At 45.1% G+C, this 52,577-nt stretch overlaps 1 protein-coding gene across 1 annotated transcript; it reads left to right on the forward strand.

Moving 5' to 3' along the window:
* The first annotated feature begins 3,470 nt into the window (after positions 1–3,470).
* On the forward strand, positions 3,471–46,208 carry LOC130294599 (guanylate-binding protein 1-like). The gene is made up of 11 exons (XM_056544687.1): positions 3,471–3,544; positions 6,013–6,223; positions 8,279–8,406; positions 11,629–11,738; positions 19,520–19,707; positions 21,440–21,676; positions 25,296–25,579; positions 26,909–27,121; positions 33,980–34,082; positions 36,127–36,320; positions 40,475–46,208. The coding sequence occupies exons 1-11, from the start codon at positions 3,527–3,529 to the stop codon at positions 40,598–40,600; spliced, it is 1,812 nt and encodes a 603-aa protein (XP_056400662.1). The 5' UTR covers positions 3,471–3,526; the 3' UTR covers positions 40,601–46,208.
* The last annotated feature ends 6,369 nt before the right edge of the window (positions 46,209–52,577 follow it).

Here is a 52,577-nt window from a genome sequence, read left to right on the forward strand (position 1 = left end):
ATCGTGACGTCACAGCTCCACCCCCGTGTGACATCACGCTCCGCCCCCTCAAAGCAAGTCTATGGCAGGGGCGAGACAGCTGTCTCGCCCCCTTCCATAGGCTTACATTGAGGGGGCGGAGCCGTGACGTCCCGATACTCCGGCCCAGTGATCGGCAATCATCAGAACTCGAGTGATGTTCGCTCTGCAGCCTGATGAGAGAGGGTTGCTAAGTGCGAGATAGCGGGGGTCCCCAGCGGCGGGACCCCGCGCGACCAGGCAACTTATCCCCTATCCTTTAGATAGGGGATAAGTTGTCAGCACGGTAGTACCCCTTTAAGTTTTGAAGTGAATGAGGGTCTTTATGTTTTTACTCCCACTTTAACATTCGTTAAAGTGGGAGTAAAAATGTAAAAAATTATTTTTTTTCAATAAAATGCTGGTGTTACCCCAAATTTTTCACAAGGGGTAATAGGAAAAAAAGCCCCAACATTTTTTTAATACCATTTCTTCTAAGTATGGAAATACCTCATATGTGGATATAAAGTGCTCTGTGGGCAAACTACAATGCTCAGAAAGAAGAAGGGCCATTGGGCTTTTGGAGAGAGAATTTGGTTGGAATGGAAGTAGGGGGCCATGTCCATTTACAAAGCCCCCATGGTGCCAGAACAGTGGACCCCCCCCCACATGCTACCCCATTTTGGAAACTACACCCCTCACAGAATTTAATAAGGGGTGCAGTGAGTATTTACACCCCACTGGCATTTGACAGATCTTTGGAACAGTAGGCTGTGCAAATGAAAAATTAAATTTTTCATTTTTACGGATGACTGTTAAAAAAATCTGTCAGACACCTGCGTGATTCGCGAAAATAAAAAGCGAATATTACGAATATGCGAATTTAGCGAATATATGACGAATATTCGTTCATATATTTGTGAAATATCGCGAATTTGAATATGGCCTATGCCGCTCAACACTAATCCCCATAGCAAACCTCTTCTAAACTGGGCGTTTCCCGAGACAGGTGACATCAGAGAGCACTTAGACAGAAAAGAACAACCTTAACTTCAGAAGCTCATAAGTACTGAAAGGATTAAGATTTTTTTTAATAGAAGTAATTCACAAATCTGTTTAACTTTCGGGAGCCAGTTGATATATATAAAAAAGTTTTTTCCTGGAATACCCCTTTAATTTACTCTCTTAGCTACCAGCTCTCTTAGCTTTTCGGGGGGGTATGGCTGGACGTCCGAGAGGCAGATGACAAGTGCTGTGGAGGCTGTGTCCAGCGCTGGCGTGCGAGATATCTCTACTGAGGAAAGGGTCGTTCATAAAGTACCCTGAAACGCGTCTAGAAAAAGAGACTATTACCGCACGACTACCGCAATCCACTAACCGCATCTTCTTACTAGTGTTGAGCGGCATAGGCCATATTCGAATTCGCGAATATTCGCGAATATATGGACGAATATTCGTCATATATTCGCGAATATTCGCATATTCGTTATATTCTCGTTTTATTTTCGCGTATGCGAACATTCGTGTATGCGAAAATTAACATATGTGAATATTAGCATATACAAAATTAACATACGCGAAAATTCGCATATGCGAACATTTGCATATGCTAAGTTTCGCATATGCGAATTTCCGCACGCCAGTCTCACACAGTAGTATTAGAGCCTTCTTTACACCACACAAGCTGGAAGCAGAGAGGGGTGATCACTGTGATGTGTATTGTGAAGAAAAAAAAATAAAAAAATAAACGAATATTCGTAATTACGAATATATAGCGCTATATTCGCGAAATTCGCGAATTTGCGAATATGCGATATTCGCGAATAATATTCGAATTGCGAATATTCGCGAGCAACACTACTTCTTACCTCCGATACCACTCCTGTTAAGCTCCGTATTACCCTGCTTCTACACCTGGCTGCATTTTACCTGCTTTTCCATCATCAATGCCGAGAGACGCCGAGAGACTCTCCACGAGGCTTTGCTTTGTCCCCGGAGCAGATCCATCTGTCTCTGAGTTTGTTTCCATCTCCGGAGTAATCCATCTACCTCCGTGACCGGCGACTTCTCCTAGGCCTGTGGCAACCGGGCCCGTCGCCGTAAGCGCACGCCAGCGCTGGACACAGCCTCCACAGCACTTGTCATCTGCCTCTCGGACGTCCAGCCATATAATTAGACCATCTATGGGAGTTGGTAACTATACGACTATATGAGCTGTCTGTAAAAATCTTGAAATTCTACAATACATATGATCACGGAGCGCACTTTACAAAAAGTGAACTATGCCGGTTTACACAATGTTGGATTAGCGGAAGACTGCACTTTATAAGCGGATTTTTAGTAATTTTATTACTGTATATTATTACACATTACCTTCCCACAAGGGCCCTGTGTAAGGAGGTATCAATTTATGTTTTGGATTTGATTTATATTATTTTATACTAATGTCTCATTTATAATTACAGTATTTTATATTAAATATCTTTTCATCATATAAAGTGAAGCACAGTCCGATTTTATTCTTCTGTAATTCAATCATCATGTACCATTTATGGTATTAGTCTAGACGCTTTTTGGTACCTTTTTCTCTCTACAAATTATTTTGCATTTGTACTTTTTTGGTGTAAGTACATTCCATATAGCCTCGACTAATTTACTTTGTGAGCTGCACATACCCCAATTTCTTTAATTTACAAATCTGTTTAACTTTCTGGCACCAGTTGATTTAAAAAAAAAAAAAAAAAAAAAAAAACATTTTCCACCAGAGTACCCCTTTAAGGTCTCTGAACTCACTGGTCACCTCCGTGGGCCCTGGCTGAACTGTATATACTTTACCATCTGTCTTCCCTCAGTAAAGCTAACTTGGCTTCAGAGTCATTATTGCCCCTGTGCCCAGCCCAGGATCCAGCGGTATACCTTCGGGTGGTATTGAGGATATAAACCACACCCTGGCGTCACGAACACAAGGGGTTAATGTCATCTTCCCCTAGGGTAATTCCATCTGCCCTGCATCACACCCTCTGCCACAGGTACTTTAACCTCTTAAGATCTAGTTTAGTACTTAACCCCTTGAGGATCAGCTAATTTCTGGCCTTAAGAATCCTGCAATGTGTCGCTTTTTTGTTTTGCCAAGTTTCAAGAGCCATCACTTCTGCATGATAATGTAAAGAAAAATTAGCATAAACATAGGTATCACTATGTGCAAAAATGTCAAAACGAATAAAATATAATGTTAATGATTTTGTGGTAACATGAGTGACAGTCATTACAAAGTACATTTGGTCCTGTGGGAAATTGATAAAGTTATGGCTATTGAAAGGTAAGGAGAGAAAAAATGAAAACCATTAAGGGGTTAATAATCTGGCAATGATTTCGCTTTCTTGATCCTTGAGCGGTCGCTGTTTCCTAAATAGTTAATAAATGACGTTTATGTGGAGGATTTTCCATTCTTGCAAATTCTACTTTCTCTTTCACTCCTGACAGAAGATTAAATAGAAAATACAGAGAGAGAAACAACCTGACGGGAGAGATGAATCGTTCCCGGAGGGTAAATTACTGTGTTTGTATTTCATTTATGTGCTAAAAATTAACAATCGGGACTTAAGTGGGCAGAGAGTGCAGGGAGGGGAACAGGCTGCAGTGCTGGGGGGGGGGGGGGGGGGGTCAGGCTGCAGTGCTGGGGGACAGGCTTCAGTTGTGGGGGGGGGGGTCGGGCTGCAGTGCTGGGGGACAGGCTTCAGTTGTGGGGGGGGGGGTCGGGCTGCAGTGCTGGGGGGACAGGCTTCAGTTGTGGGGGGGGGGGTCGGGCTGCAGTGCTGGGGGGACAGGCTTCAGTTGTGGGGGGGGGGGGGGTCGGGCTGCAGTGCTGGGGGGACAGGCTTCAGTTGTGGGAGGTGGGTCAGGCTGCAGTTTGTGTGTGTGTGGTGGTGGGGGGGTCAGGCTGCAGTGCTGGGGGGATAGGCTTCAGTTGTGGGGGGGGGGGGGGTCAGGCTGCAGTGCTGGGGGGATAGGCTTCAGTTGTGGGGGGGGGGGTCAGGCTGCAGTGCTGGGGGGATAGGCTTCAGTTGTGGAGGGGGGTCAGGCTGCAGTGCTGGGGGGACAGGCTTCAGTTGTGGGGGGGGTCAGGCTGCAGTGCTGGGGGACAGGCTTCAGCTGTGGGGGGGGGGGTCAGGCTGCAGTGCTGGGGGGACACTCTTCAGTTGTGGGGGGGGTCAGGCTGCAGTGCTGGGGGGACAGGCTTCAGTTGTGGGGGGGTCAGGCTGCAGTGTTGGGGGGATAGGCTTCAGTTGTGGGGGGGTCAGGCTTCAGTTTTGGGGGGGCAGGCTTCAGTTGTGGAGGGGGGTCAGGCTGCAGTGCTGGGGGGGACAGGCTTCAGTTTTGGGGGGGTCAGGCTGCAGTGCTGGGGAACAGGCTTCAGCTGTGGGGGGGGGGGTCAGGCTGCAGTGCTGGGGGGGACAGGCTTCAGTTGTGGGGGGGGTCAGGCTGCAGTGCTGGGGGACAGGCTTCAGCTGTGGGGGGGGTCAGGCTGCAGTGCTGGGGGGACAGGCTTCAGTTGTGGGGGGGGGGTCAGGCTGCAGTGCTGGGGGGGACACTCTTCAGTTGTGGGGGGGGGGGTCAGGCTGCAGTGCTGGGGGGACAGGCTTCAATTGTGGGGGGGGGTCAGGCTGCAGTGCTAAGGGGGGACACTCTTCAGTTGTGGGGGGGTCAGGCTGCAGTGCTGGGGGGACAGGCTTCAGTTGTGGGGGGGGGGGTCAGGCTGCAGTGCTAAGGGGGGACACTCTTCAGTTGTGGGGGGGTCAGGCTGCAGTGCTGGGGGGACAGGCTTCAGTTGTGGGGGGGGGGTCAGGCTGCAGTGCTGGGGGAGATGAGACAAAGCTAAAGGGGTATTCTGGCCTCAGCAGATGAAAGTTATTCATATATGATGAACATTCTCTCCTGCTTGTGCTTAGTGAATTGGATAGATTATTCATTGTAGGGGATGGTCATGTGATGGTCATGTGATGGACACAGCTGAAGGGCATTTTACAGTTACAGTGCAGGTACCGCGCCTATCCCCGCTCGTTCTTCTGGTAGCGTTGAGACCCCAACTGATCAAAACCTTTCGCATGCCAAAAGTTTTTTCTTTGTGTGTACATTGAGCTGCCTGGGTCCAGAAGTGAAAAGTACTATGCCATTGCATATCAGGAGGACATGCGTGCTGGTTATCAGCGGCGTCCCCAAGTGACTGATGACAGCTGGGGGTCACCAGGTATGGAGCGTGCTCAAGTCCTGCAATGTGCCGCCCCTGTGAAGGTGCCGCCTGGGTCCAATGGACCCAGCGGGACCCATTGTAGGGCCCTGGAGACAGGTAGGTACACTTTAACCTCTTTAGGTTGAGGTCTAGTTTGATACTTAACCTCTTTAGGACCAGCCTATCTCTGGTCTTAAGAATTCTGCAACGTTTCGCATTTATTACTTTGTCGCATTCCAAGAACCATCACCATTTTTCTATTGCTGTACCTGTATGTCATATGATCACTATTACATAATAAAGTGACAACCTGTATGATGGAGCTAACGGTAGGTTCACATCTATACCATAAAAGGATGGACCAAAACAAAACCACTTTGGTTCAATGTTGCATATGTTATTGTGGTATATGTTTTAAAGGATTACTTTTTGTTGGGTATATGTTAAACTATGTAAAAACTGAAAAAACAAGCACACAAAAAAACATTAACCACACAATACGTCACTCACATACCTCTATGATGAAAAAGAAATGTGAACCACAGCATGCAATTTATTTGTGCTATAGAAAAGTGCACAAAGAAAAATACACAAACGTAAAAAGAACAAGCTGACATACATTTGGCAACTTTTACATAATGAATGTCTATGGGTATACACAGTATACGTTAAGGTAGCGGTTGAATGTATCACGTGTGGTATAGATGAGAACCAGCTCTGGCGGACAGTTATTTTATAGGGTTCTCTAGATATGTCACACACCTTTTATTTTTTTCCGTCTTCAGATCCGAAACAACACCATCAAAATGCCTACAGTACTGTCAATGCCGCAACCAATGTGTCTAATAGAAAATGATGGGAGTAATCTGGTGGTCAATAAAGAAGCTGAGAAACTTCTCTCAGAAATCTTTGAACCGTTGATAGTCGTGGCCATTGTGGGAAAATATAGGACTGGAAAATCTTTTTTGATGAATCGGCTGGCTGGGTGCAACAAAGGTAAGTAACTCGCTTGGCATTGGACTAAGCTGCAATACACCAAGCAACCTAAAAATGAGAGTGGTGTGGTTTCTAACTTGGTTTTCTAGCCTTACACATTCTTTTTAAAGGGTGATCCTGTGCGCCTGGATTGGGTTAGGGCGATCCTGTAGGCCTGGATTGGATTAGGGTGATCCTGTAGGCCTGGATTGGATTAGGGTGATCCTGTAGGCCTTGATTGGGTTAGGGTGATCCTGTAGGCCTGAATTGTATTAGGGTGATCCTGTAGGCCTGGATTGGATTAGGGTGATCCTGTAGGCCTGAATTGTATTAGGGTGATCCTTGTAGGACTGGATTGCATTAGGGTGATCCTGTAGGCCTGAATTGTATTAGGGTGATCCTGTAGGCCTGGATTGTATTAGGGTGATCCTGTAGGACTGGATTGCATTAGAGCAGTCCTGGAAGCCTGAATTGGATTAGGGCAATCCTGTTGGCCTGGATTTAATTAGAACAATCATGTAGGCCTGGATAGGATTATAGCGATCTTGTAGGTGTGGTGTCCTGGTACAGGACCTTTCCTGTACCATCCTTAAGTCCCCTCAGGAATAGTCCCTTAGGTCCATTGGGCTCTCCTGCAGGGCTCCTCCCTTGTTGCCTGATATAAATGCAGTGTATATTCATTATGCGTATCTATTGTTCATATGTATAAAGTTGTACAGTTTGTACAAAATGTATAGGACCTTCCTTGGTCATGTGACCTACTGTCATGTGATATACCCAGAGTTCCATGGGCACAGGAACCCCAGGCATTAGCAACCAATGGGCTTTAGTCCATCCCCCTAGTATATACGGGGCAGTAGTCTCTCAGTAAGCTCTTCTCTCATCTCCTGGACCTAAAGAAAGCATAAACTGCATAAACTGTATACTGCAAATTCATCTCATCTAGGCCAAAGCCTAAAGAAATGCAGCCCCTTATAAAACGTGAGTTACAATTCTCTCTACAGATCCAGTGACTACTACTCAGCTAAGGAATATATTAGTAGCACAGTGGCCTGCATAAATATCCTCATACTGTATCTACAAGTCCAAGCAAGCCTGCGAGGTATCCTGTGTCCCGGTTGCCTCTGAAGGAACTGCATAATTGTAAAGACTGTTCCCCAAGCATTTCAAGTAAAAGTTCCAGTTTATTCAGAATCCTTGCTGAGGACATTCCTTTATTACAAATCGTTTTTGGGTTGGTTGACGGCGGTTACCATACCGGAATAACCACATCCTGGGGTCACGAACACTAAGGGGTTAACAACATCTTGCACCAAAGGGTTTATACCACCAGACCCTGCTACATACTGCAACACCCCAGTCACCACATAGGCCTGGATTTGATTAGAGTGATCCTGTAGGCCTGGATAGGATTAGAGTGATCCTGTAGGCCTGGATAGGATTAGAGTGATCCTGTAGGCCTGGATAGGATTAGAGTGATCCTGTAGGCCTGGATAGGATTAGAGCGATCCTGTAGGCCTGGATAGGATTAGAGCGATCCTGTAGGCCTGGATAGGATTAGAGCGATCCTGTAGGTCTGGATAGGATTAGAGCGATCCTGTAGGCCTGGATAGGATTAGAGTGATCCTGTAGGCCTGGATAGGATTAGAGTGATCCTGTAGGCCTGGATAGGATTAGAGTGATCCTGTAGGCCTGGATTGGATTAGAGCGATCCTGTAGGCCTGGATAGGATTAGAGCGATCCTGTGGGCCTGGATAGGATTAAAGCGATCCTGTAGGCCTGGATAGGATTAGAGCGATCCTGTAGGCCTGGATAGGATTAGAGCGATCCTGTAGGCCTGGATAGGATTAGAGCGATCCTGTAGGCCTGGATAGGATTAGAGCGATCCTGTAGGCCTGGATTGGACTACCTTTGGAGAGTCATAGGTTGGGGAACACTACTGTAGATCATTTTGGACTCTTAAAAAGTATGCAAAATTTCACATACAGTAATTATTTGGCTAATGTGTGACAACCATATTCCCATACAAATAGGGCAGATTTGGACAATGTCTTCTAACCAAATTAATCTTTCTAGGCTTTCCCCTGGGGTCCAGTATCCAATCAAAGACTAAAGGTATCTGGATGTGGTGTGTCCCTCACCCTCAGAAACCTGGACATGTTCTGGTTCTGCTGGACACAGAGGGGCTAGGAGACGTGGAGAAGGTGAGATCCAGAATGTAGTTGACCATATTGAAACTCGGTGATCAGATCAGGTATACAAGACAAAAAATGAACATAGAGAAGGTGCTCTAAGTGCCGTTATCCCGGAGATCAGAGGTGTAATGTAAGGCGACTAGTATGCACACTGTGGACACAACACCAACCGTACACTACACTGGTGCATAAGTATACGGAATGTCTGCGTCTGACTGCAGCTTAAAGGACTTGTGGCGGTAATAGCCAACAAAGGAACAGACCCTCTGGGAGCCTCAGGAAACCATAAGATCTTCCGGAGTCTTAAAAGGTGGATGGACATCTGGAAATAGCGCTTTATCTATATCCCTGAAAAAAAAGTAAAAAAAAATAAAATAAAAAAAAGGACAAGATATGTATAGCATAAAAAAGTTTTATTAAAGGGGGACTCCTCCCCTAGACATTTTATCCCCTATCCATAGGGGATAAGATGTCTGATCTCTGTGCAGCACCTTCGTTCGTTTAGAAAGTTGGGTGCGGGCGGAGGGGGTCGTGATGTCATAGCCACGCACCTCATGACGTCATGCCACACCCCCTCACTGCAAGTCTATAGATCTGTATTGAGGTGGTGTGGCGTCATGTCATGAGGGGGCGTGCCCGTGATGTCATGACCCCTGCCACCTGCTCCAAGCATTCGGAAGAAAATGTTCTGAACGCTGGGGCAGCGGAGCACCCCTTTAAGTTGGACACCACATTTCGAGGGTCCAGCCCTCTTTGTCACGTGACAGTACAAACTCACTTTTAAATATAAGAAGGAGAGTGATTACTAAACGCACTGTTTATTGGTTTAATCCTTGAGCTGTATTTGAGAACATGATGCGGCAATTAGGTGTGGTTGGTATTGAAATTGGGGAAGCATGCAGCCTAACCACAACTATAATAGTGGCTTGCTTCATCCAATTAAGAACCTATTAAAGGGGTACTCTGGTGGAAAACTCTTTTTCATATCGACTGGCTCCAGAAAGTTGAATAGATAAAAAAATTATTATTCCAGTACTTATCAGATGCTGTATGCTCCAGAGGAACTGTCCAGCGCAGGATAGGTTTGCTATGGGGATTTTCTCCTGCTCTGGACTATTCCTGACATGGACAGAGGTGGCAGCAGAGAGCAATGTGGTCAGACAGAAAAGAACAACTCAACTTCCTCTGTAGTATATACAGCAGCTGATAAGTACTGGAAGGATTAAAATTAGTTTTACAGAAGTAATTTACAAATCTGTTTGACTTTCTGGAGCCAGTTGATATGAAAAAAAGTTTTCCACCGGAGTAGCCCTTTAAAGGGGTATTCCGGGAATTATTTTTTCTATTTGACTAGGCTACAGGGGCTATAAAGTTAGTGTGGTCCATAATATAGTGTCTATACCTGTGTGTGACGGTTTTCTCGCAATTCATCTGTGATTTTCCCCCCAATATTTATTTTTAACAGCATGCAAAATTACTGTTGTCTCGGATTTTTTCCCAGCTTGCAATGCGGCTGAGACCTGACTCACTAGTCAGCTGATGACAGGGAGCCTGTCTGCTTCAATGGGTGGAGCGATCGCTTGGTGGGAGAGAGATCAATCTGCAACTAATGCAACAGCTGTAGGCCCCCTGATTGAAAACCACAGGTCTTTTGAATGGATGCAGCTCATTTATGTTTCAATGGGTGGGGTGGCTGATGTGTGGGGGGGAGGAAAATGGAATTATGGGATTTGTAGTCAAAAAAAGAAAAGTCAAACAGGAAATATAAGTTCACAAAAAGCTAGCCACAGTGTTATGGTAATCTCATGACATAGCCATTTATCCCCAAGACAAGCGCAGATCCTTCCTAAGCATATCCATTACTGTCTGCCAGGTACATACTAAAATCACCTTATGGTGGAGAACCCCTTTAAGGTCCTTTTGAATCTCTAAACCACAGTCCACAGGCTAGTTGACGGCATGCTTCCCCAATTTCAATACCAACCACACCTAATAGTTGCATAACATTCTCAATTACAGCTCTCCGGAGTACCCTTTTATGGGGACACTTAAGTTACGTTTCCACTTGTTTTTTTTTCTTGTGTTTTTTTTTGTGTGAAAAAAGCCAGAAAAAAACACAAGTGCAATTTCTTGCGTCTGACGTTTTTCTCTTGCGTTTTTGCATTTGAGTGGAAATTGTTTTTTTGGCCCCTTTTGGCATTTTTTTTCAAAATTAGTTGGGTACCAAAAAAAAAAAAAGATAATAGAAGAGCGGCCCATGCCACATCTATAAATTATACAGGAGGATCACAGCGGGTGTCAGGAGTGACACAGGCGATCTGTTAATTAGTACAGGTACTTCTACTCCCATCATGGAACAGTGTGTTCCATGCTGGGAGTAGTAGTACTAGGGGAAAAAAAAGTGAAAAACGCACACACTACATTTTTTATCATTGTCGGATACATTTTTAGTGTCCTGCCCGCACACATAAATTGATCCCTGTTTAAAAATGTATAAAAATGTTGTTAATAAAGACACATTTTGTTAAATACATTTTTTTTCCCATCACTAATGTATCTTTTTTAATATATTTTTTTTTAAGGGTACCCTACGAAATTTTATTTAAAAAAAAAAGGTATCTCCATCACTGTTTTGGATTGATAAAGTCCAAAAAAGAATACAAACCGCCTGCAAAAACGCCAAAGTTAAAACCCACATGTTTTTCTCGGCATTTTTTTTACTCCCATAGACTTCTATGGGAGAAAAACACCACGATTTCAGGGGGAAAAAACGCCATAGGCTCAACATGCTGCGACTTTGCAAAACCGCCAAGGAGCTGACAAACTCCAAAAAAGAGTGAAAAGACGCCAAAAGAATAAAAAAAAAGCCAAACTGAAAAACGCAAAGTGGAAAAAGAATTTTGCGATTTCTCATTGATATACAGCTAATATCTGCCTGCAGCATTTTTTGGCCGAAAAAACAACGCCATGTGGCAGAATTGGCATTTTTCTTGGCTTTCCCCCAAGTCTTAGGGTCTACATCACCACTTTAGTCACCTGTGACATCCATGACTTCTGCTTTAACACAAGTGAGGACTACAAGTGCCAGCAGGCCCTTCTCTATATCTTTGAGCTATAGTGAATAGTGACCAACAAGTAACTGTTCTGGACTAGTTTTTCTTCTTATTGGCCACCATGTTATTTTGTTGCAGCACCTGGTATGTAATACACTCGATCCTTTCTCTACTACAGGGGAACAGTAAAAATGACACCTGGATCTTCTCCTTGACTGTTCTGCTGAGCAGCGCTCTGGTCTATAACAGTATTGGGACCATCGATCAACAAGCCATCGAGCAACTGCAGTATCCTTTACACCTAGGAGGAGTTTTAGTGGAAGAGACTTCTGGGGACCCCTGTGACCCCAATATCTCATAAGGAGGGATTATGTATATACATGGACAACTCACCAGCCAACCTGTCACTGGTTTCCTTATCATGGGGACTGACAGTCAATGTTCACACAGAGATAAAAGTAATGGACAATCCATAGAGTGTATAGAGAGTGCCATGCAGTGTATAGAGAGTGCCATGCGGTGTATAGAGAGTGCCACGCGGTGTATAGAGAGTGCCATATAGTGTATAGAGAGTGCCATGTGGTGTATAGAGAGTGCCATGTGGTGTATAGAGAGTGCCATGTGGTGTATAGAGAGTGCCATATGGTGTATAGAGAGTGCCATGTGGTGTATAGAGAGTCCAATAGAGTATATAAAGAGTGCCATATAGTGAATGTCGTAAGTTGTATAGAGAGAGTCCAATAGAGTATATAAAGAGTGCCATATAGTGTATAGAGAGTCCCATATGGTGTATAGAGAGTGCCATATGGTGTATAGAGAGTGCAATATGGTGTATAGAGAGTGCCATATGGTGTATAGAGAGTGCCATGTGGTGTATAGAGAGTCCAATAGAGTATATAAAGAGTGCCATATAGTGAATGTCGTAAGTTGTATAGAGAGAGTCCAATAGAGTATATAAAGAGTGCCATATAGTGTATAGAGAGTCCCATATGGTGTATAGAGAGTGCCATATGGTGTATAGAGAGTCCCATATGGTGTATAGAGAGTGCCATATGGTGTATAGAGAGTGCCATATGGTGTATAGAGAGTGCCATATGGTATATATAGAGTGCCATATGGTGTATAGAGAGTGCCATACGGTGTATAGAGTGTGCCATATGGTATATAAAGAGTGCCATACGGTGTATAGAGAGTCCAATAGAGTATATAAAGAGTGCCATATGGTGTATAGAGAGTGCCATACGGTGTATAGAGAGTCCAATAGAGTATATAAAGAGTGCCATTTAGTGAATGCCGTACATTGTATAGAGTCCAATAGAGTATATAAAGAGTACCATATAGTGTATAGAGTGCCTTATAGAGAGTGCCGTACGTTGACTAGAGAGTGCCATAAGGTGTATAGAGAGTGTCATACTGACTGTCATATGGTGTATAGAGAGTACTATATAGAGAGTGCCATATGGTGTATAAAGAGTCTAAGGGGGAGATTTATCAAAACTTGTGTAGAGGAAGAGTGGTGCAGTTGCCCATGGCAACCAATCAGATTGCTTCTTTCATTTGTTTAGAGCCCTGTGAAAAATGAAAGAAGCGATCTGATTGGTTGCCATCTCCCCTTAGAGTGCATATTCTGTTCCTAAATGTGCACTGCTTATTGTATTGTATAAACCAGAGTTTCCCAACCAGTGTGTCTCCAGCTGTTGCAAAACTACAACTCCTAGCATGACCGGACAGCCTTTGGCATGCTGGGAGTTGTAGATCTGCAACACTGGTCTAGTCTAATTTGTGTAAACCTACAACCAGCAGCTAATCTCTTGTTAATACACCTTAGTGTACAAACACGAGGGCCCTGGGGTATAGTCGACTACTGTATCTTTTAACTCTTAAGCTATTTAGGTCGTTATTAACTGAAATAAATCATTATATATTTGGTAACTTACATGAATTGGTAGTCGGCCGTAATGTCTGGGGCTACTTGGAGGAATGCTCCTGTCTTTTTTTATCTATTCCTAGTTTCTCTGCACAGCATAAGGGAATTGACAATCTAAATGGTCCTATGTACGTCAGTTAAACAATACTGCCCCCTGCTGGCAGCATCTGGTAGAGTTTCCGCATGCAGAATTCCGCTTCAATTGAAAGCCCAATAGACTTCTATGGGATTCCGCACTCCCATTCACACGTCTGAATTTCCGCTTGCGGAATTCCGCAAGCGGAAATTCAGACGTGTGAATGGGAGTGCGGAATCCCATAGAGGACTACTGGCTTTCATTTGAGGCTGAATTGTGCAAGCGGAAACTCTGTCGTGTGAATGGACCATATGTGGCTAGCTGGCACATGCCTTGCATGCCCAATTCCTAGTAATACCCCTTGTTTTAGAAAATTCATTGTTGTTGGAAGGATCATGTGACAATAAGCTGATCATAGTGGGGGACATATTCAAAAGCTGCTGTCATTTCTATGGCACAAATTTAGGAAGCCCCTATGGTGCCAGGACAGCAAAAAAAAAACACATGGCATACCATTTTGGAAACTAGACCCCTCAGGGAACGTAACAAGGGGTAAAGTGAACCTTAATACCCTACAGGTGATTCACGACTTTTGCATATGTAAAAAAAATATATATTTTTTTTACCTAAAATGCTTGGTTTCCCAAAAATTTAACATTTTTAAAAAGGGTAATAGCAGAAAATACCCCCCAAAATTTGAAGCCCAATTTCTCCCGATTCAGAAAACACCCCATATGGGGGTGAAAAGTGCTCTGCTGGCGCACTACAGGTCTCAGAAGAGAAGGAGTAACATTTGGCTTTTTGAAAGCAAATTTTGCTCTGGGGGCATGCCGCATTTAGGAAGCCCCTATGGTGCCAGAACAGCAAAAAAAAAAACACATGGCATACCATTTTGGAAACTAGACCCCTCGGGGAACGTAACAAGGCGTAATGTGAACCTTAATACCCTACAGGTGTTTCACGACTTTTGCATATGTAAAAAAATATATATTTTTTTTTACCTAAAATGCTTGGTTTCCCAAAATTTTTACAATTTTAAAAAGGGTAATAGCAGAAAATACCCCCCCAAAATTTGAAGCCCAATTTCTCCCGATTCAGAAAACACCCCATATGGGTGTGAAAAGTGCTCTGCTGGCGCACTACAGGTCTCAGAAGAGAAGGAGTCACATTTGGCTTTTTGAAAGCGAATTTTACTCTGGGGGCATGCCGCATTTAGGAAGCCCCTATGGTGCCAGGACAGCAAAAAAAAAAACACATGGCATACCATTTTGGAAACTAGACCCCTCGGGGAACGTAACAAGGGGTAATTTGAACCTTAATACCCTACAGGTGTTTCACGACTTTTGCATATGTAAAAAAATATATATTTTTTTTACCTAAAATGCTTGTTTTCCCAAAAATTTTACATTTTTTAAAAGGGTAATAGCAGAAAATACCCCCCAAAATTTGAAGCCCAATTTCTCCCGAGTACGGCGATACCCCATATGTGGCCCTAAACTGTTGCCTTGAAATACGACAGGGCTCCAAAGTGAGAGCGCCATGCGCATTTGAGGCCTAAATTAGGGACTTGCATAGGGGTGGACATAGGGGTATTCTACGCCAGTGATTCCCAAACAGGGTGCCTCCAGCTGTTGTAAAACTCCCAGCATGCCTGGACAGTCAACGGCTATCTGGCAATACTGGGAGTAGTTGTTTTGCAACAGCTGGAGGCTCCGTTTTGGAAACAGTGGCGTACCAGACGTTTTTCATTTTTATTGGGGAGGGGGGTTGTATAGGGGTATGTGTATATGTAGTGTTTTTTACTTTTTATTTTATTTTGTGTTAGTGTAGTGTAGTGTTTTTAGGGTACAGTCGCACGGGCGGGGGTTCACAGTAGTTTCTCGCTGGCAGTTTGAGCTACAGCAGAAAATTTGACGCAGCTCAAACTTGGAGCCGGATACTTACTGTAATCCTCCGCCCATGTGAGTGTACCCTGTACATTCACATTGGGGGGGGGGGGGGGGGGGGGGGAATCCAGCTGTTGCAAAACTACAACTCCCAGCATGTACGGTCTATCAGTGCATGCTGGGAGTTGAAGTTTTGCAACCGCTGGAGGCTCCGTTTTGGAAACAGTGGCGTACCAGACGTTTTTCATTTTTATTGGGGAGGGAAGGGGGGCTGTGTAGGGGTATGTGCATATGTAGTGTTTTTTACTTTTTATTTTATTGTGTGTTAGTGTAGTGTAGTGTTTTTAGGGTACAGTCACACGGGCGGGGGTTCACAGTAGTTTCTCGCTGGCAGTTTGAGCTGCGGCAGAAATTTTGCCGCACCTCAAACTTGCAGCCGGATACTTACTGTAATCCTCCGCCCATGTGAGTGTACCCTGTACGTTCACATTGGGGGGGGGGGGGGGAACATCCAGCTGTTGCAAAACTACAACTCCCAGCATGTACGGTCTATCAGTGCATGCTGGGAGTTGTAGTTTTGCAACAGCTGGAGGCACACTGGTTGTGAAACACCGAGTTTGGTAACAAACTCAGTGTTTTGCAACCAGTGTGCCTTCAGCTGTTGCAAAAGCTACAACCCCCAGCATGTACGGACAGCGGAAGGGCATGCTGGGTGTTGTAGTTATGCAACAGCTGGAGGCATACTACTTTGGCTGGGGATGCTGGGGATTGTAGTTATGCAACAGCTGGAGACACGCTGGTTTGCTACTTAACTCAGTGTGCCTTCAGCTGTTGCAAAACTACAACTCTCAGCAGTCACCGACAGCCAACGGGCATGCTGGGAGTTGTAGTTATGCAACCACCAGATGCACCACTACAACTCCCAGCATGCACTTTAGCTGATTGTGCAAGCTGGGAGTTGTAGTTACACAACAGCTGAAGGTACACTTTTCCATAGAAAGAATGTGCCTCCAGCTGTTGCAAAACTACAAGTCCCAGCATGCCCATAAGGGCATGCTGGGAGTTGTGGTGGTCTGCCTCCTGCTGTTGCATAACTACAGCTCCCAGCATGCCCTTTTTGCATGCTGGGAACTGTTGCTAAGCAACAGCAGGAGGCTGTCACTCACCTCCAACGATCCTCGCCGCACAGGTCAGTCCCTCGTCGTCTCCGCCGCCGCCGCTGCTCCTGGGGCCCCGATCCCAACAGGGGCGCCGGGGATCGGGGTCCCCAGCACCCGGGGTGCACGTCCCGCACCCGCTCACGTCCTCCGGAAGAGGGGCGGAGCGGGTTGCGGGAGTGACACCCGCAGCAGGCGCCCTGATTGGTCGGCCGGTAATCCGGCCGACGAATCAGGGCGATCGTGAGGTGGCACCAGTGCCACCTCACCCCTGCTGCCTCTGGCTGTTCGGGGCCGTCTCTGACGGCCCCGATCAGCCAATAATTCCGGGTCACCGGGTCACTGGAGACCCGATTGACCCGGAATCCGCCGCAGATCGCTGGACTGAATTGTCCAGCGATCTGCGGCCATCGCCGACATGGGGGGTCATAATGACCCCCCTGGGCGATATGCCCCGATGCCTGCTGAACGATTTCAGCAGGCATCGGGGACCGGCTCCGCTCCAGATGGTTGCGGGGGGCCGGTAAAACACATGACGTTCTCATACGTCATGTGTCCTTAAGGACTCGGAAATGGAGACGTATGAGAACGTCATGTGTCCTTAAGGGGTTAAGAAAGGTTAACATGTGATCACTAGTTGTCATGTGATTGTAACCCAGGAGGTATCAGTGACCAGGTGACTGAAAGGGGTACTCCGGTGGAAAACTTTTTTTGAAATTTTTTTTTTTTTTAAATCAACTGGTGCCAGAAAGTTAAACAGATTTGTAAATTACTTCTATAAAAAAAAAATCTTAATCCTTCCAGTACTTTTTAGGGTCTGTATACTACAGAGGAAATGCTTTTCTTTTTGGATTTCTCTTCTTTCACAACCACAGTGCTCTCTGCTGTCCATTTTAGTAACTGTCCAGAGCAGCATATGTTTGCTATGGGGATTTTCTCCTGCTCTGGACGGTTCCTAAAATGGACAGCAGAGAGCACTGTGGTCGTGACAGAAGAGAAATCCAAAAAGAAAAGCATTTCGTCTGTAGTATACAGCCACTAATAAGTACTGGAAGGATTAAGATTTTTTTTAATATAAGTAATTTACAAATCTGTTTAACTTTCTGGCACCAGTTGATTTAAAAAAAAAAAAAAGTTTTTTCCACCAGAGTACCCTTTTAAGGGTGACCAATGGGACCCCACCAGATAAACCCATAAAAGCCCTGGGAGGAGTCTCTTCTCTCTCTTAGTTCCTGAGTCTTTGCTGAGGTGCAGTCGAGCCTAAGATTGTATCTAAAGTCATAGGAGCCTCAAGTCAAGTCTGCAGCTACAAGTCTACAAGTAAACTAAAGTCACAGCTTAGTCTGTCTCCAGTCAAGTCAAGTCAGTCACTGTCCTCTATTGTCAAGTCACCATGGCCTGCACTAAATTGTCCAAAACCACTGCAAATTGCCATCTGCCCCTAAGGTAATTCCATCTGCCCTGCGTCTCACGCCCCATACCACATATGTGACAGTTCATTTTCACACCACGTATGCGACTGTTCATTTTCGCATTACTTTTGTGTTTTTCTAGACAAAATTATCTGAGATAGACACCGAATTTTTAAATCTTAAAAAATTCCTGAAGGAGCAAGCTAATCTCACGTAATATTCCGTGATTAAACTATGAGTGCTCAGACAAGCAACAACTGTGCGGGTGAAACATGTCTGAAGGCAAGGACACGAGAAAACTAGATATAGATATCAGTATTGATCTTGGTGTCTAAAGGGTTAATGGCGGACATCCACATGATCACTGATGTCTGCCATTAGTGGTGGGAGCGCAACTCCAGCATATGCTTCATAGACTGTAAACCCGCTTCAATTTTACATAGACCTACATGTACATTGTGTGTTCTCTAAGGGTTAAATGTGAGTGTAGGTGCAGTGACTGTGTAGTCAGGTAGTACAACCTGACTGGCAATTTTAATTGAAACAACCGTGATGATAGATGTGCGGTTGCAGCCCTATGAAGAAATAAGTAGTCTAAGTTGGAGCTCAAAAAGTTTTTTTCTATTATTATTAGTATTGTCATTTGCCAAAAATTAAAGGGGTACTCCAATGGAAAACTTTTTTTTTAAATGAACTGGTGCCAGAAAGTTAAACAGATTTGTAAATTACTTCTATTAAAAAAAAATCTTTATCCTTCCAGAACTTATTAGCAGCTGTATGCTACAGAGGAAATTCTTTGCTTTTTAAATTTTTTATTTTTTTGTCTTTTCCACAGTGCTCCCTGCTGACACCTTTGTCCGTGTCAGGAACTTTCCAGAGTAGCATAGGTTTGCTATGAGAATTTTCTCCTGCTCTGGACAGTTCCTGATACGGCATCAGGTGTCAGCAGAGAGCACTGTGGACAAGACAAAAAAGAAATTCAAAAAGAAAAGAACTTCCAGCTGCTAAAAAGTACTGGAAGGATAAAGATTTTTTTTTATAGAAGTAATTCACAAATCTGTTTAACTTTCTGGCACCAGTTGATAAAAAAAAAAAAAAAATTCCACCGGAGTACCCCTTTAATATTTATATTTTGATTATTGAGTAAAAATTTATTTTTCAACTTTTTTCAAAAACAAAAAAAAAATATTTTTTTTTATTTTCACGCTAGCAAAGAGATGTGAAATGTGAAATTCACATCAGGTTTGAAAAATCTTATAAACCTTGGCTCATTTTTATGTAAAACCATTTGAATATTTGATGAAAACTTTTCACAATAAAATTTTGGCACAAAAAGTTTTGAATATGTCCCCAAGTGTTCCTGTCATTGGATCCCAGTGATCAGCTATCGGAAAACCTAGCACACGTGTGTCCCTGCAGTGCCGCCACAGGAGAAATGGAGCATTGCACTCTCTCCATTCAAATGAATGGGCTTTCTGTATAGTGCAGAACAGGACAGGTCCTCCAGAGCAAGAAGACGCTCTTTGTCTATTAAATGGTTTTATGACAATGGGTTTTCTAAACTGGACATAAAAGGTGGCAGCTAATTTCCTTATCAAGATAACCTCCCAGCTTTGTCACTGAACTAACTGAGACCATAAAGCTGAAGTCCACAGATACCAGAGAGGAGATGGAGGAATACAAGAAGATCTTGCCATCGTTTACCTGGTGCGTCCGAGACTTTTGCCTAGAACTGAAGAGGGATGACAAAGAAATATCAGAAGATGAATATCTAATGATGAGTCTAGAAGTCAAAGCAGGTAATCTCTATTGTACCTACAATAGGGCGATCAGCACGTCAAGGTAGGGGTTACCCTTGGGTGTAGTGATCTTGTATCTTCCTATACCTACCACAGGAAGTAGTATCATCTAAAACATAACTCTTAAAGGAGTACACTGCCCCTAGACATCTTATCCCCTAGCCAAAGGATAAGGGCATAAGATGTCTGATCATGGGGGTCCCGCCGCTGGGGACCCCCGTGATCTCTGCTGTGGAACCCCAGACATCCGGTGCATGGTGCGAATTTCGCTCCGAGCCTGATGACTGGCGATGTGGGACAGAGGCTCGTGACGCCACGGTCCCATAGACTTGCATTGAGGGGGCTTGGCTGTGACGTCACGAGCGGGGCACGACGCTGAACCCGACGCTCTAAACAAACACCGGGTGCAGCACGGAGATTGCGGTGGTCCTCAGTGGTGGGACCCCTTCGATCAGACATCTTATCCTCTATTCTTTGGATAGGGAATAAGATGTCTAAGGGCAGAGTGCCCCTTTAATATCACACATAGCGTGACTATAGTTTGGTTTACCTTTTTTTTTCTACGAAAGGGTAGGGTCACACCTAGCATCTACTTTTTTTACAGGCAGACACACAGGGCTCTTCTGCTTTGCGTGAGGTTTGGAGGTAGGCCCAGCGTGGCGACGTGACTATGACGCGGGGGCCCATCTCCAAAACTTACTGTGCGTACAGGGCTGCGGCAGAGAAGCCCTGTGTGTCTGCCTGTAGCAAAATACGCTGCGGATTTCCTGCAGCATCAAATACGCAGCATAGATGCTAGGTGTGACCCTTCCCTTTCGTAGAAAAAAAGGTATACAAACTATAGTAGTAGTATTGTAGTAATTATACTGACCTGAATGACACGGAACACAGAACACATCATTTTTACTGCACTGTTTTGCAACAGCTGTAGACTCCCTGGTTAGAAAACCCTGGTGTTTTGAATGGAATGCAGCTCATTTGTGTTTCAATGGGTGGGGTGGCTGATACGTGGGAGGGAGGAAAGTGACCTCACACTTACAAACAAGTAACTACGGGATTTGTAGTTTGAGAGAACGAACTCCAACAGGAAATACCCAGTTCACAAAAAGATAGCCATCACGTTATGGAAATCTCACAACACAGCCATTTAGCACCAACACAAGCATGGATCCTTCCTAAGCATGTCCATTACTGTCTGGCAGGTACGTACTAAAATCCCCTTTATGGTGGAGAACCCCTTTAGGGTGTACCTGTCACATCACAGAAAAAAACCTAATGCTTCAATATGTTATTCACTAGGTCATGCAGATGCTGTATATGTCTTTACGTGTCTATCTTCTGTATTTGGCTCTCAAATCCCTGTGTTCTGCTGCTCACTCATTCTGACATCTACTGCTCAGGAAGGGGCAAGCACTTCCTCCCTGAGTTTGCTGTGCAGTGTTGGGTCTCTTCATCCAAACACTGCAGGCTGCTCTGTAACCTCCTTCTCTCTGTTTTCAGACTGGAGTCTGATAGACAGGATGTTGTTGAATAAGTAGAGGACCACAGTTTGGAGACCACTGGACTAAATCAATAGTCCATTCACAGCACCATTACCCCCTTTAACAGGGCACCAGTGCAGTCCTTTGCTCCTTATGACAATATACCATAATATATAACCAGAGGTCATTGATTCTTGTAATATTAATACAAATTGACAAATGACAATTTAAAGATCTATTTTATATAACAGGTGAAAACTTTCAAAACTACAACCTCCCTCGTGAATGCATCCGAAACTTTTTCTCCTCTCACAAATGCTTCGTATTTGACCGCCCAACTTCTAAGAAAAACCTCCAACGTCTGGATGAGCTGCGGGAGAGCGAACTGGAGGAAGAGTTTGTGGGACAGGCGGCCAACTTCTATGACCATATGATCAGGAGCTCTGGGGTTAAAATGCTACCCGGTGGAATCACAGTCACTGGGAAAAGTAAGTGCTGACGTGTAAAACTATATATACAGTAAATCCTCTCTCTGAGAAGACCACCCCCTTATCCAGACCAAACTACCACTTTTTCATGTAGTTTGTGTGGTGTTCTCAGAGGTTCCACTGTGATCAAGAGACTCGTGGTGAACATCGGATGATTGTTTGTAATCTGATTCTGTGGAAATTTTCTTTTTTTTAATTAATTAATTAATTAATTTATTTATTTTTTTAAATCAACTGGTGGCAGAAAGTTAAAGGGTACCTCTAATCAAATATTTTTTTTTTGATATATTATAGATTAATGTATGCAGAATAACTTTACAATTGCAAGTTATTAAAAAAAATATGCTTCTTTCTATTTAATTTTCCACTTTGAAGAAATGACCACTAGGGGTCTCCCTACCAGTCCTGGCAGCAATCATTTCAGACTCATGCTGGAGTCCTAAACACTACGAGCTGCCAGTCTGCTTTGTTCACAAAGGAGAACACTCAGAGCTGCCAGCCTGCTTTGTTCACAGCCTGTTTGGCTGTGAACAAAGCAGGCTGGCAGCTCTGAGTGTTTAGGACTCCAGCATGAGTCAGAAATGCTTGCTGACAGGACTGATCGGGAAAAAATACAATAGAAAGAAGCATATTTTTCATTAACATGCTATTGGAAAGTTATTCAACATTCATTAGTTTAAAATATATCAAAAGTTTATTTGATGAAAGGTACCCTTTAAACAGATTTGTAAATTACTTCTTTTAAAAAAATCTTAATCCTTCCAGTTCTTTACAAGCCTGTGTGCGCTCCCTGTGTGAGGATCTCCGAACACACAGAGAGCAGAGGAGGGCGGGCAGTGAGTGAGCTGCTGTGATTGGCTGAGAGGAGGCCACACCCCCTCACACCTCCCCAACTCTCAGCAGCATCGAGTGAGAGAAGGAGCTCCGTCCATAGCATAGAGGAGAAGGAGCAGAATTGTGACAGCATGTTCAGCCTCATACAGCAACATGTACCCCAGTAGCAAGGAGATGGGGAGGGGGTTTGTTACAGTGTGCCAGACCAGTATTAAGGAGATTACATGAGGAGGACAGCTGACAGCTTAGTGACGCACAGTGAGGGAGGAAGTTTAGTCATGTACAGTGAGGGCAAGTTATCAGAACTGGATCTCCTTACACATAAAAAGGAGGGGGAGGACTCCGAACTTCGAACTTTGGTTCCTAAAGTTTGAAAATTAACAATAATAGCTGAAGAATATGTGTATGTGTGTGTGTGTATATATATATATATATATATATATATATATATATATAGTATACCTTTTATGATTCTGGTTTTATTCTATCTAATTCTATTGATAGTATTATTTGTTACCTTTTTATGTTGTAAATTTGAAAACCCAATAAAAATATTTGAAATACAGTGAGGGCAAGAGAGGGACACGCCCCCTGCCTGTGAGAAGTGAAAATTCAGTGTAATCTGATATAAGCTGATTTTAAAAGAAATACAGAAGCTAGACACAGACAAGTTTATCTGTACATGATCAGGATGAGGTACTGAGTAACATAACTTTTTTTTTTTTTTCTGTGATATGATAGGTACGCTTTAAATGTTTTTTTTACAAAGTGTTGTAACCAGAGAAGGTGTCAGTGACCAGATGATTTGTGGGTGACCTATAGGACCCCTCCAAAGTCTCCCCATATAAACCCAGAGGAGGTAGCTAGTCAGTTCTGTTCTGTGCTGAGAGCAGTGAAGTCAAGACCTGAGAGAGTGTCTGGTGTCCTGAGGAGACCCAAGGCCGACCACGCAGCCATGCTTCTACCAACCAAGTGCCCCACAGGTGAAAGTCAAAACCTGGTAAGCTACCTACGGGGGGAAGTCTGTCTAGCCAGTCCTAGTCAAGTTAGTCAAGATCAGTCTGCATAAAGTCGTGTTGGTCTGCAGTAAATTGTCCAAATCCACTACAAGTCCCAGTGAGCCCTAAATTCTCTGAAGTCACTGGTCACCTCCTTGGGCCTAACTGAGCTGTAAAGACTATTCCATCTGTCTGAATCAGTAAAGTCGACGTTGTTCTGTAACTTGGCGTCGGAGTCATTATTTGTCCCGTGCCTAGCCCAGGATCCAGCAGTATACCTTCGGGTGGTGTAGAGGTAAAACCACGCCCTGGCGTCACTAATACAAGAGGTTAATGCCATCTGCCCCTAGGGTCATAACATCTGCCCTCATCACACCCTCACCACAGTAAGTACCAACATACAGTGACAAAATAGCAGTTATAAATCTGCCTTAGGTCATCCGTGGCCCCCATCTCAACAGGGTAGGTTTATGTACCATGTGAGATCAGAACAAAAGGGTAAGTACATAACTACATTAGGGTATCCATGTATTTTCTGGTTGCCAACCAAGCACAGTAGCTGAATTTGTCTCTCTGGTAGGTTCATTACTGTTTTGAGAGAGAAGTGTGTAGCTACAGAGGCTGTAGAGGATAACCCACATTAGAAGACGCCATTATTATGGCATATGGGGGGTGAGGCCCTGGCACAGATTTTGCATTGGATCTTTAAGCCTGTGCCGAGGTACATCGCCACATGGAGCTTTCCAGCAGGCATCCACATTAAAGGGGTACTCCAGTGGGAAAAAAAAGTTTTAATCAACTGGTCCCACATAGTTAAACTGATTTTGTAAATTACTTATTTAAAAATCTTAATCCTTCCAGTACTTAGCATCTGCTGTATACTACTGAGGAAGTTGTACTTCTTTCTGGAATTCTCAGACTGACCACAGTGCTCTCTGCTGACACCTCTGTCCATTACAGGAACTGTCCAGAGCAGGAGAGGTTTGCTATGGGGATTCGCTCCTCCTCTGGACAGTTCCTGAGATGGGCAGAGGTGTCAGCAGAGAGCACTGTGGTCAGACAGAAAAGAATTCCAGAAAGCAATACAACTTTCTTTGTAGTATACATCAGCTAAGTACTGGAAGGATTAAGATTATTAAATAAAAGTAATTTACAAATCTGTTTAAAGGGGTACTCCGGTGAAAACCTTTTTTCTTTTAAATCAACTGGTGGCAGAAAGTTAAACATATTTGTAAATTATTTCTATTAAAAAAATCTTAATCCTTCCAGTACTTATTAGCTGCTGAATGCTACAGAGGAAATTCCTTTCTTTTTGGAACACTGATGACATCACAAGCACAGTGCTCTCTGCTGACATCTCTGTCCATTTTAGGAACTATGCATAGCAAATGTATGCTAAGGGCAGCATGGTGGCTCAGTGGTTAGCACTGCTGCCTTGCAGTGCTGGGGACTTGGGTTCAAATCCCACTAAGGACAACAATAAATAAAGCATTATTATTATAATAACGTCAGCAGAGAGAACTGTGCTCGTGATGTCATCAGAGAGCATTCCAAAAAGAAAATAATTTCCTCTGCAGTATTCAGCAGCTAATAAGTACAGGAAGGATTAAGATTTTTTAATAGAAGTAGTTTACAAATATGTTTAACTTTCTGCCACAAGTTGAATTAAAAGAAAAAAGAATTTCACCGGAGTACCCCTTTAACTTTCTGGGACCAGTTGATTTAAAAAAAAAAAAAATAAGTTTTTCACCGGAGTACCCCTTTAAGGCTTTGTTTCTTCTCTTCAGTTTTAGGCAATCTCGCCTCCTTGTATGTGGACACTATCAAGAGCGGATCGGTTCCATGCATGGAGAATGCCGTCCTGGCTTTGTCAGAGATTGAAAATACGGGAGCTTTGCAAGACGCCCTGTCCATATATGAATGCGAGATGAATAAAAATGTCGCTAAATTCCCAACGCTGAGCGAGTTAGAGTTCGTGAACATGCACAAGAAATGTGGGAGAAAAGCCACTACAGTCTTCATGAAACGTTCACTGAATGATGAGGATGAGAAATATCTGCGAGAACTGAAGGTCGGACATCCAGCCTTGATATTAATTTAAAGGGGTTATACACCAAAAAAGAAACAGTGGGATTACAGCCTCACCAACCAACACCTATAAGGTGTAGTGTTACCTCCGATAAATATACCCATAAATTAGACACAACTCCCAAATATCATCAAAAGCTTTATTGAATACACATAAAAACATAACAATTGGAGGTACATAACAGGTAAGGAAATGGAAGAAATATCCAAGTATAGCTGGGCAGACTCTTACTACAAAGGTAAATGGTAGCAGCTAGCAATATAATCAATATGATATGTAAACAAACCTATTGAAAGTGCATAGTGCAATAAGCTAGCAAGCATCTAATATACATGTAAACAATCCCGGAGTCTGTGCAGAGTAAACAGGTCTTACCAGTTAGTGTACCAACCCCAACGTATGTTTCGCTCAAACACCGGAGCTTCCTCAGGGGGCGTGGGACGCCCCCTGAGGAAGCTCCGGTGTTTGAGTGAAACATATGTTGGGGTTGGTACACTAACTGGTAAGACCTGCTTACTAATTTTGGGGTAAATTTAGAGGGGTTGTCACATTTTAACCATTTTAACACGAACCCCGTATTGACCGGATAGGGGAGTTTGTAATCACAAGGACCCTCATGATCTCAAGAACAAGGGAGGGAGGGGGGGGGGGGGGTATTTATTAAAACCTGTGTAAGAGTGGTGCAGTTGCCCATAGCAACCAATCAGAAAGCTTCTTTCATTTTTCAGAGGCGTTTTTAAAAATAAAAGAAATAATGATAAACATATAGTTTATTCACCAATGAATGGATTCAATCTGAAGAAGGGTTCTTAAACCCGAAACGCGTCATTGGTGAATAAACTTTATGTTTATCCTTATTTCATTGCATTTGTGATATCCTTATCGAGGTTTAGCTCATATAGAGGGACCATTTTCAACATTTTATTGCTATGGGAGGGGGCGTGACAGCTACTTTGTCACGCCTCCCATAGACATGAATGGAGGGGGCGTGGCGGCTGTAGTCACAGTCATCGGGCACGGGATCCTTTAGATAGGGGAGAAGATGTTTTTTGGCGGAGAACCCTTTAAGGCCACCAACAGTCCAGGATTTGAACTTTTCCCTGTTCTCTTCCAATGACGTAACTGAAAAAACCTGGAATGTTAATGGACCTTGAAGACTGGTTTGGGGACCACTGCCATAGACAATAAATGTAGAGTTGGGCTAGCCCAAAACTGAATAGTAATCTATTCCATGTATATCAGATTATTCTCACAAAAAAGGGTAATTTTCCTTCCTTCCCAGCTGTAATTCCTTTTTTATTTCACCCACAGATGCAGATTGGAAAGAGAGAGAAAGAATTTATGAAAACAAATGAAGATCTTTCTAGAGCCTTTTGCAATAACCTTCTCAAGAACCTCAGTGTGACCATGCAAAATGGGCTCATGCAGGGGCGTTACTCCAGACCAGGAGGACATAGGCTTTTCTTAATGGATAAGCAAGAATTCCTGCAAAAATATGACAGAATGCCAGGAAAGGGAGTAAAGGTATATAACAATGTTGAGATCCCAGCCAAGAGGATCAGATTGTGTATGCTTTGTCTTCAATGCTGTTTCCTTTAAAGGGGTACTCCGCTGCTCAGCGTTTGGAACAAACTGTTCTGAATGCTGGAGCCGGCACTGTGAGCTTGTGACATCATAGCCCTGCCCCCATCATGACGTCACACCCTGCCCCCTCAATGCAAGTCTATGGGAGGGGGCGTGACAGCCGTCACGCCCCCTCCCATAGACTTGCATTGAGGGGGCAGGGTGTGACGTCATGATGGGGGCGGGGCTATGACATCATGAGCTCCCAGCGCCAGCTCCAGCGTTCGGAACAGTTTGTTCCAAACGCTGAGCAGCGGAGTACTCTTTTAAAGGGGTACTCCGCCCCTAGATCTTTTATCCTCTAAAATGTCTGATGTCCCGCAGCTGGGGACCCCCTCGATTTCAGCTGCGGCACCCCAGACATCCACACCCCAGACAACTTTGGTCTGTGCCGGACGACTGGCGATGTGGGGCGGAGACTCGTCACGCGCCCCTCCCCCCATAGACTTGCATTGAGGGGGCGTGGCCGTGACGTCACGAGCGGGGTGTGGCCGTAATGTCATGAGCCTCCAGCGCTGAAACGCCGGGTGCAGCATGGAGATTGCGGGGGTCCTCAGAGGCGGGACCCCCGCGATCAGACATCTTATCACCTATCCTTTGGACAGGGGATAAGATGTCTAGGGGTGGAGTACCCCTTTAAGTGCAAGATAGGCCATCATTGGCTGATCATTTGCCGAAACCCAGCATCCCTGTCGTTCAGCTTTTTGGTGCCCCTTAGTATGCAGTGAACTTGATCCTTGCACCATGGATTGTATAGTGGTGGCCCTGGGAAACTGCGGCTCGGCTCCCATTCACTTCATTGTGCCACCACTATACAATGAACGGGGCAGGGCTTACAGCCAGTTCATTGTGGGGTGTAGTGTGGGGTGTCGAAAAGCCGATCGGTGGAGGTGCGAAGTGTTGGCTTACCCTGTGTCAATCTAGAAGTCCCAGAAAACCCAAATTTATGGGCCATGCAGCTTTATCCTAGATGAAGTAATGTTCCTTGTAGCAAGAGCTACAGGATATGCCAATGACATGGGGAAATTGTGACTGGTGCTGACAATTCTGAAGTTGGTACTCACCATTGGCCTTTTAGTGTCTGCTGAAGGATCTAGAGGTCTGTGCAGATAAGACTCTAGGTCAAGATGGTCAATATCCCGCGTATATATATATATATATATATATATATATATAGGAAGATCCTTCCCACCAAGGCCCTGGTTCGTTTTAATATAAGCTCCCCTCCTCGATTCATGACACGCTTGCTCATTTGGAGGATTGCATGACGCCTTTTGCTTTAAATTTTATAAGGTATTGACTACTCATGAGGTGTTGTCCTCAGATTATCAAGGAAGCTCGGCTCACAATATCAAGTGGGTGTGTGGGGACCATAACCCAACAATACTGGTTAGAAAAGACAAGAATAAGATGGGACTGAGCAGGAGAATACACAGCATATGTACGTTACCAAGTGTGTTGGCACCCAAATAGAGACATCGAAATGGCTCTTTGTCCCCATGAACTTTGCCATCTATTTGTGTATGTTTTCTATTGGATTGTTTCAGGGTTTGTGCTAATATTAGTATACAAATATAGAGGGGGGTTTTGTCATTTATACCTATGTTTTGTGGTCTAAAGTAGAAAAAGAGGTCAAATACTCACCAACAATCTATAAAAGTCCAACCGATTCAGGGGTTCCTGCATTACAGAGAGGGGAACCATTGGTCAGTAACAGCTGGGCTCCCCAGGGAGAAGGCAGAGATGGTTTATGCCCAATGGCCTGTATACACATCAATCATGTGACTTCCCATTCTGACAATCATAGAGATACCGGGTACTGAATAGTTGCTGGGTACTCCGCTGCTCAGCGTTTGGAACAAACTGTTCTGAACGCTGGACCCGGGAGATCGTGATGTCATAGCCCCGCCCCCTCATGATGTCACCTCCTTCCCCCTCAATGCAAGTCTATGGGAGGGGACGTGATGGCTGTCAGGCCCCCTCCCATAGACTTGCATTGAGGGGGCGGGGCGTGACATCATGAGGGGGCTGGCTATGATGTCACAAGCTCCCATCGCCGGCTCCAGCGTTTGGAACAGTTTGTTCCAAACGCTGAGCAGCGGAGGACCCCTTTAATAGTGAGTAATGCTAATATGCCCCCTCAAAGGTCTTTTATCACTCTTAGATCAGCCTATACCACAGTCTCTTCATCACACCTCAGCCCCAGCTTACGCCACAAGCTCCAAATCTTTGGATAAATATGTTGGCTGAGCTTGCAAGCAAAGCCCACTCCCATGAGCCACAACCCTCAAAGTCATGCCCCCATCTATTTTCGCCATAAAATCTCTTCATCACAGCTCAGCTTTTTTGAGGACAAGATATGAGGACGGGATATAAGTGTGAGGAGGGGATATGAGGACGGGATATAAGTGTGAGGAGGGGATATGAGGTCGGGATATAAGTGTGAGGAGGGGATATGAGGACGGGATATAAGTGTGAGGAGGGGATATGAGGTTGGGATATAAGTGTGAGGAGGGGATATGAGGACGGGATATAAGTGTGAGGAGGGGATATGAGGACGGGATATAAGGGTGAGGAGGGGATATGAGGTTGGGATATAAGTGTGAGGAGGGGATATGAGGACGGGATATAAGTGTGAGGAGGGGATATGAGGACGGGATATAAGGGTGAGGAGGGGATATGAGGACGGGATATAAGTGTGAGGAGGGGATATGACGTTGGGATATAAGTGTGAGGAGGGGATATGAGGACGGGATATAAGTGTGAGGAGGGGATATGAGGACGGGATATAAGTGTGAGGAGGGGATATGAGGTTGGGATATAAGCGTGAGGAGGGGATATGAGGACGGGATATAAGTGTGAGGAGGGGATATGAGGACAGGATATAAGTGTGAGGAGGGGATATGAGGACGGGATATAAGTGTGAGGAGGGGATATGAGGACGGGATATAAGTGTGAGGAGGGGATATGAGGACAGGATATAAGTGTGAGGAGGGGATATGAGGACGGGATATAAGGGTGAGGAGGGGATATGAGGACAGGATATAAGGGTGAGGAGGGGATATGAGGACTGGATATAAGTGTGAGGAGGGGATATGAGGACGGGATATAAGGGTGAGGAGGGGATATGAGGACAGGATATAAGGGTGAGGAGGGGATATGAGGACGGGATATAAGGGTGAGGAGGGGATATGAGGACAGGATATAAGTGTGAGGAGGGGATATGAGGACGGGATATAAGGGTGAGGAGGGGATATGAGGACAGGATATAAGTGTGAGGAGGGGATATGAGGACGGGATATAAGTGTGAGGAGGGGATATGAGGACGGGATATAAGGGTGAGGAGGGGATATGAGGACGGGATATAAGTGTGAGGAGGGGATATGAGAGCAGGATATGAGGTCAAGATATAAGTATGGAATATTAGGTTGGGATAGGAGGTCGGGGTATGAGGACAAGAGCATCAATGTTGCTTTTACTCTCTGACAAAATGTAGGTAGGAAGATTAGGTAATATATATTGTTCAGCACGGTGCTGGGTAAATGGTGGTCCTGGCCTAGAAAAGTGAATGTATAGATTATAGTTTGGGGAACACTAAAGTACCATTGATGACTATGGGGAGATTTATCTATATTTATGAAGAGAGTGGGGCAGTTGCCCATAGCAACTGATCGGATTGCTTCTTTGTTTTTTAAAACTGCCTCTGAAAATGAAAGAAGCGATCTGGTTGGTTGCTATGAGCAACTGCACCACTCTTCCTTTTTGACGTGTCCATCAACATTATTTCCAGGATCATAGAAACTCATGCATCGTCTAAAATGTGGAGAGCCACGGGGTGTGAGGGAAGGTGTAAGGGGCAGATGGTGTTGCCCAGGGGTAGATGGTATTAACCCCTTTGTGTTCGTGATGCCAGGGGGTGGTTTGTCTATGTAACCACCCAAAGCGAATCCCATTACTCCTAGGTTAGCCAGAGGTAAATAATAGTCCAAGGCCATGTTAAGGTTAACTGTAGTGTGGTACACCTCGGGGGTTGTAGGGTAGTTGGGGTGTTGCTGTTCTGGATAATAGAGGGTGCTGTTAACCCTTGTCACTCGTGACGCCAGGGTGAGGGTTAAATACTGTAATGGTGCTGGGCCACTTCCCAAGAGCGATAGGTGAATGCGTAATAAATGGATTGTCCACAACCACTGCTTAACTGAAAACTTGCAGGAACTTTTACTGAAGATTTTCTGTAACAGGTAATAGCAATAACAGTCCAGATAACAGAGTCTATTTCTAGTTGAGGAGCGATTGACAGTTGGTTGGGATCAGATAAGCTCAATTTAGCTGTTAGAAGATTCCGTAGCATAGATCCGCTGGATTTAGGGGTGCATTTAGGTCCAGTGATTTTGCGGAGAGTAGCTGGAAATTGTAATTGTACAACAGCTTTGGTATAGGCCGAGGCCGCAAGGCTTTGGCCTAGTAAACGTACTTGAAAGTTGCAGAGGTCCTACCTCGTTCAGTGACAGCAACCCAAGAGATGCTGCTTGCTTGGCAATGCAGGAACAAGAGAGCGATTAATGGCTGCAGCTTCCTTATATGGGCAGGGGCTGAGCCGTTTTGGATTGGTCCATAACAACTGTCACTCACCGTTACACGACATTGTGGGTGAACATGTGACACAAGAACCACCTAAGGAGCCCATAGGCTAGCTGCGGGTCATCTGGTCACCTGGTGCTCTCTGGGTAACAAAACATATGACTCGAACATGTGACAACCCTTATCATGTGACATACAATCATGTGACCATGATCCTGATCAAAGGTCCTTTACCCTTAATATATTATTTATACACATTATGGGGGAACACTGCAGGTTAGCCCTGAGGACGTACAGGGACTCAACCAGACAGGACTGTAGGAACATATCCTGGGCTCACCTTATGTATGTGATAGCCTGGGGTTGTAGGGTAGTAGGGATGTTGCGGTTCTATATGATAAAGGGCGCTGTTAACCCTTGTCACTCGTGACGCCAGGGTGAGGGTTAAAACTCTGTAGTGATGCTGGGCCTATTGCCACCCTTCCCAAGAGTGATAGGGGAGTGTAAAATAAATGGATTGTCCACAGCAGTGCAGAACTTAAAACTTGCAGGAACTTTACTGAAGATTTTCTGTACATGCAGTATCCGTAACAGTCCAGATAACAGAGTCTATATAGACCGCACAGCAGTGACTGACAGTTGCTTAATACCGGAAAGTTCTCTGAAGATTAGGAGGATTGTACTTGCATAGATCCGCTGGATTTAGGGGTTAGATTAGGTCCAGAGGTCTTGCGGAGATAGCGGGGAATTGTAAGAACTATCCGTCTCTAGCGCAGACCTAGGCCGCAAGGCTTTGGCCTAGTAATTGTCTTGTAAGCTGCGGAGGTCCTACCTCGTCCAGAGTCAGCAACCCAAGAGCAATGATGCTGCTTGCTTGGCAGCGCAGGAACAAAAGAGCGATAAAATGGCGCAGCTCCCTTATATGGGCAGGGGCTGGCCGTTTTGGATTGGTCCATATCAGCTGTCACTCACCGTAACAATGGATTGTGGGTGATCACCTGACTAGAACCACCAAAGGTCCTTTAGCAAAACCATATGTGGTGTCCCAGTACCGCATTTCATACGGTACTTATTTATCTATGGGTCACCGTAGCCAGAGTCCCTAGGACTTAGTGGTCTCTGTTGGTCAGTCAGCCCCTAGTCGCCTCTATTATAGTGTATAGATTTCTAGTTTGTCCATATAATAATGTATATAGTATTATTTCTGTATATAAATGGTTAATTACTTGTTTCCATGGTGTCGCAGGGCCTCCGGGTCATGTGATACGTTCCAAGCCTCATTCTGGATGCATTCCAGGCCTCACTTTGGTATCGGTAGCCTCCTTTTGGGTTTTGCAATGTACATAGATCCTGTGATGTAAGCAATCCCATGATACCATGTAAAGTGAGTGGCAGACATTCGGACCTATCAAAATCACCACGCTCCCTGCCCTTATAAGGGAGTGGCGGCCATCTTCTCGCGCCCTTTCTCCTGGCTCTTGATGAGAGGAGACCTATATTGCAGTAATCGCAGTGAGTTAGGCCTGAGCCTTGCGGCAACGGCTGAATGATCTAAATTATAGAGTCTGTCATCCCCTAAGCACTCTGCAGTATCACCGGACTCAATATTTCCCCTAAATCCGGACGGATCTGCACATCACTCCCTAATTTCAGAGACTATAAGTTTAATGCAAGGTCCGCAACTTCTGACAGTCGCTAAGCAACCTAAGAACTGTTATATGAGACTGTTACTATGCATTGGATATTGCAAGCACTGCAGTAAAGTTATTCAAGTTCAAGTAAAATCTGCTTGTGGACCTTCAGTCATTTATTTGCACCTATCGTTTCTAGGAAGGGCGGCGATAGGCCGGAACATAGATTCAGCATACCAGCCCTCAGCCTGGCGTCACGAACTCTAGGGTTAACATTAACCCCTCACATACCAGTACCATACCACTACCATACACCCCCCCAAGGGCTACCACACATAGAGTTCTGTAACCCGGTCACATGACACGCAGGTCCTGCGACGCTAAAACAAGGGGTGACTAGGGGTTAATTAGGGAAGCGAACCCCGACAGTCCTAGGGACTCTAACTTTGGGGACTAATAACTAAGGCACAGTATGAAATACGGTGCCGGGACACCACATGTATTGTTATGATATAAGTAACGTTCATGTTTTATATTTTACTTTTTGAAGTCTCTTGAGGTGCTGGAAGCTTTTATACATGAAAACAAGAACATTGAAGCTTCCATCCTCGCAGCCGAGAACAGGGCCACTCAGGCGGAGCAGCGCCTAGCAGGTAGAGTGGACATGGATTATTATTTAAGCATACCATATATACTATATATACCCTAACCAAATAAACACCTATAAATGTAATAGGAGGCGTCTCCAACTTTGAACCCAATTGAGTATCTCTCCCTCATCTAAAGCTGACTCCAAGGTCCTAGAGCAGTGTTTTCCCATCAGGGTGCCTCCAGCTGTTGCAAAACCACAACTCTCAGCATGCCCGAACAGCCAAAGGCTTTCCGGGCATGCTGGGAGTTGCAAAACTACAACAGCTGAAGGCACCCTAGTTGGGAAACACTGTTCTAGAGGATTTTCCACTGGGTGCAGGTGCTGACGCAATAATGGGTCTCAGAACGATTTATATTGGGGGACCCAAGGAAAGCCGAGAAAGCAGGAAGCAGTGCATTGTGGGAGCACAAATAAATCTTACTCAAAGTCGAACTCTAAGGCTATGTTCACACGGCAGAATTTCCGAGCGGAATTCTGTGGAAATATTCTGCTCGGAAATTCCACTACACTAGAGTCCCATTGATTTCAATAGGATTCTGCAGCACCACGCGCATGGCGGAATTTGCCAACATCTGCTGCGGAAATCCCAATTTAGTTGTCTGTAGAAATAATGAATCTGTTCGTTGTTTTAAAGGAGTACTCCACTGACCAGCGTTCGGATCATTTAGTTCCGAACGCCGTGTGCAAACTGCGGGGATTGGCCACGCCCCCTCGTGACGTCACACCATGTCCCCTCAATGCAAGTCTATGGAAGGGGGCATGCCGGTGTGAGGTGTTTTTACTGCGCCCCCGTAGATCCATGCGTCCGCTCCTCCCCCAGCTCTCCGAACATTTCCGAAGCTAGAACTGGGGGAGGGCAGAGCAAGGCGAAGGAGAAAGTTCACGCCCCCTCCCTCATCTCCCCTCCCTGAGCTCGGCTGTACGCAGATCTCTACGGCCCACCCCCTCCCTGAGGACAAATATCGCCACGGCAGGTCCCCTCCCTCATCTCCCAGAGCTGAGGACGTAGAGCAGTGCTCCCAATGAGCTCTATGTGTAAAGGGGGACATACTGTACGGGCTAAAGGGGGACATACTGTACAGGCTAAATGTCCCCCTTTACACATAGAGCTCAGTATGTCCCCCTTTAGTTTGTGCAGTCTTTAGCCCGTACAGTATGTCCCCCTTTAGTTTGTGCAGTCTTTAGCCCGTACAGTATGTCCCCCTTTAGTTTGTGCAGTCTTTAGCCCGTACAGTATGTCCTCCTTTGTCCCCCTTTAGCCTGTAGCCCGTGCAGTATTTCCCCCTTTGAGGGGACCTGCCGTGGAGATCTGCTGGGGGAGATGAGGGAGGGAACCTGCCGTGGAGATTTACGTCCTCAGCTCGGGGAGATGAGGGAGGGAGGGACCTGCCGTGGCGATCTATGTCCTCGGGGAGGGGGTGGGCCGTGGAGATCTGCGTCCAGCAGCCGAGCTCAGGGAGGGGAGATGAGGGAGGGGGTGTGAACTTTCTCCTTCGCCTTGCTCTGCCCTCCCCCAGTTCTAGCTTCGGAAATGTTCGGAGAGCTGGGGGAGGAGCGGACGCATGGATCTACGGGGGCGCAAAAATCCACCTCACACCGGCCGTCATGCCCCCTCCCATAGACTTGCATTGAGGGGGTGTGGCCGACCCCGCAGAGCGCACATGCACAGCGTTGGGAACTAAATGTTCCGAACTTTGGCCAGTGGAGTAATCCTTAAACAGTTTCGGCTTGGAAATGCGGCACATTTCCGAGCGGTCCTAGCCTCGCCCAAAACATGCAAATGCGCGGAATGTCCATCCTGAGTTTTCCGTGGTAGCCTTAGGTGATATGTCAAGCTCGAGGGGGGTAGGGTTTGGGTCAGTGGCGGTGTCAGCTTCTGTCTCGTTCCAAGGGCAACATGAATTGTTGTAGCAGCTCTGGATATAAATAGAAAAAAACACTAATATAATGCAAATGAGTGCAAAACAGGAAATTAAAATGTTTGCAAAATTATTTCCCTTTTTATGTGGATTTAAACTGGAAAAAAAACGTATCACATTATTCAGAGTCTCACTACCGGACCATGCAAGCACAATGGCGGAGACAATCTGTGGAGCAGCAATCCAGAGATCTGCAGCAGTCCATGGTCCGACAGAGCGCAAGTCAACAGCAACATATAAACTCCCTTATAGAAATGATGGAGCAGAACAGAAAGAGGATCCTCCAGGAAAACAATTTGAGGATAGCTCAGAGTCTTCAGGTACCAAACACAATAAGACTATGTTCACCCAAATTTTCTTTGCCCGTTTTTTTTGTAGTAAAAACAGTATAGTAAACCAGCATTATATTCATCCTACGGGTGTAACATTAAAGTGTGCCTGTCATAGCACAAAAAATAATAATGCTTTTATATGTAACTCACTAAGCCATGCAAATTCTTTACATCTTTTATATGTGTCTATATGTCCGAGGCAAGCACTGAGCCCGCCCTCACTCACCATGCATTCACTTCCTTCCTGAGTCTGCTGTGCTGGGCCTCTTCATTCAATCACAGCAGGCTGCTCTGTAACCCCCTCCTCTCTGTTTTCATGCTTAAGTCTGATAGGACAAGAGTGAGCACAGAGGAGTGCTAGTCCCACCCTCACTTTGGGGGAGATTTATCAAAAACTTAAAAAGAAACCATCAAGGATCAGCTCACCACTCTAAACAGCAGCAGGCACTGGTGTAGGGTCCGGAAACACGGATGCAGGGAACCGCTATTCCCTGTAGACATAGGACATGAAGAAAGTGAAGGGTCCAGCTCCCAGAAGAATATGTCCAATAAAACTTAGCATTTAATTCTTACATATAAAAAAATTAGGATATATTAGTTAAAAACAGAAAGTGACATGTCACTCTAAAACATAGGAGTGAAATGCCGACGCGTTTCCAGCCTAAGCTCTTAATCATGACAGAGATACCATCTAACAAGGGAGCTTTTATACCAACATTCATGTGAAAAATGAAAAACACACCTTGTTACAAATCCACTTCCCGGCCTCCCAAAACCGGAACTGACGTAACACCAACAAAACACAGGTGATGGTAATTCTGAGTGTTGCAGGGTCACACCCAAAGCCCATTCCTAGAGCAAAGGAAAAAAGGCAGTGTGTGCAGTTTCCATGTGTCGCTCCCTTATCGCATATTATGAATTCTGCTCTGCGGTTTATGGTGTATATAGATCTGGGGCAATTCATGATAAACAGTAGTACAATGCTTGCATTGGATCACGGATCTCCATAAAGTATGAAAAATATCATCTTAAACAACATCAATGCCAAAGACATACATTAAACCAGATCACATAGTGGTGTTAGTTCTGAACATTGCAGGGTTGCACCCACCGCCCATTCCTAAAACAAAAGGAAAAAAGGGCAGTGCATACAACTTATTGATGTTGTTTAAGATGCATTTTTTCATACTTAAAGGGGTACTCCCCTGGAAAAACATTTTTTTTTTTTAAATCAACTGGTGCCAAAAAGTTAAACAGATTTGTAAATTACTTCTATTTAAAAATCTTAATCCTTCCAATAGTTATCAGCTGTTATACGCTTCACAGGAAGTTCTTTTCTTTTTGAATTTCCTTTCTGTCTGACCACAGTGCTCTCTGCTGACACCTGTTTAGCTTTCTGGCACCAGTTGATTTAAAAAAGTTTTCGAGTGGAGTACCCATTTAATGGAGATCCGTGATCCGATGCAAGTGTGGTGTCCTGGTACCGGATTGCATCCGTTACCTTGTGGTGAGGTCCCCAAAGTCAGAGTCCCTAGCTACAGGTGAGGTCCTCATCTATAGTTAGCCCCTAGTCACCCCTTTAATTCAATATATAAAGTGTACTTACCTTGTTGTAGTGTCGCAGGACCTGCGGGTCACGTGATGCGTTCCAAAACTCTATGGTTTATGGTTCAAGGACCTTTGGAGGAAGTCAAGTGATCGCCCACCATGCATTGTAACGGTGAGTGACAGCTGACTCGGACCAATCCAAAACGGCCCTGCCCATATAAGGGAGCGGCGGCCATTAATCGCTCTCTTTCCTCGTGGGCTGCTGATAGAGGAGGATCTGCGCAGCTGTCATCAACAGTGACTAGGCCTAAGCCTTGCGGCAACGGCCATCTTACAAAACTGTGAGTTACCTCAATCCCTGTTAAGTCTGCAAGATCACCGGACCTAAACAGACCCCTAAATCCGGACGGATCTCTGCATTACTGCTAATTCTAATAATCGTTTGGATAAGCTAATGGTCCGCGGCATCTGTCAATCTCTGCCGTTCTACATAGAGACTGTATTGCTAAGACTGTTACTGTTAATTGGATGTACCGCAAGTAAAGTATATACAAGTTCATCTCTATTGTGGACCTCCATTCCCTATCATTTCTGGGAAGGGTGGCGATAGGCCGAAGATTTACCTCAGCGTATTAACCCTCACCCTGGTGTCACGAGTGACAGGGGTCAAGTTAACCCCTCCTATACTGAAGCAACACCCCAACTACACTACACCCCCAAGACCCTACCACACAATCATTGTATCACTGTTAGTGAAATGCATATTTATCATGAATTGCACCAGATCTATATACACCATAAACCGTAGAGCAGAATTCATACTATGCGATAAGGGAGCGACATATGGAAAATGCACACTGCCTTTTTTCCTTTGCTCCAGAAATGGGCTTTGGGTGCCACCCTGCAACACTCAGAATTACCATCACCTGTGTTTTGGAGCTGACATCTTGTTGGTGTTACGTCAGTTCCGGTTTTGGGAGGCCGGGTAGTGGATTTGCAACAAGGTGTGTTTTTCATTTTTCACATGAATGTTGGTATAAAAGCTCCCTTGTTAGATGGTATCTCTGCCATGATTAAGAGCTTAGGCTCAAAACGCGTTGGTATTTCACTCTTTTGTTTTAGAGTGACATGTCACTTTCTGTTTTTTTTACTGAAAGATCCTAATTTTTAATATGTAAGAATTAAATGCTAAGTTTTATTGGACCTATTATTCTGGGAGCTGGACCCTTCACTTTCTTCATGTCCGAGATTTATCAAAACCTGTGCAGAGGAAAAGTTGACCTGTTGCCAATAGCAACCAATCAGATTGCTTCTCTTAATTTTTCAGAGGCCTTTTTAAAAATATTTGATTTGTTGCTATGGGCAACTGGTCAATTTTTCCTCTGCACAGGTTTTGATAAATCTCCCCCTTTGTCCCAATCTGTGCTTTGGCTTGGACAAAGATGGCCTATTAAACAGCTGTAAATAATAAAATAAAAAAATCAGCCTCTAAAAATTGGGCTTAAAAAAGTGTACACCCAGTGTTGGTTTCCCACCCATTCTGCAGATGGCCAGAGAGATGCAGCTCACGCTGGGCGGTACAGTTGCCAGGGCAACTGGACGACTCCCAGCAAATTCAGTCCTTTCCTGCTGAATGGGACTTGTGCACAGAACTTGTACGGTTACCTCAGCAACTGTACTACCCAGTGTGAACTGTCTCTCTTCACTGATCTTTGCTGAAAGGGCAGGAGGCCAACCCTGGACTTACACTTTAATGATATTCCGGGCAGAGATTCCGTCTGGAGCGGGCATCAGCAAAACCAGCCGCACTAGAACCACTCGGACATGCGCTCTCCCAATAGACGGCAATGCATTTCAGAACGGTTTCTGCCGAAAGAATGAACATATGGCGGGTGATTTATCAAAACCTATCAGATCACTTCTTTCATTTTTTCAGAGGCCTTTTCAAAAATGAAAAAAGCGATCTGATTGGTTGCTATGGGCAACTCAGCAACTTTTCCTCTGGACAGGTTATGATAAATCTCCCCTCATAGAGGTAGAGTTATTGCGGAAATTTCGCAATGTGAATGCGCCCTAAGCTGTGTGCGCAGGACTTACTAGGGGGAGATTTATCAAAAACTGTGCAGAGGAAAAGTTTCCCAGTTGCCCATAGCAACCAATCAGATCACTTCTTTCATTTTTAACAAGGCCTCTGCAAAATGAAAGAAGTGATCTGCTTGGTTGCTATGGGCAACTGGGCAACTTTTTCCTCTGCACAGGTTTTGATAAATCTGTATGTTCACACAGCAAAATGTCCCGTTGATCTCAATGGCATTCTGCTGCACTGTTCACACGGTGGAATTTCCGATTCCTGCATCTGCAAAAAAAAATAGACTTGTCTGTTCTTTTTGCTGATTTTGGTAAGAAATGCATTGCCGTCTATTAGACGGCGCACTTCCGGATGGTCCTAGCGCCTGCCGGATTGGGCAAATTTGCGCAATGTCTGCAAGTGTTTTCTGTGTGGACATTCGACACATTTATCACCATGTGAACATGCCCGTAGTCATGGGAGGTTTTCACCCTGCAGAGATAATTTTTACTATTACTATTTTCAGGCCCAACAATCCAGACTGAGTTCATCGCATCAACGAACTCTGAATGAAATGCAAAGAAATATTGAGGAATCCCAAAGACGGAACAACCAGAGACAATCCAGCGGAGGGGGATGTATTCTGAGTTAAAGCCAAGAGGATTATATAAAAACTCAGTGCAGCAAGGTTTCCCAACCATTGTGCCTCCAGCTGTTACAAAACCACACATCCCAGCCAGGGCCGGTTTTAGGCTTAGCGTGGCCCTAGGCAAAATCAAAAGTGGGGCCCCAAAAGTCGTAATAGTGCACTAACCAGATTTGAACATTTTTGGTCACTTCAAAAATACTATAAAAAAATATCTAAAAAGCAATTGAAAAGTTCCATCAAAACAAAAATGGTACCGATAAAAATGACCCTAACATCCCCATATACAGAAAGATAAAGGAGTTGTAGGGATCAGAATAGTATAATTTTATATTTTTGTATAGTCCCCCCACATTAGGTAGGCAGTATGACCCCCCACATTAGGTAGACAGTATAGTACCCCCCACATTAGGTAAAGAGTATAGCTCCCCACATTAGGTGCAGTATAGTTTCCCCACATTAGGTGCAGTTTAGCTCCCAACATTAGGTGCAGTATAGTTCCCCACTTTAGGTGCGGTATAGTTCCCCACATTACGTGCAGTATAGTTCCCCACATTAGGTGCAGTATAGTTCCCCACATTAGGTGCAGTATAGTCCCCCACATTAGGTGCAGTATAGTTCCCCACATTAGGTGCAGTATAGTTCCCCCACATTAGGTGCGGTATAGTTCCCCACATTAGGTGCAGTATAGTCCCCCACATTAGGTGCAGTATAGTTCCCCACATTAGGTGCAGTATAGTTCCCCACATTAGGTGCAGTATAGTTCCCCACATTAGGTGCAGTATACAGTAGTTCCCCCACATTAGGTGCAGTATAGTTCCCCACATTAGGTGCAGTATAGTCCCCCACATTAGGTGCAGTATAGTTCCCCACATTAGGTGCAGTATAGTTCCCCCACATTAGGTGCGGTATAGTTCCCCACATTACGTGCAGTATAGTTCCCCACATTAGGTGCAGTATAGTTCCCCACATTAGGTGCAGTATAGTCCCCCACATTAGGTGCGGTATAGTTCCCCACATTAGGTGCAGTATAGTCCCCCACATTAGGTGCAGTATAGTTCCCCACATTAGGTGCAGTATAGTTCCCCACATTAGGTGCAGTATAGTTCCCCACATTAGGTGCAGTATACAGTAGTTCCCCCACATTAGGTGCAGTATAGTTCCCCACATTAGGTGCAGTATAGTTCCCCACATTAGGTGCAGTATACAGTAGTTCCCCCACATTAGGTGCAGTATACAGTAGTTCCCCCACGTTAGGTGCAGTATACAGTAGTTCCCCCACGTTAGGTGCAGTATACAGTAGTTCCCCCACGTTAGGTGCAGTATACAGTAGTTCCCCCACGTTAGGTGCAGTATACAGTAGTTCCCCCACGTTAGGTGCAGTATACAGTAGTTCCCCCACGTTAGGTGCAGTATACAGTAGTTCCCCCACATTAGGTGCAGTATACAGTAGTTCCCCCACATTAGGTGCAGTATACAGTAGTTCCCCCACATTAGGTGCAGTATACAGTAGTCCCCCACATTAGGTGCAGTATACAGTAGTTCCCCACATTAGGTGCAGTATACAGTAGTCCCCCACATTAGGTGCAGTATACAGTAGTCCCCACATTAGGTGCAGTATACAGTAGTCCCCCCACATTAGGTGCAGTATACAGTAGTTCCCCCACATTAGGTGCAGTATACAGTTGTTCCATCACATTAGGTGCAGTATACAGTAGTTCCCCCACATTAGGTGCAGTCTACAGTAGTCCCCCACATTATGTGTAGTATACAGTAGTCCCCCACATTAGGGGCAGTATTGTTCCCCCACATTAGGAGCAGTATACAGTAGTTTCCCCACATTAGGTGCAGTATACAGTAGTTCCCCCACATTAGGTGCAGTATAGTCCCCCACATTAGGTGAAGTATACAGTAGTTCCCCCACATTAGGTGCAGTATGTTCCCCCACAGACATACAGCCTTCAGCCATATACAGTGTATGGCTGGAGGCTGTATGCCTGTTTACTGCCCCACTTCAGTGTTCCGACCACTGCTCCGGGGTCACGATCTACTGCTAGAGTGGTGGTCGGAACACTGAAGATGACCGCTGGTCACGTCCTCCTCACTGCTCCGCTCCGCTGTACTGTTGCTATGGGCGCACGCACAGGACGTCAGTGACGTCACTGCGTGCGCTTCCTCCCAGTGGCCCCTGCGTTTTTAAAGTTGACGCGGGCCGCTATGAGGTAAACGGGTCATCCTTGTGTCCTGAAAAGATTTTTCGGGACACAGGAATGTCCCGAATGTGACGGGGGCCTCCTGCGAGCACGGGGCCTGGAGCTGGTCACTGTTTTAAAGTGGTGGTGGCCGGGCTGCTAATCTTTAACAAGCAGCCAATTCTGCGGCCACTTTAAAACAGTTGCCCCCCCCCTTACTGAGCAGCCGGGGGGATGGGGGCCCTAGGCAATTGCCTGGTTTGCCACGCCAGAATGCCGGCCCTGATCCCAGCATGCTCAGACAGCCCAAAGCAGTTTAGTAGGGGCCCCTCTCTACATGGGCCCCATAGAAGTCTCAACATCTAACACTATGGAAAGTACAGTATTAACTTTGGGAATTCCTTTGCTGGGATAAGTATTATTATGTAACTGCCATTTAAAGGACATCTGCAGTGGAAAACACTTATCCTCTATCCACTGGATAGGGGATAAGTGTTTTGTGATGTCCCAGTACAGGACATGGTCCTGCACTACACTTAGGCCCTGTCAAGTTGAGTCCCTCGGTGACCTGGGGGCAGGGCCGGAATAAGAGCATCATGGGCCTGGTGCTGAAGATTGTGATGGGCCTTTTTATCAAAGTATATATATGTTCCCCTCACATATAATGCCCCATGTCCTGCCCCCTCAGGGGGCATTATATGTGAGGGGCACAGGACATGGGGCATTATATGTGAGGGGCACAGGACAGGGCGGCATTACAAGTAAGGGACAAATGTCAGGGGGGCATTATAGGTGCATTATATGGGCACATGACAGGGGGGGCCCCTGTCATGTGCCCTCACAAATAATACCCCCTGTCCTGTGCTCATCACAAATAATGCCCCCCTGTCATGTACCCCGCATATATAATACCCCCTGTCCTGTGCCCCTCACAGATAATGCCCCATGTCCTGTGTCCCTCACAGATAATGCCCCATGTCCTGTGTCCCTCACATATAATGCCCCCCTGTCCTGTGCCCCTCACAGATAATGCCCCATGTCCTGTGTCCCTCACATATAATGCCCCCCTGTCCCGTGCCCCTCACAGATAATGCCCCATGTCCTTTGTCCCTCCAATATAATGCCCCTCACAGATAATGCCCCATGTCCTTTGTCCCTCACATATAATGCCCCCCTGTTATAATGCCCCTCACTTATAATTTGCCCTTTTCTGTGCATGCACACCGCCCCCCCTTCCACCAAGTTTTTATAATTCCCCTGTACCATACGGCCCCCGAGCACCTCTCTCCAGCTGTCACATTTCTCACACGCTGCTCCGTTCTTGCAGCGTGAGAGCTGCTGGGAGGTGATCTTCAGGCACCAGCGTAATGATGTGACGTCATCGCGCCGGCCTGCCGTGGATGGTGTCCCCGAGGCTCACACTGCAAGAATGCAGCAGCGTGTGAGAAATGGGAGGGAATGGTGGAGCGGGACAGCTGACCACTCCCGCTCCACCATGCTATAGTACAGAAGGGGCAACAATCTCAGGGGCAATTGCCCCATTGCCCCCCCCCCCCTGGATCTGCCACTGGCAGCACGGAGGTGATAGAGCAGGGGTCTCAAACTCAAATTATCTGGGGGCCACTGGAGGTAGCAGCTGGGTGAGGCTGGGTCGCATGCGCCCTTATATATAATGCCCCCATCATGCGCCCCTTACATATAATGTCCCCATCATGCGCCCCTCATCATCCACCAGCAACACCCCCCACCAGAAATAGCACCCCCCCCCCACATTCCCCTACCCCTGTGTGGTAATAGCATGAGCTTATGGATGATGGGGGTGCTACTTCTGGGGGGGGGGCATTAGGCAGGCAGCAGTTTCCCCACATTAGGAAGGTAGCGGTTTCCCCACATTAGGTAGGTAGCATGTACCCCACATTAGGTAGTAGCAGGCTCCCCACACTAGGTAGAAGCAGGTTCCCCACATTAGGTAGCATTGTCGTCGGCCCCACATATATACACACACAGACACACAAACGTACACACAAAGACACACACAGACAGACACACACACATATACACACACACAGACACACACAAGTACACACAGACACACACACAGACACACACACAGACAGACACACACAGACACACAGACACACACATATAGACACACTTACCTGTCCTGCACTGCACTTCTCCTCTCCGCCGGCGGCCTGACGAGTGACATCACTGACGTCCTGTGCGGGTCTGCGGAGGGACGTCACATGCGCGATGTCCCTCATCAGACTCGGGCCGGCCAACCAGAGACCGGGAGGAGGAGGGCGAGGTAAGGGTAAGAAGTTACCTGCCTGGCGCTCGGAACTGCATGTCCCGGGCATCGGGCAATACAAATTTCACATACCGCAAACTTTCATTCTGCGGGCTGGGAGTTTGAGGCTTGATTGTCGCGGGCGCCGGTCGGTCGGTGGGGGCCGTTTGTGCGGGCCTATTTTAACGCAGAGGCCTGCAGCTGCCGCTCCATCCGCCCCTACGTTATTCCGGCCCTGCCTGGGGGCTTTCCTGCTCTTATTATAGTGTTATTTAATGTTATAGGATTATAGTCAGTGTGTCAATGTATAGTTAGTATAAAGGACCTTTGGAAAACTCCAGTACATGTCTAAAGGACCTGTGAAATGTCACATGTTATGTTTATGTTATCATGTTACCTAGAGGGCACCAGCTTAACACATGACCCGCAGCTTGACCAATGGGCTTTGGCTCAGCCCCCTCTATATAAGGGGCGGCCATTACAATTCTTTCTTTTATACCATCATCACTTTCCTGAGACCAGCAAACACCAGAGATCTCAGTGCTAGTGTCCAGTATCTGGAAGGCCTCAAATCTACAGTCATTCCAGTAAGTCAAGTCTATGTCTGCTGTCACTATCTACAGCCTAGAGAAGCCTCAAATCAATTACCTAATGTCTATTACAAGAATAATTGGTCCCAGCAAGCTGCGAGGTCCTTCTGTGTTCCTGGCCACCTCTCTGGGATTCTGGACTAGCTGTGAAGATAATAACAACTGACTGACCTCAGTAAAGCCTCCGTTAAACCATAACCTGGTTGTGGACCCTCATTTTCACTGCCCAGCTATTGGAATAGTGTAGATACCGTTTGGGTGGTATCTGGCATCACAAACAATAAGGGTTAATAACACCTTGCCCCTGGGGTAATACCATCTTACCCCATCCACCTACACTGCTACACCCCGTGGTCCCGCCATCACCGCGGGTCACCACAGTTTGATCGCAGGGGGGTCCGACCACTGGGACCCCCTGCGATCTCCTAAACGGGGCCACGGCATTAGCGCTCAGTGTGAGCGCTAACCTGAGGGGTTGCGTTGACCTGAGAGGTCGACGGTTACACCCCCTACCCGCCCTGTCCCCATACAGTTCCATGGGAGAGACGGGGAGGCACGAATGCTGCCTCCCCGCCTCTCCCATAGAGTTACATGGAGGAGGCGTGTCGGCATGCTGCACCCGCTACGCCTCCTGTAGGGGAGAGCCGCGGTAGAGCCGTGGCCCCGTGCAGGAGATCCTGTGGATAGGGGACAAGTGTTTTGCACTGAAGATGTCCTTTAAATGAAAGGTTGACCATTTAAAGGGGTACTCTGGTGGTAGAAAAAAAAATTAAAATCAACTGGTGCCAGAAAGTTATACAGATTTGTAAATTACTTCTATTTAAAAATCTTAATCCTTCCAGTACTTATTAGCTGCTGTATGCTTCAGAGGAAGTTGTGTAGTTCTTTCCAGTCTGACCACAGTGCACTCCACTGATACCTCTGCCCATGTCAGGAACGGTCCAGAGCAGGAGAGGTTTGCTATGGGGATTTGCTCCTAATCTGGATAGTTCCTGACATGGACAGAGGTGGCAGCAGAGATCATTATGGTCAAACTGGAAAAAACTACACAACTTCCTCTGGAGCATACAGCAGCTGATAAGTACTAGAAGGATTAAGATTTTTAAATAGAAGAAATTCACATTCTGTATTACTTTCTGGCCCTACAGGCTCTCACATGGTTTCTCAGTATGTATTCAGATTACATCTGTGTTGTGCAAGAATTTATCATTCAGACAGTTGACTTTTTATTACGTCACAACTTTTTTATGTTTGACGACCAGTTCTTCCTGCAAGTTACTGGAGCTTCGATGAGGGCGAAGTTCTCCCCCTCTCTCGCCAACATATACATGTGTTGGTGGGAGAGGGGGACTATCTTCTCCCCGTCGAACCCCTTTTTGTCATCTGTTGTCTGGTATGGCCGCTGCATTGACGACCTTCTCATTATTTGGGGGTCTGATGTGGCGGCCATACCAGAATTTTGTTCTTATCTTAATGATAACAATTTAAATTTGAGATTTACGCTAACTCATGAAGATTTTGCTGTCAATTTCTTGGACTTGCACTTGGTGGATGAGAGGGGGAAACGCTGTGTGGTAACTACCACATACCGCAAAGGGACTGCGGTTAACCCCATATTACATGCATCCTCCTGCCACCCTCCACATGTAACTCGGAATTTGCCGATAAGGGAAATGATCAGGGCCTGCAGAAATTGCTCTGCGGACCCTGATTTTGAGCTTGAGGCACGTGACATTTCCTCTCGCCTCCATGCTTGAGGCTACCGTACCCGCGATATAGAACGGGGTATTCATATTGCCTCTAACAAGACCAGGGACAGACTCGTTTCTCCCGTTTCTGACAGGGTCGGCAATACCCAGCCTTATGCCACTGACACCCTACTAGTGTTTTACACGAGATTTAGCTTAGAGTTTAAACAAATATGTAACATCATACACAAATATATGCCGGTTATTACTTGTGACCCGGCCTTCCAAGGTGTCTTTTTGGCCAGTTACAAATGTATTTCCAAGAGAGCACCCACTGTAGGGAAACAAATCTCACCTAGCCTATTTTCCACACAACAGCAGAAACCGCAACCTACCTGGTTGCGGTACAATGGATCTTACAAGTGCGGGCATGGTAGATGTGTTTGTTGCAGGTATATGCAAAATTCTGATTCGGTTGTGTCAACTTCCACAGGTGATATTTATAAGATAAATAAATATATCAACTGCAACACATCACATGTCATATATGTCTTCACTTGTCGAGATTGCAAGCTTCAATATGTGGGGTGCACTACCACCCCTCTCAAGGTCCGTATCCGGAAACACATTTCAGATATACCTCACTTTAATTCAAGACACATATCTATGGTATCTAGACATATAGCAGAGGTACATGCCGGGAATACATCTTCCCTCATGTTACAAGGGTTGGAACGAGTTATACCACCTATTAGAGGTGGCGATACCAAACTCAAACTCCTGGACCGGGAGGTCTATTGGATTTTGAAGCTGGATAGCCGCACTCCACGGGGCCTTAACAAAAGGATGGACACCATTCTTCATTATTAGCTAATAAGGTTTATATCCTTTTTATGTGTTATATCCATATACCTAATGTGGTGTTTCTTTTCTTATTCTACCCCGTTCCTCCCCCCCCCCCTTAACATCAACTTACATTTTTGGTCCTCCTGATCCTCTCCATGGTGTTATTCACACCAGTTTCGTCTCCTCTTCTCTTCCCCCCCCCCCCCCCCCCTTGCATATATAAGCCTATATTTATAAGGCCTCATGTGGGGTGTTTGCGGTGACTTGTAGAGGCAAAAATTCTTTAGAAATATTTATATATTTTTATATATTATTATTGACTACAGGTCTTCGCATCGATCCTACATATGGTCTCAATGGTATTTAACACTATATTATACATGCTCTAACCTTATATGTATGTTTCTGCGTTAGATAGATTGGGTGGTGGCACATTCCCTCGTAGTCCGTTATACTGACATGGCTTTATATTTTTGTATATTAATTTAATTACATTCTGAGGGTATGTCCCTCACTAACATGCCAGTTCGGACTACAGAGTGACCTTTCTTGCTCTCCCATACCTACTCCACGCATTGAATTCTTTTTTCTGTCTACTCTCAATGATGAATATGATGATTTTATTTGCACATTCCTTTCTTCTGGTTTACATGTTTTTACAGCATTGACATACATTTTCTCATATTTTCAATCTGTCTTGATTATATATGTATTTCTTACTGTTACCCCATTTCTTCACTCCATGTCGGCGACTTACATCTGTACCCGGGTCTTTGATGTCGCCTACACACAGCGAAGTGGGAGGAGTGCATCCCGTTGCCACCGCCATGTGATTGGTTGGCCGGTGAAATGAGTATCCTATTTAAGATCTGCACATACACTGCTACCTTGTATGACTAAGGTCCGTTGTTAGGACCGAAACGCATCACTTTGTCATGTCCTCTCTGTACTGAAGCTTTTATGCAATAAAGAATTTGTTCTTTCATCTGCGCTGGACATCCTGTTCGTTTGCACTAACGTGTCTGTTGGCGTTGCCCACGCCAGTCCTGGCACTACCGGCTTAAGGAGTGAGCTGGACTTTCTTCTAATTGGTTTCTACTTTATGGCACTGGTTGATTTGAAAAAAAATAAATAATAATAATTTCCTCCAGAGTACCCCTTACAAAGGAATGTGACACTTTTTTTTTTTCTTCACTGATTAGAAGCAGATACTGAAACATGTTCTTTTCTTCTCATCTGTTTCTTTTTTTTTCTATTGTAGTACTTATTATGGGGCTGCCATTTTGACTTGCTGCTTTTAACAGCATTTAGTGATATGTTTCACAGCAGGACCCATGGATATAGACAACAATAGACAGGACCTGTCCCATTCACCTAAATTGTGATATTTTCAGAGGTCATGCTACAGGAAGGTAAAGGCTCTTTTGTGAATGGTGGTGGATCCAGTGTTATCTTTCTACTGGTGTCTCCTTTCACTGTACTCCTGTCTGTGCTGTGAAGAAAACCATTACTGGGAAATTATCTGTACAGAACAAGAAGTCTCAACTTTGTTTTAGCCCTAGTGGCCTTTATGGAAACTGCAGGATTTTAGGATTATTACAAAATATTGATAGAAAAATGAAAAAGATAGAAGTAAAAAAAAAACATCACCAGATATTCTTCAAGATGTGTCTGACATAAAAAAAAACATTCCTGCCTTAGCTGATTGACATATGTGATACCCACAGGGACGATGGGAGAAAGAAATAGTCCTGTAGTATCACTTGATGGTCCAACAATTCTTTTCTCCAGTATTTTGTCCCCGTAGTGCGAAGTGCAGGAGTACGACCTTTGAACACTAAGATTCCCTGAACAACTTTACCACTTTATTAAAGGGGTACTCCAGTGAAAAACTTTTTTTTTTTTATCAACTGGTGCCAGAAAGTTAAACAGATTTTTTTTAATTACTTCTATTAAAAAACGTAATCCTTCCTGTACTTATTAGCTGCTGAATACTACAGTGAAAATTATTTTCCGTTTGAAACACAGAGCTGTCTGCTGACATCATGAGCAAAGTGCTCTCTGCTGACATCTCTGTCCATTTTAGGAACTGTCCAGAGTAAAAGGAAATCCCCATAGCAAACATATGCTGCTCTGGACAGTTCCTAAAATGTGTTTCAAAAAGAAAAGAATTTCCGCTGTAGTATTCAGCAGCTAATAAGTACAGGAAGGATTAAGATTTTTTAATAGAAGTAATTTACAAACCTGTTTAACTTTCTGGCACCAGTTGATTTAAAAAAAAAAAGTTTTTCAACGGGTACCCCTTTAAATCTTCCTTGTAAATCCAAAGTAAATGCAATCTTATCAGAACAGAGTAGAATGTTACAGTCTTAAGAGTCGATGAATAAATAATTGGTCACTGTCCCTTTAAAAGCTGCTTTTGCAGCAGTTGTGCTGAATGGAAACTCTCTAGTGTGCTTTTCTGTATGTGAAGATACTATAGTGATGCAGTTGCAGACAGGACACCATCCACCATCCAAGGCCAACACAGGTCGGTTTACTGTAGTACTTACATTTTGTGCTGCACAATACCGTTTGTAAGGTGCATATAGGAAGCTTCTGTGACGTGTTGAGCCACACAGCACTAACACAAACTGTAGGTCACTGAAGAGATTAGTGTATGCAGAGGGACCCTTGTTTATCCTTATTCTCCTCTGGATAAAACAATACTTCTTCTAGGAGCTGAAAACTTGAGTACTTTGCCTTCACATCATAGACTGGAGACAACTATTTGGACAAAATCCTCCAAACTGTGTACAGTGTCTTGATCCAGATCTGTCTCAGATGATGGAACTTGCAGGATTAAACCCTGGAATAACTATCTGGCCTAGTTGTATGTATGCCTAGCAGAAGCAGAGCTAGGAGATGTTCACACTTTGCTGGACTAGAACCAACTGGTTTGGGTTCATCCCTCTAGGGAGAAAAGGCTGGACTAGGGACTCTTCACCCAGCCTTCTAGAAGTTGAAACTATTCGGGAAGCTTCATGCGACCAAGGCATCAGTCATCTGAAATAAGGCACTATGCAAATCCTTAACCCTTTAGTTATACCTCAGTGTATGCTATTAATGCAATGTTGTGCACAAAACTGTTTTGTAAGTTATCTCACACTACCCCATTGATGCAGTTAGATAAGGCTTCACTCAGGCACACAACTTCTCATACATTGTAGCTGGAACGTGGGTACCAGGACATTGCACATACAGGGCTTGTCTTCCAGCTTTGAGCTTTGGACATCAATAAGTCAAGGAAAGAAGGAGTGGGAAGGGGAGGAGGAGTGCATCTTGAGACTCAGCATATCCCTTTTGACACTTTAGCCCTGAGTATTATCTAGAGCTGACAGGTTTCCTTTAATAACACTTATGGGAAATTGGGGCTAACATTTATAGGGACACTGCAGCTGACACTTATGGAGCATTTATAGACAAACTTGCCATTACTTACAAGGGCACTATTTTACAGTTATTTGTGCACTGAGACTGGCACTTATTGAGGCATTAAAACTGGCATTTATGGGAGCACTGTGGCTTCCACTAGTACTGTAACTGGTGGCATTTATAATTGATTATGTCATTAAAATAAAAGATTATGAATTATTACAGACAACTCCTTTATTATAGATTGCCCTTTCAATGATATTGTACAGGTTTTCCTACCCTGACAAGTGCTCGGAGTCTGTGTTCACACGAGGCATTTTATTCGCGCTACCTAATTTGTACCAGAAAATATAGGCTGAAATGAGCTAATCATGGTCTGTACCTTAACTGGATGCATCATCACGCTTAAAGGGGTTATCCAGAAAAAAACATTTTTTATATATCAACTGGCTCCAGAAAGTTAAACAGATTTGTAAATTACTTCTATTAAAAAATCTTTATCCTTTCAGTACTTATGAGCTTCTGAAGTTAAGGTTGTTCTTTTCTGTCTAAGTGCTCTCTGGGGACACGTGTCTCGGGAACCGCCCAGTTTAGAAGAGGTTTGCTATGGGGATTTGCTTCTAAACTGGGAATTTCCGCCTGCAATTTCAAAGAGGAATTGCAGGTGAAAATTCCGTAGTCTGAACCTAGCCTAAGGCTAGGTTCAGACTACGGAATTTCCAACTGTCTGCCTGCAAAATTTTCCGTGACTATTTTTCCGCCTCCAAAGGCATTTTTCAGTTTCATGCGTAATTTTGTCATTTCCGCAAGTAATCCGCCGCTCTTCCGCACGGAAATGACGCCACCAAATCCGCCTTCAATTTCCGCTTCAATTACAAGCAGAAAACAGTGGGAGTGCTAAGAGCCAAGTTCAGCCCCTTTTGGACCATGTGATCACATGACCCAAACCAGGTCAGTCAATTT

This window comes from Hyla sarda, chromosome 10 (assembly GCF_029499605.1).
Source record: "Hyla sarda isolate aHylSar1 chromosome 10, aHylSar1.hap1, whole genome shotgun sequence".
Taxonomy (NCBI): domain Eukaryota; kingdom Metazoa; phylum Chordata; class Amphibia; order Anura; family Hylidae; genus Hyla; species Hyla sarda.

Excerpts from the sequence above, each read along its gene's own strand:
- LOC130294599 (XM_056544687.1), top strand. Across the intron at positions 21,677-25,295 it reads AATCACAGTCACTGGGAAAA|TTTTAGGCAATCTCGCCTCC; the intron begins GTAAGTGCTGAC and ends TCTTCTCTTCAG. Across the intron at positions 36,321-40,474 it reads GGATAGCTCAGAGTCTTCAG|GCCCAACAATCCAGACTGAG; the intron begins GTACCAAACACA and ends TACTATTTTCAG.